This window comes from Petromyzon marinus, chromosome 74, assembly GCF_048934315.1.
Source record: "Petromyzon marinus isolate PM22_M1 ecotype Great Lakes invasive population chromosome 74, UKy_Petmar_22M1.pri1.0, whole genome shotgun sequence".
NCBI lineage: Eukaryota > Metazoa > Chordata > Hyperoartia > Petromyzontiformes > Petromyzontidae > Petromyzon > Petromyzon marinus.
Window position 1 is genome coordinate 9,206,856 of NC_133740.1, and position 63,553 is coordinate 9,270,408.

Below are 63,553 nucleotides of genomic sequence, written 5' to 3' on the forward strand. Positions count from 1 at the left end.
GACGTTGTGGTGGTGGAGGGAGACGTTGTGGTGGTGGTGGAGGTGGTGATGGGAGACGTTGTGATGCTTGTGGTGGTGGTGGAGGGAGACGTTGTGGAGGTGGTGGAGGGAGACGTTGTGGTGGTGGAGGGAGACGTTGTGGTGGTGGAGGTGGTGGTGGGAGAGGTTGTGATGCTTGTGGTGGTGGTGGTAGTGGCAGGCAGGGCTGCCAACGCAGCCCTGCCTGCCAGGTGAGCTCCACCGGCAGGCAAAGCTGCGTTGGCTGGGTCGTGTCGCCCGCATGCCCAGCCACCGCAGTGCCCAGCCACCGCAGTGCCCTGCCCAGCCACCGCAGTGCCCAGCCACCGCAGTGCCCAACCACCGCAGTGCCCAGCCCAGCCACCGCAGTGCCCAGCCACCGCAGTGCCCAGCCACCGCAGTGCCCAGACACCGCAGTGCCCAGCCCAACCACCGCAGTGCCCAGCCACCGCAGTGCCCAGCCCAACCACCACCTGCCCAGCCACCGCAGTGCCCAACCACCGCAGTGCCCAGACACCGCAGTGCCCAGCCCAGCCACCGCAGTGCCCAGCCACCGCAGTGCCCAGCCACCGCAGTGCCCAGCCCAGCCACCGCAGTGCCCAGCCACCGCAGTGCCCAGCCACCGCAGTGCCCAATCACCGCATGCCTAAACAGCTTTTGTTCGGCCAGATCGAGGGGGGCTAATCGGGCGCGGCATGGGCTAGAGAAGAGATGGAGTGATGTGGATCAGGAGGACGTGGAGCTGAGTGGACTTGCCGATGACTGGTACCAGCGGTGTCCAGGTCGGCCTCTGTGGAGGAGGCTCGTGAAGGACGCTACCGGGCAGTTGGAGGCAGTCGCCCTCCAACAACAACGGAGGGCGGAGGAGCGACGCTCACAACAACGAGCGGAACGCCGGGTGGATAAAGCACAGCAGGTTGGCACTGTAGGGGGGCACAGGTGGTGCATCAGCCAGTCATCTCAGTCAATCGACTCGTGGCATCTGCTGGGTCTGTCCCGTGACCTCCTGCCAGCGGGCGTTCGATACTTCACGTGGCCTCAAGGTGCACATAGCCTAATGGCGATTGTTGTTGTTGTTGAAGGGAGAGGTAGCGGTGGTGGAGGTTGTGGTGGTGGTGGAGGAGGGAGAGGTGGTGGAGGTGGAGAAGGAGGAGGGAGAAGGTGGTGGTGGTGGTGGAGGGAGAGGAGGGAGAGGTGGTAGTGGTGTAAGGGAGAGGTGGTGGAGGAGGAGGAGGAGGAGGTTGTGGGGGTGGTGGCTGGGATTCTTGAGCTGGTGGTGGAAGTTGTGGTGGTGGTGGTGGCAGAGGCTGGGTTAAAAGAAGGGAGGGAGGGAGGTAATTTCTGAATTTGATTAAATCGTCAACTTCACTGTAAGTCGCTTCTGGCTAATGGCGGTGATGACTCAGACTCAAGAGGGATCTGAGGTTTGGCTTTTGAATCTGTCCATGAAAATGTGTTTTTTGTTTTTTTAACCCTTTCTGGCAATAAAACAGTCGTGTTAAAGATGTTAAAGCACCGAACAGAAACCTTTTAGCAAGAAATCCCGTCACTGCATTAACCCACACACGATACTTGTGATGAACGCGTAAACACAAACACGGCTCTGATAAGTATGTTATGATGGCATTGTCTTCGAAACTGATTGGTCCACACTAATGTCAGCTTTCTTTAGGATATCGTCTCACTGACAGCGTTAGACCAGAGGACGACAAACAGGCGGAGACAGCACCAGGGCAATGCCACTATCAGGGGACATCGAGAGCTCGGGGTGACCAGCTACATGATGGGATCTCACACTTGCCACTATCAAAATATGAGTGTGATAATTTTATTGTTTTATATTTTTATTATTTTATTGTTTCCCTTCTACGTGACTTTACCGATAGAGCCAATAATATGAATCCCTGCAGTCACGAAAGCTTTAAATCAAACTATAAGAGTGTTTTACCCTCTCTGGCCATAATAACACAGTCGTGTTAAAGATGTTCAAACAACAAACAGAAACATTTTTGCAAGGAATCCTGCCACTGCATTAATGACACATGGTGAACGCGCAAACACAAACACGGCTCTGGTAGTCTATGATGGTGGCATTGTTTTCGAAACTGATTGGTCCACACCAGAGAGACGGCTTTCTTTAGAGCCCAGTCTCACTTAACAGCGTTAGACCAGAGGACGACAAACAGGCGGAGACAGCACCAGGGCAATGCCACTATCAGGGGACATCGAGAGCTCGGGGTGACCAGCTACATCACGTGACATCCCTTGCCACTATCCAACTATAACAATAGCTTTTACCCTCTCTGGCTATAACACAGGAGGTTGTTCAGGCGCTCAAACGCCAATCAGAAAGGAACCCTGTGGCTACATTAACCGCACCACGGTCCTTGTGGTGAACGTGCAAACGAAAAACAAGACCACGTTCTGGTAGTTCGTGCATTTCTGTTGACAAGTTTCGATGACTCCACTGCTGAGCCTGGCCCACTGCGCATTCACGCGAGTCTATGAGTCCAATCCACGGTCATCATTAACTCTAGCGGTGTAATGATTATTACGATAATTATTCGTTAGATCAAGTGAATAGTTAAATGCCGTGTTGTTAAACGCGCCACCATCCCACGCAGACAATTAGCGAGGTTGGTGTCACGTAAACAGAACGTGGCCAATTCGTCACTAGTACGGCACTAGTGTACGGTGTAGTGTATAGTGTAGTGTATAGTGTAGTACACTAGTACAGCACTAGTGTGTAGTGTATAGTGTAGTATACTAGTACGGCACTAGTGTGTAGTGTATAGTGTAGTATACTAGTACAGCACTAGTGTGTAGTGTATAGTGTAGTACACTAGTACGGCACTAGTGTGTAGTGTATAGTGTAGTATACTAGTACAGCACTAGTGTGTAGTGTATAGTGTAGTATACTAGTACAGCACTAGTGTGTAGTGTATAGTGTAGTGTATAGTGTAGTATACTAGTACAGCACTAGTGTGTAAAGTATAGTGTAGTATACTAGTACAGCACTAGTGTATAGTGCAGTGTATAGTGTAGTATACTAGTACAGCACTAGTGTGTAGTATATAGTGTAGTATACTAGTGCAGCACTAGTGTATAGTGTAGTGTATAGTGTAGTATACTAGTACTGCACTAGTGTGTAGTGTATAGTGTAGTATACTAGTACAGCACTAGTGTGTAGTGTATAGTGTAGTATACTAGTACAGCACTAGTGTGTAGTGTATAGTGTAGTATACTAGTACAGCACTAGTATAGTGTAATGTATAGTGTAGTATACTAGTACAGCACTAGTGTGTAGTGCATAGTGTAGTATACTAGTACAGCACTAGTGTAGTGTATAGTGTAGTGTATAGTGTAGTATACTAGTACAGCACTAGTGTAGTATATAGTGTAGTGTATAGTGTAGTATATAGTGTAGTGTATAGTGTAGTATATAGTGTAGTGTATAGTGTAGTATAGTAAAGATTGTGTGTCACGTAAACAGAACGTGGCCAATTTGTCACTAGTACGGCACTAGTGTGAAGTGTAGTGTATAGTGTAGTGTATAATGCAGTGTGTAGTGTAGTGTATAGTGTAGTGTATAGTGTAGTATACTAGTACAGCACTAGTGTATTGTATAGTGTAGTGTATAATGTAGTATACTAGTACAGCACTAGTGTGTAGTGTAGTGTATAGTGTAGTGTATAGTGTAGTGTATAGTGTATAATGTAGTATACTAGTACAGCACTAGTGTATAGTGTAGTATACTAGTACAGCTTTAGTGTGTAGTGTATAGTGTAGTATACTAGTACAGCACTAGTGTGTAGTGTAGTGTATCGTGTAGTGTATAGTGTAGCCTGTAGTGTAGTGTATAGTGTAGGATACTAGTACAGCACTAGTGTGTAGTGTAGTGTATAATGTAGTGTATAATGTAGTATACTAGTACAGCAACTACACCGGTCGTGTGCTGGAGGGCCAAGCCACAACATCTACAATCTGAGCACCGTCACGTATCGCCAGTAATTTACAACCGGCTTCATCAGGCGATAGCCAGATCTGTGGAGGAATCCTCACGTTTAGTTCCGAAAGATCCAAGGGGTAGATCTGATGACGAAAGCCAACTTGTTAAACTGACATGTGATTCACTGCACGTTACATTATTCGTTACACGTTACATTATTCGTTACACGTTACATTATTCGTTACACGTAACATTATTATTTACACGTTACTGTCTTCGTTACACGTTACATTATTAATTAAACGTTACGTTATTCGCTGCACGTTACTTTCTTCGCTACACGATACATTATTCGTCACACGTTACATTATTCGTTACACGTTACATTATTCATTACCAGTAACATTATCAGTTTCGCGTTACATATTTCGTCACACGTTACTTTTTTAGTTACACGTTACCTTTCGTTACATTTTTCGTTACACGTTACATTAAGCCCATACCACGCGTATATTTTTCGACGTTTAACGTTACTAGATTTACGAAAACAACAGCAATGAAAGGGGCCGTACGACATTTATTATTTAGTTATTAATTTCATGCTGGGGCCCTGTTTAGTCAACGTGAAATTTTAGGGACTGCCCCTAATCCCCCCCTCTATCCCCCCCCCCTGCTCCCCCTCCCCTCCTCCCCCTCACCCCCCCCATTGCATCACTGCGCCAGATTGAGTCACGAGACGTGCCCCCCCCCCACTCCACCCCCTCGCCTTGCAGTGTGGCCCAGAGCCAGACACGTGGACGGGACTCTGAGACTCATCACGCACTCACACAGAGACCCATAGACTCACACAGAGACTCATCACGCACTCACACAGAGACCCATAGACTCACACAGAGACCCATAGACTCACACAGAGACTCATAGACTCGCACAGAGACCCACAGACTCGCACAGAGACCCATATGCTCACACAGAGACCCATAGACTCGCATAGAGACCCATATGCTCACACAGAGACCCATAGACTCACACAGAGACTCATAGACTCGCACAGAGACCCACAGACTCGCACAGAGACCCATATGCTCACACAGAGACCCATAGACTCGCATAGAGACCCATATGCTCACACAGAGACCCATAGACTCACACAGAGACCCATAGACTCGCATAGAGACCCATAGACTCGCACAGAGACCCACAGACTCGCACAGAGACTCATAGGCTCACACAGAGACCCATAGTCTCACACAGAGACCCATAGACTCACACAGAGACCCATAGACTGACACAGAGACCCACAGACTCGCACAGAGACCCATATGCTCACACAGAGACCCACAGGCTCACACAGAGATCCATAGACTCGCATAGAGACCCATAGACTCGCATAGAGACCCATAGACTCGCACAGAGACCCACAGACTCGCAAAAAGACTCATAAACTCACACAGAGACCCGTAGACTCACACAGAGACCCATAGACTCACACAGATACCCATAGACTCACATAAATACCCATAGACTCACACCGATACCCATAGACTCGCACAGAGTCTCATAGAGTCACACAGAGACCCACAGACTCACACAGAGACCCATAGACTCGCACAGAGACCCATAGACTCGCACAAAGACCCATAGACTCGCACAGAGACTCATAAACTCGCACAGAGACCCATAGACTCGCACAGAGTCTCATAGAGTCACACAAAGACCCATAGACTCGCACAGAGCCACCACGGCTCAACATGAGTTCACAGGAATGTGTGCATGGGCGAGACGCAGGTTCAAAAAAACGATTTTAATACATTCACACACGCACACAGGCGTGTAATAACACGGGTACACATATATAATGCAATATCGCGCGTACGCTACAACATCTCAGCTGTGAAATCCAACCAGTGAATTTGCCCAATATATCGCTATAAAATAGATTTCTGTTCATATGATTGTGGTTACGGTTGTACTTTATTAATCCCTAATGTCTGCCGTTACAAACAATGAAACAAGAAAAGATAATAAAAAAAAACAGAACAGAGCAATGTAATACAATAACACCATTAGACAATTATTGTAAAAAAATAAATAAAAACTCCATCCCGCGTGTTAGTGAAATTTTTTTTTTATATTTTGGGCAAGAAATTAGTTTTCAAATTTAGATTTTTTTTTTCTCTCTGGGTTAGGACCCCCAGACCCCCTGGAAGATTTGCCTTGCCCCCCCCCCCCGCCCCAATGAGACACAGCCACAGAAGAAGGCGGTAGCTCTGGTGTAGGCCAATTAGTTTCCAGGACAATGCTTTTAACATTCTCTTTGGTTCTATTGGGTAAAGTCACGTAGGTGAAAATAAAATAAGAACAAAAATTGTGTATACTTTAACTTAGCTATTTCAATGAGCCATTTCAATGCTAAATTATATGCTAATTCCTTTGTCAAGGCGCTTGGTGTTTTTCTTCTCACACAGCTTAAAGGTCGTGATCTAAGCGTGGCTTCTTCCACTCCAGCGCTGTCCTCCAGACAGTCTCGTCCCTTCACCTGATGAAGGCCGCTTGTGTTGTGGCCGAAACGTCGTGATTTTTTGTTAATTTTTTAGTTATTTTATTTTCACCTACGTGACTTTACCCAATAGAACCAAAGAGTATGGATCCTAACAGTCACGAAAGCTTTAAATCTAGCTTTTAACATTGTCATCGTCATCATCATTCAGTGCCTGTCTGTTGCATTGTACTTGTACTGCTTGCCATTTTGGTGTCGTTCTCTGGCCTAACACCAGTGGCGAGACAAGGCCGCATAGAAAGAGTCTGTAGCTCTGGCAAGGTAGTCAACATCTCCCAGCCACCGTGATGGTGATGATGATGATGAGAGAGAGGCACTCAAACTCCAAATATACAGCAGCAGCAGGCGTCGTCAGGATCGGGATCGAACCCCACGACCTCCTGTACACCAGGAGAGGTAATCAACATCTCCTAGCCACCGTGATTGGTGATGATGATGATGATGAGAGAGAGGCACTCAAACTCCAAATATACACCAGCAGCAGCAGGCGTCGTCAGGGTCGGGATCGAACCCCACGACCTCCTGTACACCAGGAGAGGTAATCAACATCTCCCAGCCACCGTGATGGTGATGATGATGATGATGAGAGAGAGAGGCACTCAAACTCCAAATATACAGCAGCAGCAGGCGTCGTCAGGGTCGGGATCGAACCCCACGACCTCCTGCGTACCAGGAGAGGTAATCAACATCTCCTCGGCACCGTGATGATGACGATGAAAGAGAACGGAGGGAAGCGGGACTGGGGTTAGTGGGGGGGGGGGGGGGGGGGGCTGTGGCTGGGGAGGGGGGGCGGGCCTGGGGTTAGTGGGGGGCTGGGGAGGAGGACGGGGCTGGGGTTAGTGGGGGGCTGGCGAGGGGGGCGGGGCTGGGGTTAGTAGAGGGGGGCGGGGCTGGGGTTAATGGAGGGGGCGCCTTGGGGAGCCTCCTGGTTCTAATTAAAGGTCCACGTGGCGTGGTGGTGGTGGGAGTGTGGGATAGCGGCTTTATACAAACACCATAGAGAGATTTTGGTTGTTGTGTGTGTGTGTGTCTTTGTGTGTGTCTGTGTGTAAGTGTCTCTGTGTAAGCGTCTGTGTGTAAGTGTCTGTGTGTGAGTGTCTGTGTGTATGTGTCTGTGTGTGTGTCTTTGTGTGTCTGTGTGTAAGCGTCTGTGTGTAAGTGTCTGTGTGTAAGTGTCTGTGTGTAAGCGTCTGTGTGTGAGTGTCTGTGTGTAAGCGTCTGTGTCTGAGTGTCTGTGTGTAAGTGTCCGTGTGTGAGTGTCTGTGTGTAAGTGTCTGTGTGTAAGTGTCCGTGTGTGAGTCTGTGTGTGAGTGTCTTTGTGTGCGTCTTGGTGTGCGTGTATTTGTGTGTGTCTGTGTGTGTGTGTCTGTGTGTAAGTGTCTGTGTGTGTGTCTGTGTGTGAGTGTCTTTGTGTGTCTTTGTATGTGTCTGTGTGTGTGTCTGTGTGTGAGTGTTGGTGTGTGAGTGTCTTTGTGTGTGTCTTTGTATGTGTCTGTGTGCGTGCATTTGTGTCTGTGTGTGTGTCTGTGTCTATGTGTGTCTGTGTGCGTGTATTTGTGTCTATGTGTGTCTGTGTGTGTGTCTGTGTGTGTCTATGTGTGTCTATGTGTGTCTAATCCGGCAAAAACAACCCCTACCTCCTCGTGGTGCCGGGCGGGCAACGCTGCCAATTCCGACCGGCCTTTCCCCTCATGGCGTCTGTGGCCACCACAGCGGTCAAATGGGGGCTCTGGACGGGTGCGAGGGGATGGTAACCCCTCCACCTTCAATTAATTACCACTAAACCACTAATTAAAAATGTAATTTATAAGTTTGTGCCGTAGACCCCGGGGGTACAGGCGTCTATGACGTCTCCTGGCCAAATCCCATTTGTCGGAGCCAGGAGATTGAATCTTTACCCTTGGGGCTCCTCCAGAAACAACAAAAAGCCACTACGGATGGCCACGTGGAATGTTCGAACACTCACTGCGGAGGAGAGGCTGCCACTCCTCTGTCGGGAGCTGGACCGGTACCGCCTGGATCTCTGTGGTATTCAGGAGATCCGGTGGACCGGCTCTGGCTCCTGCCACCATGAGGGGTGGATAGTCCTCTACTCGGGGCAGGAGACTACCAAACAAGAGAGTGACTCTTCTTCTAAACAAAAAAATGACGGGGGTGTGGGAGCGTGGCGGTGGAGTGTGGGAAGCTGTAAGCCCCAGGCTACTTTGGGCTCGCCTTCCCATCAACTGAAGGTGATAAGTGGTGGTCGTGGTTACTTATGCCCCTACCAAAGACGAACATCCGTAGAGGGATGCAGGCAAGGCCGATGAGTCAGTTGCCTTCTATGACCTCCTGTCACAGGTGCTAGCTAAAGTGGCCCCTTGGGATAGAGTTATCTTGTTGGGTGACTTCAATGCCCGAGTTGGTCCTGATGCTGGCACCTGGTCAGGAGTGATTGGAAGGCATGGGCCAGATCAGCTCAATAACAATGGTAGGAGGCTGCTAGATTTCTGTGCAGCCCATGGGCTTGTAATTACCAACACGCCGTTCCGGCATCGGCGCATCCACACAACATCATGGATGCATGCCGGGTCCAAGCAAGAACATCTGCTGGACTACATAGTGACGGAACAGTGGATACGGGCCAATGTCCTTGACACCAGGACCTACCGTGGAACTGATCTGCCCTCTTTCCATCAACTTGTCATCTGTAAGATGCGCCTGCCATTCTTCCACTCCGGTGGTGGGTGTATACCCAGGACCCCATTCAAATCTAAGGTGGCCTCGTCTCAGTTAGCTGATGAAAGTTGCAAGCAAGAATTTCATCATCGCTTGCGGCTGGGGTTGGCATCCTCCCCCACTCCTCCAGATGTCGAGGGTAAATGGGTGAAGTTTAGGACTGTGACTCAGGCAGCTGGAATGGCTGCTTTGGGTATGCGGTGCAGACCTCCCCAGAGACCCTGGCTGACAGAGGAGGTGTTCAAGCTGGCTGAGAAAAAGCGACAGGCCCACTCTAATTGTCTACAGCATCCCACGTCAGAGAATGAGGAGGCTTACCGCAGCCTTCGCTCGGAGGTTCGGAGAGCCGTGGGACGCTGCAAGGATGGGTGGTGATTGCGGGTTGCTGAGGAGATGGAGTCTGCCTCAATGGCCTGCGATCACAAATCCCTATTTAACTCCATCAAAAAAGTAATATGCAGCACTACACCTATTACCATCATTAGGGGAAAAAACGGTGATCCAATCTTCTACCCCCAAAAACAGGTTTGCAGATTTGCTGAGAATTTCTGTGAAGTCCTGGGGGAGGGGAAACCCCTCGACATGGAAAACATCGTGGGACAAAGTGGGGATGACCCTGCTGAGGCTGCGGTGCCTCAAATATTGGAAGAAGAAGTCACCCCCTGTGAGTGGCTGACTGAGGTGCCATCTGTTGAGGAAGTACTGAAGGCGATCCAGAGTCTGAGACCAGGAAAGGCACCGGGCAGAGATAATCTCCCAAGCGAAATGCTGAGGGAGGGTGGCGTTTATGCACAGACTGCCGTACATGACATCATAACAACAGTCTGGACCACTGGACGGGTTCCGCAGGATTGGAAGGATGACCTTGTGGTCCCCCTCTTTAAGAAGGGGGACCTCACAGACTGTAACAACTACAGGGGCATCTCACTCCTCAGTGTGTCGGGAAAGGTCCTGGCAAGGATTATTCAACATCGCCTTGCCAGGCACACTGAGGAGAAGCTTGCGGAGCCCCAATGTGGTTTCAGGAAAGGGCGGTCCTGCACAGATGTCATATTCTCTGTCCGTTTGCTACAGCAGATGTGTAGGGAATTCCAACAAGACCTACATCTCTGCTTTATTGACCTGGTCAAGGCCTATGAAACCATCAGTAGGTCTGGGCTCTGGGTTGTTCTTCGTGCTTTCGGAGTCCCTGACCCTCTGCTCACAATCATTAAGGACCTTCGTGATGGTAAGCGGGCCCGGGTAAAACTACGTGTCCGGGAGTCGGAGCCATTCCCTGTTCACCTTGGGGTGCGACAGGGATGTCCTCTGGCTCCAACATTATTTAACATCTATTTTGACCACGTAGTTCGTGAAGCCTTCAATAGCTGTACCGGGGGAATCTTCATATGGTACAGATATAATGGGAGGCTGATCGATGCCCGGGTGCGGTCAAGGGATGGCTCCCTATTGCTCAACCACGTTATGTATGCTGATGACTTGGTAATAGCTGCTCAGTCAGAGGAGGAGTTGGAGACGCTGCTGCTGAGACTGGAGCGTGCCACTAAGAGGTGGGGCCTTACCATCAGCCCCACCAAAACGAAACACCTGCCTGGGTATTTTGTACCATCGGACACTCCACCCTCACAACTCCCAATCGGTGATGGGGCAGTTGTGGAGAGAGTGGAGAGTTTCCCATACCTGGGCAATGTGCTCATGACCGGCTCCGGTTTGACAGCAGTGGTATTATATTTTCATCGGTTGCGTAACACTGTATGTAAGCTACCTGGTCTTTCGCTTCGCACGAAGCTTCAGGTCTTCTCGGCCACAGTCATTCCCTCCCTTCTCTACGCTTGCGAAACGTGGACCCCCCTAATGGAGCATCTTCGCCGATTGGAAACATTTAGGCTGGCCTGCCTACGATCAATTCTTGGTTTAACCAGGCTGGATTGTGTGAGAAGCTCACAAATCTTTGAAAGATCTGGGCAAAGTCCCATCGGTGAGCCCCTCCGGCAGGCAAGGCTGCGTTGGCTGGGTCATGTAGCCCACATGCCCAGTCTCCGCATGCCTAAAGAGCTTTTGTTTGGCCGGAGAGAGGGGGCTAAACGGGTGTGGCACGGGCTAGAGAAGCGATGGAGAGATGTGGTACAGGAGGATGTGGAGCTGAGTGGACTTGCCGATGACTGGTACCAGCGGTGTCAAGATCGGCCTCTATGGAGGAGGCTCGTGAAAGACGCTGCTGGGCAGTTGGAGCCAGTCGCCCTCCAACCACAACGGAGGGGGGAGGAGCAACGCTCACAACAACGAACGGAGTGCCGGGTGGCTAAAGCACAGCAAGTTGGCACAGTAGGGGGCACAAGTGGTGCATCAGCCAGTCATCTCGGTCATCTCAGTCAGTCGACCTGTGGCACCTGGGTCTGCCCCGTGACCTCCTGCCAACGGGCGTTCGACACTTCACGTGGCCTCAAGGTGCACATAGTCTGGCACAAGTATCGTGGTGACGTCACCCCCACTTCGTGGCGAATGGCGGTTGTTGTTGTCTATGTGTGTGTCTGTGTGTCTATGTGTGTCTGTGTGTGTGTCTATGTGTGTCTGTGTGTGTGAGTGTGTCTATGTGTGTCTGTGTGTGTATCTATGTGTGTCTGTGTGTGTCTATGTGTGTCTGTGTCTGTGTGTCTATGTGTGTCTGTGTGTGTGTCTATGTGTGTCTGTGTGTGAGTGTGTCTATATGTGTCTGTGTGTGTATTTATGTGTGTCTGTGTGTGTCGATGTGTGTCTGTGTGTGTGTCTATGTGTGTCTGCCAGGCGTGCTGCTGACCACCCACCCCCTACTCGCTAACAGAATCTGTTAAGGCTGCACTGGGGATCTTTGTCTTTGTTGTCTGAATAGAGATCAATATTTGTTCACCACCTACACCAAAGATAACAGAGACAAAGATCCCCCGGTATAACCCTCAACAGACTGTCAAGGGCAAGTGCTGTTAGCGACCTAGGCGAGCCCCAGGAACCGGTTCAGATAATCGTCACCGGTGCTGTCGGGTTCCAAGCGCTAACCGCTACACTACCACCATCATCACGACAACTGCCTACACCACCACCACCACCACCACCACATTCTACACCACCACAACCACCACCACAATCTACACCACCACTGCTATCACCACCAACAGAGCCACCACCGTCGCCCCGAATCCTACACAGCCACCACCGACCCGAATGGGTATGTGGGCACGGTGTTGCCGGTCTCGCCGGTCTCGCCGGTCTCGCCGGTCTCGCCGGTCTCGCCGGTCTCGCCGGTCTCGCCGGACTCGCCGGTCTCGCCGGTCTCGCCGGTCTCGCCGGTCTCGCCGGTCTCGACGGTCTCGCCGGTCTCGCCGGTCCCACCAGTTCCACAGGTGTTGCCGGTCCCGCCGGTCCTGCCGGTCCCGCCGGCGGTACCGCTGATGAGAGGCTGCAGCTCGAAGTCGCAGGCGGTGGCGCCCAGGCTGAAGGTGACCCTGCAGGAGCGCGAGCGGCGGTCGTACCCCGGCGCCCACGCCGTCACCAAGTACTCGCCGGGATTCAGCAGCCGCCAGTAGTCACCGTCACCGGCTGGCGACACGCCGGGGTGGACGGGGGGGGGGACGGATTGTGGATGAGCGCGTGGAAGGCGCGGTACCACCATCACCGCCACCATCACCAACATCATCATCGCCACCATCGTCATCACCATCACCAACATCATCACCACCACCATCACCACCATCATCACCATCGTCGCCACCATCACCAACATCATCACCAACATCATCACCACCACCATCACCACCATCATCACCATCGTCGCCACCATCACCAACATCATCACCAACATCATCACCACCATCACCACCATCATCACCACCACCAACATCATCACCACCATCACCACCACCACCACCACCACCAACATCATCACCACCATCATCACCACCATCGCCACCATGACCACCATCATCACCACCACCACCAACATCATCACCACCATCACCACCATCGCCACCATCACCACCATCATCACCACCATCACCACCATCACCACCATCATCACCACCGTCACCACCATCATCACCACCACCAACATCATCACCACCATCACCACCATCACCACCATCACCACCATCTACACCACCACCACCTACATCACCACCACTACCACCTGACCCACCACCACCATCTACACCACCATCACCACCAGCACCATCTACACCACCACCACCACCACCACCTACACCACCACCACCACCACCATCTACACCACCACCATCTACACCACCACCACCATCTACACCACCACCACCACCACCACCATCTACACCACCACCACCACCATCTACACCACCACCATCTACACCACCACCACCATCTACACCACCACCATCTACACCACCACCACCAACACCATCTACACCACCACCACCACCACCATCTACACCACTACCATCAACACCACCATCTACACCACCACCACCACCACCTACATCACCACCACTACCACCTGACCCACCACCACCATCTACACCACCATCACCACCAGCACCATCTACACCACCACCACCATGTACACCACCACCACCACCACCATCTACACCACCACCATCTACACCACCACCACCATCTACACCACCACCACCACCACCATCTACACCACGACCACCACCATCTACACCACCACCACCACCACCATCTACACCACCACCACCACCACCACCATCTACACCACCACCATCTACACCACCACCATCTACACCACCACCACCACTACCACCATCTACACCACCACCATCTACACCACCACCACCATCTACACCACCACCATCTACACCACCACCACCACCACCACCATCTACACCACCACCACCACCACCATCTACACCACCAGCACCACCACCACCACCACCACCATCTACACCACTACCATCTACACCACCACCACCATCTACACCACCACCACCATCTACACCACCACCACCATCTACACCACCAGCACCACCTACACCACCACCATCTACACCACCACTACCACCTACACCACCACCACCATCTACACCACCACCACCATCTACACCACCACCATCTACACCACCACCACCACCATCTACACCACCACCATCTACACCACCACCACCACCATCTACACCACCACCATCACCACCACCACCGCCGCTGCCGCACGGTACCGGTGCGGATGTCGTGGTTGATGCTGTCCACCGAGACGAGCGCCCCAGCGATGCCGAGCTGTGTGAGGGCATCACGCACAAAGCCCTTGATCCCGCGGTGGACCTGGAGGGGAGCGGGGAGGGAGGGGGGAGGGTGGGGGGGAGGTGGGAGGGTGGGGGGGAGGGGGGGAGGGGGGGAGAGAGGGGGATTGAGTGAGGGAGGGAGAGGGGGAGGGAGGAATGGAGGGAGGGCACCCCTTGAGCTACTTGAGTGGGGGCCCTGAACTTTAGCTTTGCCTTGTTTCAGAGAGTGGAGTCTATGGGTCTCTGTGTGGTGAGTCTATGGGTCTTTGTGTGAGTCTATGGGTCTCTGTGTGGTGAGTCTATGGGTCTCTGTGTGAGTCTATGGGTCTCTGTGTGGTGAGTCTATGGGTCTCTGTGTGGTGAGTCGATGGGTCTCTGTGTGGTGAGTCTATGGGTCTCTGTGTGGTGAGTCTATGGGTCTCTGTGTGGTGAGTCTATGTGTCTCTGTGTGGTGAGTCCATGGGTTTCGGTGTGGTGAGTCTATGGGTCTCTGTGTGGTGAGTCTATGGGTCTCTGTGTGGTGAGTCTATGGGTCTCTGTGTGGTGAGTCTATGGGTCTCTGTGTGGTGAGTCTATGGGTCTCTGTGGTGAGTCTATGGGTCTCTGTGTGTTGAGTCTATGGGTCTCTGTGTGGTGAGTCTATGGGTCTCTGTGTGGTGAGTCTTTCGGTCTCTGTGTGGTGAGTCTATGTGTCTCTGTGTGCTGAGTCTATGGGTCTCTGTGTGGTGAGTCTATGGGTCTCTGTGTGGTGAGTCTATGGGTCTCTGTGTGGTGAGTCTATGGGTCTCTGTGTGGTGAGTCTATGGGTCTCTGTGTGGTGAGTCTGTGGGTCTCTGTGTGGTGAGTCTATGGGACTCTCTGTGTGGTGAGTCTATGGGTCTCTCTGTGTGGTGAGTCTATGGGTCTCTGTGTGGTGAGTTTATGGGTCTCTGTGTGGTGAGTCTATGGGTCTCTGTGGGGTGAGTCTATGGGTCTCTGTGTGGTGAGTCTATGGGTCTCTGTGTGGTGAGTCGATGAGTCTCTGTGTGGTGAGTCTATGGGTCTCTGTGTGGTGAGTCTATGGGTATCTGTGTGGTGAGCCTATGGGTCTCTGTGTGGTGAGTCTATGGGTCTCTATGTGATGAGTCTATGGCTCTTTGTGTGAGCCTATGGGTCTCTGTGTGATGAGTCTATGGGTCTCTGTGTGGTGAGTCTATGGGTCTCTGTGTGGTGAGTCTAGGGGTCTCTGTGTGCTGAGTCTATGGGTCTCTGTTTGGTGAGTCTATGGGTCTCTATGTGGTGAGTCTATGGCTCCTTGTGTGAGTCTATGGGTCTCTGTGTGAGTCCATGTGTTTCTGTGTGGTGAGTCTGTGGGTCTCTGTGTGGTGAGTCTATGGGTCTCTGTGTGGTGAGTCTATGGGTCTCTCTGTGTGGTGAGTCGATGGGTCTCTGTGTGGTGAGTCTATGGGTGTCTCTGTGTGGTGAGTCAATGTGTCTCTGTGTGATGAGTCTACGGTGTCTGTGTGGTGAGTCTATGGGTCTCTGTGTGGTGAGTCTGTGGGTCTCTGTGTGATGAGTCTGTGGGTCTCTGTGTGGTGAGTCTGTGGGTCTCTGTGTGGTGAGTCTATGGGTCTCTGTGTGTGGTGAGTCTATGGGTCTCTGTGTGTGGTGAGTCTATGGGTCGCTGTGTGGTGAGTCGATGGGTCTCTGTGTGGTGAGTCTATGGGTCTATCTTTGTGGTGAGTCTATTGGTCTCTGTGTGGTGAATCTATGGGTCTCTCTGTGTGGTGAGTCTATGCGTCTCTCTGTGTGGTGAGTCTATGGATCTCTCTGTGTGGTGGTGAGTCTATGAGTCTCTCTGTGTGGTGAGTCTATGGGTCTCTGTGTGGTGAGTCTATGGATCTCTCTGTGTGGTGAGTCTATGCGTCTCTCTGTGTGGTTAGTCTATGGGTCCCTCTGTGTGGTGGTGAGTCTCTGGGTCTCTCTGTGTGGTGGTGAGTCTATGGGTCTCTGTGTGGTGAGTCTATGGGTATCTCTGTGTGGTGAGTCTATGCGTCTCTCTGTGTGGTGAGTCTATGGGTCTCTGTGTGGTGAGTCTCTGGGTCTCTCTGTGTGGTGGTGAGTCTCTGGGTCTCTGTGTGGTGGTGAGTCTCTGGGACTCTCTGTGTGGTGGTGAGTCTATGGGTCTCTCTGTGTGGTGGTGAGTCTCTGGGTCTCTCTGTGTGGTGGTGAGTCTCTGGGTCTCTGTGTGTGGTTAGTCTATGAGTCTCTCTGTGTGGTGAGTCTATGGGTCTCTGTGTGTGGTGAGTCTGTGGGTCTCTCTGTGTGGTGGTGAGTCTATGGGGCTCTCTGTGTGGTGGTGAGTCTATGGGTCTCTCTGTGTGGTGGTGAGTCGATGGGTCTCTCTGTGTGGTGGTGAGTCTCTGGGTCTCTCTGTGTAGTGGTGAGTCTATGGGTCTCTCTGTGTGGTGGTGAGTCTCTGGGTCTCTCTCTGTGTGGTGAGTCTATGGGTCTCTCTGTGTGGTGGTGAGTCTCTGGGTCTCTCTGTGTGGTGGTGAGTCTATGGGTATCTCTGTGTGGTGAGTCTATGCGTCTCTCTGTGTGGTGAGTCTATGGGTCTCTGTGTGGTGAGTCTCTGGGTCTCTCTGTGTGGTGGTGAGTCTCTGGGTCTCTGTGTGGTGGTGAGTCTCTGGGCCTCTCTGTGTGGTGGTGAGTCTATGGGTCTCTCTGTGTGGTGGTGAGTCTCTGGGTCTCTCTGTGTGGTGGTGAGTCTCTGGGTCTCTGTGTGTGGTTAGTCTATGAGCCTCTCTGTGTGGTGAGTCTATGGGTCTCTGTGTGTGGTGAGTCTGTGGGTCTCTCTGTGTGGTGGTGAGTCTATGGGGCTCTCTGTGTGGTGGTGAGTCTATGGGCCTCTCTGTGTGGTGGTGAGTCGATTGGTCTCTCTGTGTGGTGGTGAGTCTCTGGGTCTCTCTGTGTGGTGGTGAGTCTATGGGTCTCTCTGTGTGGTGGTGAGTCTCTGGGTCTCTCTCTGTGTGGTGAGTCTATGGGTCTCTCTGTGTGGTGGTGAGTCTCTGGGTCTCTCTGTGTGGTGGTGAGTCTCTGGGTCTCTCTGTGTGGTGAGTCTATGGGTCTCTCTTTGTGGTGGTGAGTCTCTGGGCCTCTCTGTGTGGTGGTGAGTCTCTGGGTCTCTCTGTGTGGTGGTGAGTCTCTGGGTCTCTCTGTGTGGTGGTGAGTCTCTGAGTCTCTCTGTGTGGTGGTGAGTCTCTGGGGCTCTCTGTGTGGTGGTGAGTCTATGGGTCTCTCTGTGTGGTGGTGAGTCTCTGGGTCTCTCTCTGTGTGGTGAGTTTATGGGTCTCTGTGTGGTGAGTCTATGGGTCTCTGTGGGGTGAGTCTATGGGTCTCTGTGTGGTGAGTCTATGGGTCTCTGTGTGGCGAGTCGATGAGTCTCTGTGTGGTGAGTCTATGGGTCTCTGTGTGGTGAGTCTATGGGTATCTGTGTGGTGAGCCTATGGGTCTCTGTGTGGTGAGTCTATGGGTCTCTATGTGATGAGTCTATGGCTCTTTGTGTGAGCCTATGGGTCTCTGTGTGATGAGTCTATGGGTCTCTGTGTGGTGAGTCTATGGGTCTCTGTGTGGTGAGTCTAGGGGTCTCTGTGTGCTGAGTCTATGGGTCTCTGTTTGGTGAGTCTATGGGTCTCTATGTGGTGAGTCTATGGCTCCTTGTGTGAGTCTATGGGTCTCTGTGTGAGTCCATGTGTTTCTGTGTGGTGAGTCTGTGGGTCTCTGTGTGGTGAGTCTATGGGTCTCTGTGTGGTGAGTCTATGGGTCTCTCTGTGTGGTGAGTCGATGGGTCTCTGTGTGGTGAGTTTATGGGTGTCTCTGTGTGGTGAGTCAATGTGTCTCTGTGTGATGAGTCTACGGTGTCTGTGTGGTGAGTCTATGGGTCTCTGTGTGGTGAGTCTGTGGGTCTCTGTGTGATGAGTCTGTGGGTCTCTGTGTGGTGAGTCTGTGGGTCTCTGTGTGGTGAGTCTATGGGTCTCTGTGTGTGGTGAGTCTATGGGTCTCTGTGTGTGGTGAGTCTATGGGTCGCTGTGTGGTGAGTCGATGGGTCTCTGTGTGGTGAGTCTATGGGTCTATCTTTGTGGTGAGTCTATTGGTCTCTGTGTGGTGAATCTATGGGTCTCTCTGTGTGGTGAGTCTATGCGTCTCTCTGTGTGGTGAGTCTATGGATCTCTCTGTGTGGTGGTGACTCTATGAGTCTCTCTGTGTGGTGAGTCTATGGGTCTCTGTGTGGTGAGTCTATGGATCTCTCTGTGTGGTGGGTCTATGCGTCTCTCTGTGTGGTTAGTCTATGGGTCCCTCTGTGTGGTGGTGAGTCTCTGGGTCTCTCTGTGTGGTGGTGAGTCTATGGGTCTCTGTGTGGTGAGTCTATGGGTATCTCTGTGTGGTGAGTCTATGCGTCTCTCTGTGTGGTGAGTCTATGGGTCTCTGTGTGGTGAGTCTCTGGGTCTCTCTGTGTGGTGGTGAGTCTATGGGGCTCTCTGTGTGGTGGTGAGTCTATGGGTCTCTCTGTGTGGTGGTGAGTCTCTGGGTCTCTCTGTGTGGTGGTGAGTCGATGGGTCTCTCTGTGTGGTGGTGAGTCTCTGGGTCTCTCTGTGTGGTGGTGAGTCTATGGGTCTCTCTGTGTGGTGGTGAGTCTCTGGGTCTCTCTCTGTGTGGTGAGTCTATGGGTCTCTCTGTGTGGTGGTGAGTCTCTGGGTCTCTCTGTGTGGTGGTGAGTCTCTGGGTCTCTCTGTGTGGTGAGTCTATGGGTCTCTCTTTGTGGTGGTGAGTCTCTGGGTCTCTCTGTGTGGTGGTGAGTCTCTGGGTCTCTCTGTGTGGTGGTGAGTCTCTGGGTCTCTCTGTGTGGTGGTGAGTCTCTGAGTCTCTCTGTGTGGTGGTGAGTCTCTGGGGCTCTCTGTGTGGTGGTGAGTCTATGGGTCTCTGTGTGGTGGTGAGTCTCTGGGTCTCTCTCTGTGTGGTGAGTCTATGGGTCTCTCTGTGTGGTGGTGAGTCTCTGGGGCTCTCTGTGTGGTGGTGAGTCTCTGGGTCTCTCTGTGTGGTGGTGAGTCTCTGGGTCTCTGTGTGGTGAGTCTATGGGTCTCTCTCTGTGTGGTGAGTCTATGGGTCTCTCTGTGTGGTGGCGAGTCTCTGGGTCTCTCTGTGTGGTGGTGAGTCTCTGGGTCTCTCTGTGTGGTGGTTAGTCTCTGGGTCTCTCTGTGTGGTGGTGAGTCTAGGGGTATCTCTGTGTGGTGGTGAGTCTCTGGGGCTCTCTGTGTGGTGGTGAGTCTCTGGGCCTCTCTTTGTGGTGGTGAGTCTATGGGTCTCTCTGTGTGGTGGTGAGTCTCTGGGTCTCTCTGTGTGGTGGTGAGTCGATGGCTATCCGCTCACCTGCTCCATGAATACCATGAGGGGCTCCTTATTGTTCTCCCACTCTCCGGGCAGCTGAGATGCATGGGGGAACTTGTCGCAGCTCAGCTCGATGGTGATCTCGAAGCAATTGGTGTGCAGGTAGCTGAAGTCGTTCATACCTGGGGGGAGGGTGGGTGGTGGGGGTGGGTACGGAGGGTAGTGGGGTGGGGAGGTAGTGGGGAAGGTGTCTCTTCGTTTTATTAAAACCTTTATTATTCACCACCACCATCAACCACCAGCACCACCACCAACATCAACCACCAACATCAACAACCACTATCAACCACCACCACTACTACCACCAACTACCAAACATCAACCACCAGCAACCACCAACATCAACCACTACCAACCACCACCACCACCACCAACCAACCAACACTACTAACCGCCAACCACCACCACCACCACCATCAACCACCACCACCAACCACCAACATCAACCACCAGCAACCAGCAACATCAACCACCACCACCAACATCAACCACCAACATCAACCACCAGCAACCACCAACATCAATCACCACCCACCACCACCACCAACCAGGCACCACCCACCACCACCACCACCCACCACCACCAACCAGGCACCACCCACCACCACCACCACCACCCACCACCACCAACCAGGCACCACCCACCACCACCACCACCCACCACCACCAACCAGGCACCACCCACCACCACCAACCAGGCACCACCCACCACCACCACCACCCACCACCACCAACCAGGCACCACCCACCACCACCACCACCACCATCCACCACCACCAACCAGGCACCACCCACCACCACCACCACCACCCACCACCACCAACCAGGCACCACCCACCACCACCACCACCCACCACCACCACCAACCAGGCACCACCCACCACCACCACCACCCACCCACCACCACCAACCAGGCACCACCCACCATCACCACCACCCACCACCACCAACCAGGCACCACCCACCAAACCCCCGCCCGCCACCACCAACCAGGCACCACGCACCACCACCACCACCACCAACCACGCACCACCCACCACCACCACCACCACCAACCACGCACCACCCACCACCACCACCACCCACCACCACCACCCAGGCACCACCCACCAAACCCCCGCGCCCGCCAGGCACTCACTGCCAGGCACGGTGTGCCACTCTGCGCCGTTGACGGTGCGCGTGCCGAAGTCGTCCGAGTGGCAGGGCCGCTGGGACTCGTCGGCCATGACGCGGTGGCCCGAGGAGAAGGCGAGGGCCAGCCAGCGGAAGAAGGCGTCGTCCGGCGTGGGCGTGAGGGCGCTGGGGGCCCAGTCGCGGGCCATGTCGTACGGGAAGGTGACCAGGAGCTCGCCGCCGTGCAGGTTGGCCCCCAGCACGAAGGGCACCTTCTCCATCCACGCGATCACCGCCCGTGTCTCAGGGGCCACCTGGGAGGTTTTTGGTGGAGGGAGGGAGGTTGGGGTTGGGGGGTTGGTTGGTAGGCGCCTCCGCGAGAATTGCGTCGAGCTTTCCGCGAGATTTCTCTCCGCCGAATTGTTGAACCGAGATTTTTCTACCCGCAATTATTGAACCAGAGATTTTTCTACCCGCAATTATTGATCCGAGATTTCTGCCCACTGATTTATTGAACCGAGATTTTTCTACGCGACATTTCTCTCCGCCGAATTATTAAACCGAAATTTTTCTTTGACGAATTATTGAACCGAATTTTTTTTTACCAGAATTATTGAACCGAGATATCTGTCCACCGAATTGTTGAACCGAGATTTTTCTACCCGCAATTATTGAACCGAGACTTCTGCCCACTGATTTATTGAACCGAGATTTTTCTACGCGACATTTCTCTCCGCCGAATTATTAAACCGAAATTTCTCTTTGACGAATTATTGAACCGAATTTTTTTTTTTACCAGAATTATTGAACCGAGATTTCTGTCCACCGAATTATTGAACCGAGATTTTTCTACCCGAATTATTGAACCGAGATTTTTCTACCAGAATTATTGAACCGAGATTTTTCTACCCGATTTATTGAACCGAGATTTTTCTATCCGAATTATTGGACCGAGATTTTTTCTACCAGAATTATTGAACCGAGATTTCTGTCCACTGATTTATTGAACCGAGATTTTTCTACCCAAATTATTGAACCAAGATTTTTCTACCAGAATTATTGAACCGAGATTTCTCTACCCGAATTATTAAACCAAGATTTTTCTACCAGAATTATTGAACCGAGATTTCTCTACCAGAATTAATGAACCGAGATTTCTCCACCGAATTATTGAACCGAGATTTCTCTACCAGACGCGGCCCGCCGCACCCTCTCACCTCCCCTCCCACTCTCCCCTCTCTCCCCCCCTCCTCCCTGCTCCCATGCCACCCCTCCCTGCCTTCCCACTCCCCCCTCGCCTCCTCTACTCCCCTCTCCCACATCTCCTTCATCCCCCCTTCCCTCCTTCCCCCCTCCCCTCCATCCTTCCCCCTCTCCTCCATCCTCCCCCCTCCTTATCCCCTCCCCTCTACTCCTCCCATCCCATCCCCTTCTCCCCCCCCTCCACCCTCCCCCCCGCCCGCCTTCTTCCCCCTCCCCCCCCACCCACGTCGCCTGACCCCTACCATGGACTCGTTGGGGTGGTTGTACCAGTCGGGCACGGGCACGTGAGAGTTGGGGAAGGCGTGGGGCACGAGGCCCTCCTCCTCCGCCTTCCACAGCAGGGAGTTGAGGTCGGCGAAGTTGTGGTTGAGGTCGATGCCCTGCTGATTGTAGCGCCCGTACGCCCAGCCCGCCATCTCCGAGCCCTGCAGAGTTGGGGGGCGAGGGGGGGGGGTGGGGGCAAGGGAGGGGGGTGAGGGGTCGGTTGGGGGGCCGGGGGGGGGGTAATAGAGACACACGCAGAGAGACCAATAGAGACACACAGAGATCTATAGAGACCCACAGAGACCCGCAGATGCCAAAAGAGACCCGTGGAGATCCACAGAGATCTATAGAGACCCACAAAGACCCATAGAGATCCATAGAGATCCACAGAGATCTATAGAGACCCACAAAGACCCATAGAGATCCATAGAGATCCATAGAGATCCAAAGAGGCCTATAGAGACCCACAGAAACACACAGAGATCCATAGAGACCCACAGAGACCCGCCCCTTTCCCCCATCCACCCGGGGGAAGTCGAGCGAATTGTGGGAAGTGCACGGAGACGATTCATAGAGATGCACGCATAGAGAGAGACACAGAGAGATCTATAGAGATTCATAGAGACCCACATAGACCCACAGAGATCCACAGAGACCCACAGAGATCCATAGAGACCCATAGAAACACACATTGACCCATAGAGATCCATAGAGAGAGATGGAGAGAGAGATGGAGGGAGATTGAGAGAACGAGGTGGAGAGAGAGATGGAGAGAGTGAGAAGGAGTGAGAGCGATGGAGAGAGATGGAGAGAGAGATGGAGAGAGATAGAGAGAGATGGAGAGAGCGAGATGGAGTGTGAGAGAGATGGAGAGAGAGATGGAGAGACAGATGGAGAGAGAGATGGAGAGAGATGGAGAGAGATGGAGAGAGGGAGACGGAGAGAGAGATGGAGAGAGATGGAGAAAGAGACATGTAGAGAGAGAGAGAGAGATGGAGAGAGATGGAGAGAGTGAGAAGGAGTGAGAGAGATGGATAGAGATGGAGAGAGAGATGGAGAGAGATGGAGAGAGTGAGAAGGAGTGAGAGAGATGGAGAGAGAGATGGAGAGAGATGGAGAGAAAGATGGAGAGAGCGAGATGGAGTGTGAGAGAGATGGATGGAGAGAGATGGAGAGACAGATGGAGAGAGATGGAGAGAGATGGAGAGAGAGGGAGATGGAGAGAGAGATGGAGAGAGAGAGCGAGAGGCCACTTCCGCCCCCCTCGCGCCGCTCCTCTCCGCGCCGCCTCCGCCTGCCATGGACGGAATAGTCTCAGACATACCTGCCGGTGCTAAGAGAGGATTGGAGGAGCTTCGCTCTGCGGGGTTTTCTAACGGACCTTCCGCCGTGAACTCCGGGTCTACGACCGCCAATGGCAACGACGGTAAGAAGTTCAAGGGAGACTCGCGTGGTGGTGGCGGCGGCGGCGGCGGCGGTCCCGGGCTGCCCTCCCGCGTGCTCCTCTTCCGCAAGCTTCCCAGCGACGTCTCTCCCCGGCCATGCCCTTCGGCAAGGTCACCGACATCCTCACGCTCAAGGGCAAGAACCAGGGGTTCCTGGAGATGTCATCGGAGGAGGAGGAGGCGGCGGTGACGATGGTGAACCACTACGCCACGGTGACGCTGCACGTCCACAGCCAGCCCGTGTTCGTGCAGTGCTCTAATCACCGGGAGCTCAAGACGGACAACTCCACACACCCAGCGAGAGCCCAGGCCGCCCTCCACGCCGCCTTCAACTCCTCCGTTGGTGGCGGTGGGGGCATCGGTGGGGGCACGGGTGGGGGGCTCATGGGGTCCCCCCGACATGGGGGGAGGGGGGGCTCCCAGGGTGGGGGGCTGCTGCTGCTGGGGGGCGGCGGCGGCGGCGGCGGCGGGGGGGGGAGGGGGATGACGGAGGGGGGAGGGGCCGGTGCCCTCAGCCCGGTGCTGCACGTGGTCGGTGGAGAACCTGTTTTGACCCGGTCACGCTGGACGTCCTTCACCAGATCTTCGTCTAAGTTTGGGACCGTTCCGCCGGGGTGATCACCTTCACCGAGAACAAACCAGTTCGAGGCCCTGCTGCAGGGCGCGGACCCCATCCACGCTCACCAGAGCAAGATGGCCCTAGACCAGGTGGGGTCACCAAACTTTTTTCACAGCGGGCCTGATAACAGATAGAATGAAGAGCGCGGGCCCCATAAACATTCTGTTCAATACCTGGGGGCGGGAAAGATGCGTGTTTGTGTGTGTTGCCATAGAAACCATGGTAACGTGTTGCCATGACGTTGCCATGGAAACCATGGTAACGTCAGGCCGTAGGCTCTGACGGCGGGCCTGATGGACTGACGTCGCGGGCCGGATCCGGCCCGCGGGCCCGTAGTTTGGTGACCCCTGCCCTAGACGGACAGCACACCTACAACGCCTGCTGCGCCCGGCGTGTGGACTTCTCGACGAGGACGTCGCGCAACGTGAAGCGCAACAACGACAAGAGCCGGGGCCGCACCAGGCCCGACCTGCCCAGCGGGGACGGCTTCCTCGGGAGGTTAGCGGCGGTCGTGGGAGGCAACCCCTCTCCGACAACTCCATTTGTCGCCGCCTTGGGAGCCCCGGGGATCATTCAGTCTCAGTCGTACGGAGGAGGTTTCGGATTCTCCCCAGACGCCCGGACAGCATTACCGGGAGTTACAGCATCACCGCCTGGCCATGCCCGGCCAGCTGGGGCCGCTGGGTCTCCCTGCGGCCGTGTCGGCCGTGGCCTCCGCGGCCATGCGCGGCCGTGGCCCTGCCCGGCATGGGGGCCGGAGTCGGCAACACGGTGCTGCTCGTGAGCAGCCTCAACGCTGAGATGGTCACGCCACAGCAGAGCCCCTTTGTCCTCTTCTTTGGTTCTTTTGGTAAGGTCACGTAGAATGAGAGTGAAATAATAAAACGAAACAATAAAATTCTCACGACGTTTCGGCCACAACACAAGTGGCCTTCTTCAGGTGAAAGGAACATACCTGTCGGGACGACAAAGCTTCAATGAACGCTGCTAAGATTCGCAGCGTCTTTCAAGCTGGTTGAGAGAAGTGAGGCACCTTGCTGGCGAATCTTAGCAGCGTTCATTGTAGCGCTGTCGTTCCGACAGGCTTGTTCCTTTCACCTGAAGAAAGCCACTTGTGTTGTGGCCGAAACGTCGTGAGAATTTTATTGTTTTATTTTATTATTTTATTCTCATTCTACGTGACTTTACCGAAAGAACCAAAGAAGATGAATCCTTGCTGTCGCGAAAGCTTCAAATCGAAATTTAACCGCCTCTTTGTCCTCTTCGGCGTCTATGGTGACGTGCAGAGGGCGAAGATTTCGTTCAACAAGAAAGACAAGCGCCCTGGTGCCGATGGCTGATTCCAACCAGGCACAGCTGGCCATGGGCCACCTGAACGGCGTACGCAAGCACGGTAAGAACATGTGCAGGTGCCCTGTCCAAGCACCAGACGGTGCAGCTGCCTCGCGAGGGACACCAGGACCAGGGCCTCACCAAGGAGGATCACCGCTGCTTCAAGAAGCCCGAACTTCCAGAACGTCTTCCCGCCATCCGCCACGCTGCACCTCACCAACATCCCGCCGTCCGTGTCTGAGGAGGAGCTGAAGTCTCTGTTTGACAATACGGGAGGCAGCGTCAAAGGCTTCAAGTTCTTCCCGAAGGACCCCCGCATGGCGTTGCTCCAGATGAGCTCTGTGCAGGAGGCGGTCTCCTCGCTTATTGGGCTCCACAACTACGACCTGGGGGAGAATCACCACCTCCGTGTCTCCTTCTCAAAGTCCTCCATCTAGGTGGACACTCTTTCATTTGAAAAGGGGGGGGGGGGGTTACATAAAGCAAAGCATAAAAAAAAACTAAATGATGAGCGAAGCAAAAGTGCCGACTACACCGAGCATCTTCTGTTTTCCTCTGATCGAAAAAAAAAGAGCTAGAGAGAGATGGAGAGAGAGATGGAGAGAGATGGAGAGAGATGGAGAGAGAGAAAGATGGAGATGGAGAGAGAGACACCGAAAGAGATGGAGAGAGAGATGGAGATGGAGAGAGAGAGATAGAGAGACAGATGGAGAGAGAGCTGGAGAGAGAGATGGAGAGAGAGATCGAGATCGAGATGGAGAGAGATAGAGAGAGAGATGGAGAGAGAGAGAGAGAGATCGAGATCGAGATGGAGAGAGAGATAGAGAGAGAGATGGAGAGAGAGAGACACCGAGAGAGATGGAGAGAGAGAGAGAGACACCGAGAGAGATGGAGCGACAGATGGAGAGAGATCGAGATGGAGAGAGAGAGAGACACCGAGAGAGATGGAGAGAGAGATGGAGATGGAGAGAGATCGAGATGGAGAGAGAGATGGAGATGGAGAGAGATCGAGATGGAGAGAGAGAGACACCGAGAGAAATGGAGAGAGAGAGACAAGTAGAGGAGAGTGCGTCCAGCGGTCTCACACCTTGAGGAAGGCCCTCTCGTGCCCGTCGGGGTTCATGGAGGGCAGCAGGTGGAGCCGCGTGTTGTTGACGAGGTAGTGGACCCTGCGGTTCCCTTGGCGGTATTCACGGCACAGGAACTCCATGAGGTTCAGCAGCAGCTCCCGGCCCAGCACCTCGTTACCGTGCATCCCTCCCACGTAGCGGAACTCCGGCTCGCCTGCGGTGAGGAGTTGTTGGTGGGTGAGGAGTTGGGTGAGGAGTTGGTGAGTTGGCAGTGAGTTGGCGGTGAGGAGTTGGGTGAGGAGTTGGTGAGTGGGGGGGGGGGGGAGAGGCAGTTAGCGAGCGCCTATTCTCGACGTAGTGGTGGTGGTGGCACTGTAGGGGGGTACAGCTGGTGGTGCATCTACCGGTGATCTCAGTCAACCCATGGCACCTGCTGGGTCTGACCCCGTGACCTCCTGCACCTAGCCTGGCACAGCAGGGGGGTACAGCTGGTGGTGCATCTACCGGTGATCTCAGTCAACCCATGGCACCTGCTGGGTCTGACCCCGTGACCTCCTGCACCTAGCCTGGCACAGCAGGGGGGTACAGCTGGTGGTGCATCTACCGGTCATCTCAGCCAGCCCATGGCACCTGCTGGGTCTGACCCCGTGACCTCCTGCACCTAGCCTGGCACAGCAGGGGGGTACAGCTGGTGGTGCATCTACCGGTGATCTCAGTCAACCCATGGCACCTGCTGGGTCTGACCCCGTGACCTCCTGCACCTAGCCTGGCACAGCAGGGGGGTACAGCTGGTGGTGCATCTACCGGTCATCTCAGCCAGCCCATGGCACCTGCTGGGTCTGACCCCGTGACCCCCTGCACCTAGCCTGGCACAGCAAGGGGGTACAGCTGGTGGTGCATCTACCGATCATCTCAGTCAGCCAACTCATGGCACCTGCTGGGTCTGACCCCGTGACCTCCTGCACCTAACCTGGCACAGCAAGGGGGTACAGCTGGTGGTGCATCTACCGGTCATCTCAGTCAGCCCATGGCACCTGCTGGGTCTGACCCCGTGACCTCCTGCACCTAGCCTGGCACAGCAAGGGGGTACAGCTGGTGGTGCATCTACCGGTCATCTCAGTCAGCCCATGGCACCTGCTGGGTCTGACCCCGTGACCTCCTGCACCTAGCCTGGCACAGCAGGGGGGTACAGCTGGTGGTGCATCTACTGATCATCCCAGTCAGCCCATGGCACCTGCTGGGTCTGACCCCGTGACCTCCTGCACCTAGCCTGGCACAGCAAGGGGGTACAGCTGGTGGTGCATCTACCGGTCAACTCAGTCAACCCATGGCACCTGCTGGGTCTGACCCCGTGACCTCCTGCACCTAACCTGGCACAGCAAGGGGGTACAGCTGGTGGTGCATCTACCGGTCATCTCAGTCAGCCAACCCAAGGCATCTGCTGGGTCTGTCCCGTGATCTCCTGCACCTAGCCTGGCACAGCAGGGGGGTACAGCTGGTGGTGCATCTACCGGTCATCTCAGTCAACCCATGGCACCTGCTGGGTCTGACCCCGTGACCTCCTGCACCTAGCCTGACACAGCAGGGGGGTACAGCTGGTGGTGCATCTACCGATCATCCCAGTCAGCCCATGGTACCTGCAGGGTCTGTCCCGTGACCTCATGCACCTAGCCTGGCACAGCAGGGGGGTACAGCTGGTGGTGCATCTACCGATCATCTCAGTCAGCCAACCCATGGCACCTGCAGGGTCTGACCCCGTGACCTCCTGCACCTAGCCTGGCACTGCAAGGGGGTACAGCTGGTGGTGCATCTATCGGTCATCTCAGTCAGCCCATGGCACCTGCTGGGTCTGACCCCGTGACCTCCTGCACCTAGCTTGGCACAGCAAGGGGGTACAGCTGGTGGTGCATCTACCGGTCATCTCAGTCAGCCAACCCATGGCACCTGCTGGGTCTGACCCCGTGACCTCCTGCACCTAGCCTGGCACAGCAAGGGGGTACAGCTGGTGGTGCATCTACCGGCCATCTCAGTCAGCCCATGGCACCTGCTGGGTCTGACCCCGTGACCTCCTGCACCTAGCCTGGCACAGCAAGGGGGTACAGCTGGTGGTGCATCTACCGGCCATCTCAGTCAACCCATGGCACCTGCTGGGTCTGACCCCGTGACCTCCTGCACCTAGCCTGGCACAGCAAGGGGGTACAGCTCGTGGTGCATCTACCGGTCATCTCAGTCAGCCAACCCATGGCACCTGCTGGGTCTGACCCCGTGACCTCCTGCACCTAGCCTGGCACAGCAGGGGGGTACAGCTGGTGGTGCATCTACCGGTCATCTCAGTCAACCCATGGCACCTCCTGGGTCTGACCCCGTGACCTCCTGCACCTAGCCTGACACAGCAGGGGGGTACAGCTGGTGGTGCATCTACCGATCATCTCAGTCAGCCAACCCATGGCACCTGCAGGGTCTGACCCCGTGACCTCCTGCACCTAGCCTGGCACTGCAAGGGGGTACAGCTGGTGGTGCATCTACCGGTCATCTCAGTCAGCCCATGGCACCTGCTGGGTCTGACCCCGTGACCTCCTGCACCTAGCTTGGCACAGCAAGGGGGTACAGCTGGTGGTGCATCTACCGGTCATCTCAGTCAGCCAACCCATGGCACCTGCTGGGTCTGACCCCGTGACCTCCTGCACCTAGCCTGGCACAGCAAGGGGGTACAGCTGGTGGTGCATCTACCGGCCATCTCAGTCAACCCATGGCACCTGCTGGGTCTGACCCTGTGACCTCCTGCACCTAGCCTGGCACAGCAAGGGGGTACAGCTGGTGGTGCATCTACCGGCCATCTCAGTCAACCCATGGCACCTGCTGGGTCTGACCCCGTGACCTCCTGCACCTAGCCTGGCACAGCAAGGGGGTACAGCTCGTGGTGCATCTACCGGTCATCTCAGTCAGCCAACCCATGGCACCTGCTGGGTCTGACCCCGTGACCTCCTGCACCTAGCCTGGCACAGCAGGGGGGTACAGCTGGTGGTGCATCTACCGGTCATCTCAGTCAACCCATGGCACCTCCTGGGTCTGACCCCGTGACCTCCTGCACCTAGCCTGGCACAGCAGGGGGGTACAGCTGGTGGTGCATCTACCGGTCATCTCAGTCAGCCCATGGCACCTGCTGGGTCTGACCCCGTGACCTCCTGCACCTAGCCTGGCACAGCAAGGGGGTACAGCTGGTGGTGCATCTACCAATCATCTCAGTCAGCCCATGGTACCTGCAGGGTCTGACCCCGTGACCTCCTGCACCTAGCCTGGCACAGCAGGGGGTACAGCTGGTGGTTCATCTACCGGTCATCTCAGTCAATCCATGGCACCTGCTGGGTCTGACCCCGTGACCTGCTGCACCTAGCCTGGCACAGCAGGGGGGTACAGCTGGTGGTGCATCTACCGGCCATCTCAGCCAACCCATGGCACCTCCTGGGTCTGACCCCGTGACCTCCTGCACCTAGCCTGGCACAGCAAGGGGGTACAGCTGGTGGTGCATCTACTGGTCATCTCAGTCAGCCAACCCATGGCACCTGCAGGGTCTGACCCCGTGACCTCCTGCACATAGCCTGGCACAGCAAGGGGGGTACAGCTGGTGATGCATCTACCAGTCATCTCGGTCAGCCAACCCATGGCACCTGCTGGGTCTGACCCCGTGACCTCCTGCACCTAGCCTGGCACAGCAAGGGGGGTACAGCTGGTGGTGCATCTACCGGTCATCTCAGTCAACCCATGGCACCTGCTGGGTCTGACCCCGTGACCTCCTGCACCTAGCCTGGCACAGCAAGGGGGTACAGCTGGTGGTGCATCTACCGATCATCTCGGTCAGCCAACCCATGGCACCTGCTGGGTCTGACCCCGTGACCTCCTGCACCTAGCCTGGCACAGCAAGGGGGTACAGCTGGTGGTGCATCTACCGGTCATCTCAGTCAGCCAACCCATGGCACCTGCTGGGTCTGACCCCGTGACCTCCTGCACCTAGCCTGGCACAGCAAGGGGGGTACAGCTGGTGGTGCATCTACCGGTCATCTCGGTCTGCCTCCCCCCACTGTTCACCTGGTTCATGCACGCCTGGGTTGTCGGACACCTCCATGGCATAGAGCTTGCGGTGTTGGACGCTCTGGCCGATGCTGTAGATGCGAGTGATGTCAGGGCATTGCTCATTGACAGCCCTCATCAGCTGTGCGGAGAGGGTGGGGGGAGGGGGTGAGAGACACGGAGTGAGAGACACGGGGAGAGAGAGAGAGACACGGGGGGAGAGAGACACGGGGAGAGAGAGACACGGGGAGAGAGAGAGACACGGGGAGAGAGAGACACAGAGAGAAAGAGACACGGGGAGAGAGAGACACGGAGTGAGAGACACGGGGCGAGAGAGAGACACGGGGAGAGAGAGACACGGGGAGAGAGAGACACGGGGAGAGAGACACGGAGAGAGAGACAGGGGAGAGAGAGACACGGGGAGAGAGAGACACGGGGAGAGAGACACGGGGAGAGAGACATGGGGAGAGAGACAGGGCGAGAGACACGGAGAGAGAGAGACACGGAGAGAGAGACACGGGGAGAGAGACGGGGAAGAGAGACACGGGGAGAGAGACACGGCGAGAGACACAGGGAGAGAGAGAGACAGGGCGAGAGACACGGAGAGAGAGAGAGAGACACGGAGAGAGAGACACGGGGAGAGAGACAGGGGGGGATAGACAGGGCGAGAGACACGGAGAGAGAGAGAGACACGGAGAGAGAGACACGGGGAGAGAGACAGGGAAGAGAGACACGGGGAGAGAGACACGGCGAGAGACACAGGGAGCGAGAGAGACAGGGAGAGAGAGACACGGGGAGAGAGACACGTGGATGTTCCCTGACCTTCCTCATGCCCTTGTAGTCGTGGTGAGTGAAGTCCAGCTCATCGTACGAGACCAAATCCATAGCGCGAGCATCATAAGGGTCTGATGGGACAGGGGATCATTCACTGAGATCATCATCAACATCACCATCAACATCATCAGCAACATCATCATCAATATTATCATCATCATTATCATCAGTAACATCATCAACATCATCATCAACATTTTCATCATCATTATCATCAACATCATCAACAATATCATCATCATCATCATTATCATCAGTAACATCATCAGTAACATCATCAACATTATCATCATCATTATCATCAGTAACATCATCAGCAACATCATCGGCAACATCATCAACAACATTAGTCTCAGCATCAACATCATCATCAGCAACATCATCAACATCATCATCAGCAGAATTCAGATCCTAATCGTCAGTGGCCAGTGCTGAATGACAGGCGTGCATAGCTACGCGCGAACAGCACTTGCCCCAACAGCCTGTTAAAGCTATGATAAGTCATCGACTTACAAACAGAACTCGTTCCTGGGACCCGTTCGTAAGTCGGAACTGTTCGTAAGTCGGAACTGTTCGTAAGTCGGAACGGTTCGTAAGTCGGAACGGTTCGTAAGTCGGAACGGTTCGTAAGTCGGAACGGTTCGTAAGTCGGAACGGTTCGTAAGTCGGAACGGTGTGTGTACGTGGTGTGTGTGTGTACGTGGTGTGTGTGTACGTGGTGTGTGTGTACGTGGTGTGTGTACGTGGGGTGTGTGGTGTGTGTACGTGGTGTGTGTACGTGGTGTGTGTGTACGTGGTGTGTGTACGTGGTGTGTGTACGTGGTGTGTACGTGGTGTGTGTACGTGGTGTGTGTGTGTACGTGTTGTGTGCGTGTGTGTATGTGGTGTGTGTACGTGGTGTGTGTGTACGTGGTGTGTGTGTGTATGTGGTGTGTGTGTGTACGTGGTGTGTGTACGTGGTGTGTCTGTGTACGTGGTGTGTGTACGTGGTGTGTGTGCGTGTACGTGTTGGGTGTGTGTATGTGGTGTGTGTGTACGTGGTGTGTGTACGTGGTGTGTGTGTGTACGTGGTGTGTGTGTGCGCAGTGTGTATGTGTGTACGTGGTGTGTGTGTGGTGTGTGTGTGTACGTGGTGTGTGTACGTGGTGTGTGTACGTGGTGTGTGTATGTAGTGTGTGTGTGTACGTGGTGTGTGTGTGTGTGTAGGTGGTGTGTGTGTGGTTGTGGTGTGTGTGTGTACGTGGTGTGTGTACGTGGTGTGTGTAGGTGGTGTGTGTACGTGGTGTGTGTGTGTACGTGGTGTGTGTGTACGTGGTGTGTGTACGTGGTGTGTGTACGTGGTGTGTACGTGGGGTGTGTGGTGTGTACGTGGTGTGTGTACGTGGTGTGTGTGTGTACGTGGTGTGTGTACGTGGTGTGTGTGTGGTTGTGGTGTGTGTGTACGTGGTGTGTGTACGTGGTGTGTGTACGTGGTGTGTGTGTGTGTACGTGGTGTGTGTGTGGTGTGTGTACGTGGTGTGTGTACGTGGTGTGTGTGTGTACGTGGTGTGTGTGTACGTGGTGTGTGTGTGTGTGTGGTGAGTGTGTGTACGTGGTATGTGTACGTGGTGTGTGTAGGTGGTGTGTGTACGTGGTGTGTGTGTGTGTACGTGGTGCGTGTGTGTACGTGGTGCGTGTGTGTACGTGGTGCGTGTGTGTACGTGGTGTGTGTGTACGTGGTGTGTGTACGTGGTGTGTGTACGTGGTGTGTGTGTGTGTGGTTGTGGTGAGTGTGTGTACGTGGTATGTGTACGTGGTGTGTGTAGGTGGTGTGTGTACGTGGTGTGTGTGTGTGTGTACGTGGTGCGTGTGTGTACGTGGTGCGTGTGTGTACGTGGTGTGTGTACGTGGTGTGTGTACGTGGTGTGTGTACGTGGTGTGTGTACGTGGTGCGTGTGTGTACGTGGTGCGTGTGTGTACGTGGTGCGTGTGTGTACGTGGTGTGTGTACGTGGTGTGTGTACGTGGTGTGTGTACGTGGTGTGTGTACGTGGTGTGTGTGTGTGTGCACGTGGTGTGTGTCGCGTTGCGCGGCACGTGCGGGGATGATGATCATCATCCAGCAGTGGAGAAGGGCACTGACCCTCGAGGAGACAGCCCAGAACCTCCAAGCGTAGGCAGACGCTGCCGTTGTGGAACCAATTCTGTGGGTTGATGCGGAGGTAGCGGGCCGCCACGGCTACCGGGAAAGTCGTGAGCACCGGCGTCTCTGCGTCTCTGTTGCCTGGGAAATACTGGGGGGGGGGGGGGGGGGGGCAGGGGGGACGGGGGGGCCAGGGGGGGCAGGGGGGGCAGGGGGGGGCAGGGGGGCAGGGGGGGCAGGGGGGACGGGGGGACAGGGGGGCAGGGGGGGCAGGGGGGTGATGGAGGAGAGGGAGGGTGGGGGGTCATGGTGTGGTGTGTATGGTGGTGCGGTGTGTATGGTGGTGAGGTGTGTATCGTGCACTTGGGGGAGCGGTGGTGTAGTGGTTAGAGCTACGCTGCCCTACGACCCCAGCGACCCGGGTTCGATTCCCGCTCACGGCCAACACCCAGTGACGATTATCTGAACCGGTCCCGGGCCTCCCCAAGGTCGACTCAGCCTCAAATGAGTACCTGGTGCGGTGTGTAGTAAACATCGCCACTAGGGAGACAAAGGCGGCCGGGCGTGGTGTTGGCCACCCACCCCCTCGTGTGCCGTGCCGGCCTTCATAGGTGCTCGCTAACAGCACTTGCCCCTACAGTCTGTTAAGGCTACACGGGGGATCTTTGTCTTGTACCGTGCACTTCACTTCTAACTAATTGGCGTTTTGTTTACGTGACAAATCCCTTACTGATTGGCTGTGTCGGGTGGTGGAGGGTTACGACACAGTATTTATATTGATGCGATCTCACCCCCAAAAATGTCTGTATTATTGATCTGTTACAAAATGGAAATTTCAGCGTCCATAATATAAACGCTTTGTTGTTGTGGATTTGCTCTACAATACACAACCCGTGGTGCTGTCCTAGTATACTACACTATACACTACACTATACACTACACACTATACACTATGCTACTATACACTACTATACACTACACTATACACTACTATACACTACTACACTATACACTACACTACTACACTATACACTACACTACTACACTACACTATACTCTACACTACTATACACTACACTATACACTACACACTATACTACTATACACTACTATACAATACACTACTATACACTACACTATACACTACACTACTATACACTACACTATACACTACACTACTATACACTACACTATACACTACACACTACACTATACACTACAGTACGCACTAAACTATACACTACACTATACAACTATACACTACACTACTATACACTACACACTACACTATACACTACACTACGCACTACACTATAAACTACACTATGCACTACACTATACACTACACACTATACTACGATACACTACTATACACTACACTACTATACACTACACACTATACACTACACTATACACTACACTACTACACACTACACTACACCATACACTACACACTACTCTATACACTACACTACACACTACACCATACACTACACTACACACTACACTATACACTACACTATTACACACTACACTATACACTACACTACGCACTACACTACACACTACACCATACACTACACTACACACTACACTACACACTACACCATACACTACACTACACACTACACTACACTATACACTACACACTACACTGTACACTACACTACACACTACACTGTACACTAGTGCTGTACTCGTCACGAATTGGTCACGTCCTGTTTACGTGACACTAACCTCACTGATTGGCCGTGTCGGGTGGTGGCGGGTTTAACGACACAACATTTATATTGACGCAATCTAACTCCTCCCCCTCCCGCCCCCCCCCTCTAAAAAAAAACCTCGATTATGAAGCTAAGCACATGTTGCTCCTGGCCACGTGTTGCGCCTGACCACGTGTTGCGCCTGAACCACGTGTTGCGCCTGACCACGTGTTGCGCCTGGCCACGTGTTGCGCCTGACTCACGTGTTGCGCCTAGCCACGTGTTGCGCCTAGCCACGTGTTGCGCCTGACCACGTGTTGCGCCTGACCAACATGTTGCACCTGACCACGTGTTGCGCCTGAACCACGTGTTGCGCCTGACCACGTGTTGCGCCTGGCCACGTGTTGCGCCTGCACACGTAGGCAGCAGTGACGTGCGGTGAGGTCAATGGCTGGGGGGAGGCACTGGCTAGTGTCAGAGCCGGGTTCACACACTGAGAGGGGCGTGTCCTCACCGAGGGGGGCGTGTCCTCACTGAGGGGGGCGTATCTGACACGTGCTGAGGGGGGCGTGTCCTCACTGAGGAGGGGCGTGTCTGACGCGCCTCCCTCAGTGAGGCAGACGTGATAGCTGCCTCCCCCGGTGCTTTTTCATTGCAGTTTCATGACGAGACCAGCGAGCCTAAATATCTTTATACACGTAAGTGAAATAAGCTACCTGGAGCATGTAAGGCAAGGACATGAAATGAAGGGGTCTACAAACATGACATTGGTGACACACAGAGATGGTAACAGGCACGCGCTTATTGCCCGCTCTCCATCCAGTTACTGAGGGGTTGCGCAATCAGAGGGGAGGCTGAGCCCGTCGCTGCCTCACCTCCGCAAATTTTGGCGATTTCGACCGTAAAAATTATTGGAATCGTACAGAAATGACGTCTATAACGCATTTACCAGTGGGGAAAAATCTTGACATTTATTTCATTTGATTATTCTCTTTTTTTTGTTGTTGTAACTTTTCGTAACAGCTATTTCCATTGGCGTATGACGGACGAGGCTCTGCCTGCCCTGACCTCACGTCCCTGGTGGGCAGGGGGAATCGCCCTCTCACCACGTCGTAGTCCCTGGTGCGGTAGGGGAACCAGCCTACGGTGTCGTTGCTGAAGAAGACGCGGAATGACGTGACCCAGTTTAACCTGTGGGTGATATCATCATCATCATCATCATACCAGCATCGTCGTTGTCATCATCATAATAATAACAACACCACCGTCATCGTAATAATAACAACAACATCGCCGCCATCATTAATATTAACATCATCATTATCATAATAACATCATAATCATCATAACAACTCACATCTTCATACCATCATCATCATAATATAATAATCAGGTCATCATAATAGCATCATACCATCATCATATCAGCATCATCACCAATAACATAATCATGCTTATATCGTCGTAATATCATCATCATAACATAATCATCATAACATCATCATAAAATCATATCATCATCATCATCATAACATCATCACAACATAACATCATCATAACATCAACACTTAAAAAAAAATCATATCGCCATCGTCATTAGTGTCATCGCTTCATCATAACAACAACATCATCATCATCATCACCAGCTTTAGCTGCTGCTGCTGCTCATGATGATGATTGTGCTGATGGTTGCGGTGACCACGATGGCGATGATGTTGGTGGGACCTCCTCACGTCCATATGGAGCTGCGGCCCTGCGTGATGACGCCCGTGAAGAGGGTGAGGTGGAGGGCGTCCAGCTGCAGCCACTGGCTCGTGTCGTAGACGCCGGCGCACCACGCGCCGTCCCTCTCGTCGCCATCCTCGATGCCGGACTACGGACGTCATACCACACAGAGGCAGCATACCACACAGAGGCGTCACACCACAGCATACCACACAGAGACGCTGGCGCACCACGCGCCGTCCCTCTCGTCGCCATCCTCGATGCCGGACTATGGACGTCATACCACACAGAGGCAGCATACCACACAGAGGCGTCACACCACAGCATACCACACAGAGACGCCGGCGCACCATGCGCCATCCCTCTCGTCGCCATCCTCGATTGCCGGACTACAGACGTCATACCACACAGAGGCATCATACCACACTGAGACAGCATACCACACAGAGGCGTCACACCACAGCATACCACACAGAGACGCCGGCGCACCACGCGCCGTCCCTCTCGTCGCCATCCTCGATGCCGGACTACAGACGTCATACCACACAGAGGCAGCATACCACACATAGACAGCATACCACACAGAGACATCATACCACACAAAGACAGCATACCACACAGAGACATCATACCACACATATACATCATACCACAAAGAGACAGCATATCATACCGAGACACCATACCACATATAGACAGCATACCACACATAGACAGCATACCATACAGAGACAGCATACCACAATGTGACCTGGATCTGTTGAGTCTGGACATTGTGGTTCGGTGTGGTGTGTGCATGTTGTGGTGTGAGTGTTGTGGTGTGTGTTGTGGTGTGAGTGTTGTGGTGTGTGTGTTGTGGTGTGTGTGTGTTGTGGTGTGTGTGTGTTGTGGTGTGTGTGTTGTGTGTGTTGTGGTGTGAGTGTTGTGGTGTGTGTGTTGTGGTGTGTGTGTGTTGTGGTGTGTGTGTGTTGTGGTGTGTGTTGTGGTGTGTGTGTGTTGTGGTGTGTGTGTTGTGGTGTGTGTGTGTTGTGGTGTGTGTGTTGTGGTGTGAGTGTTGTGGTGTGAGTGTTGTGGTGTGTGCATGTTGTGGTGTGTGTGTGTTGTGGTGTGTGTTGTGGTGTGTATTGTGGTGTGAATGTTGTGGTGTGTATGTTGTGGTGTCAGTGTTGTGGTGTGTGTGTTGTGTTGTATGTGTTGTAGTGTGTGTTGTGGTGTGAGTGTTGTAGTGTGTGTGTGTTGTGGTGAATGTGTGTTGTGGTGTGTGTTGTGGTGTGAGTGTTGTAGTGTGTGTTGTGGTGTGTGAGTGTTGTGGTGTGTGTGTGTTGTGGTGTTTGTGTTGTGGTGTGTGTTGGGGTGTGTGTTGTAGTGTGTGTGTTGTGGTGTGTGTGTGTTGTGGTGTGAGTGTTGTGGTGTGTGTGTGTTGTGGTGTGAGTGTTGTGGTGTGTTGTGGTGTGAGTGTTGTGGTGGGTGTGTTGTGGTGTGTGTGTTGTGGTGTGTGTTGTGGTGTGTGTGTGTTGTGGTGTGTGTGTTGTGGTGTGTGTGTTGTGGTGTGTGTGTGTTGTGGTGTGTGTGTTGTGGTGTGAGTGTTGTGGTGTGAGTGTTGTGGTGTGTGCATGTTGTGGTGTGTGTGTGTTGTGGTGTGTGTTGTGGTGTGTATTGTGGTGTGAATGTTGTGGTGTGTATGTTGTGGTGTCAGTGTTGTGGTGTGTGTGTTGTGTTGTATGTGTTGTAGTGTGTGTTGTGGTGTGAGTGTTGTAGTGTGTGTGTGTTGTGGTGAATGTGTGTTGTGGTGTGTGTTGTGGTGTGAGTGTTGTAGTGTGTGTTGTGGTGTGTGAGTGTTGTGGTGTGTGTGTGTTGTGGTGTTTGTGTTGTGGTGTGTGTTGGGGTGTGTGTTGTAGTGTGTGTGTTGTGGTGTGTGTGTGTTGTGGTGTGAGTGTTGTGGTGTGTGTGTGTTGTGGTGTGAGTGTTGTGGTGTGTTGTGGTGTGAGTGTTGTGGTGGGTGTGTTGTGGTGTGTGTGTTGTGGTGTGTGTTGTGGTGTGTGTGTGTTGTGGTGTGTGTTGTGGTGTGTGTGTTGTAGTGTGTGTGTGTTGTGGTGTGTGTGTGTTGTGGTGTGTGTTGTGGTGTGAGTGTTGTGGTGTGTGTGTTGTGGTGTGTGCATGTTGTGGTGTGAGTGTTGTGGTGTGAGTGTTGTGGTGTGTGTGTTGTGGTGTGTGTGTGTTGTGGTGTGTGTTGTGGTGTGAGTGTTGTGGTGTGTGTGTTGTGGTGTGTGTTGTGGTGTGTGCATGTTGTGGTGTGAGTGTTGTGGTGTGAGTGTTGTGGTGTGTGTTGTGGTGTGCGTGTGTTGTGGTGTGTGTGTTGTGGTGTGAGTGTTGTTGTTGTTGTGGTGTGTGTGTTGTGGAGTGTGTGTTGTGGTGTGTGTTGTGGTGTGTGTTGTGGTGTGAATGTTGTGGTGTGTATGTTGTGGTGTGAGTGTTGTAGTGTGTGTCTGTTGTGGTGTGAGTGTTGTAGTGTGTGTGTTGTGGTGTATGTTGTTGTGGTGTGTGTTGTAGTGTGTGTGTTGTGGTGTGTGTGTTGTTGTGGTGTGTGTTATGGTGTGAGTGTTGTGGTGTGTGTGTTGTGGTGTGAGTGTTGTAGTGTGTGTGTGTTGTGGTGTATGTGTTGTTTGTGTGTGTTGTGGTGTGAGTGTTGTAGTGTGTGTGTTGTTGTGTGTGTTGTTGTGGTGTGTGTGTTGTGGTGTGTTGTGGTGTGTGTGTTGTGGTGTGTGTGTTGTCGTGTGAGTGTTGTTGTTGTGGTGTGTGTGTTGTGGAGTGTGTGTTGTGGTGTGGTGTGTGTGTTGTGGTGTGAATGTTGTGGAGTGTATGTTGTGGTGTGAGTGTTGTGATGTTTGTGTTGTGGTGTGTGTTGTGGTGTGTGTTGTGGAGTGTGTGTTGTGGAGTGTGTGTTGTGGTGTGTGTGTGTTGTGGTGTGTGTGTTGTGGTGTGAGTGTTGTAGTGTGTGTGTTGTGGTGTATGTGTTGTGGTGTGTGTTGTGGTGTGAGTGTTGTAGTGTGTGTGTTGTGGTGTGTGTGTTGTGGTGTGGTGTGAGTGCTGTGGTGTGTGTGTTGTGGTGTGTGCATGTTGTGGTGTGTGTGTGTTGTGGTGTGAATGTTGTGGTGTGTATGTTGTGGTGTGAGTGTTGTAGTGTGTGTGTGTTGTGGTGTGAGTGTTGTAGTGTGTGTGTGTTGTGGTGTATGTGTGTTGTGGTGTGTGTTATGGTGTGAGTGTTGTGGTGTGTGTGTTGTGGTGTGTGTGTGTTGTGGTGTGAATGTTGTGGTGTGTATGTTGTGGTGTGAGTGTTGTAGTGTGTGTGTGTTGTGGTGTGAGTGTTGTAGTGTGTGTGTGTTGTGGTGTGTGTGTTGTTGTGGTGTGTGTTATGGTGTGAGTGTTGTGGTGTGTGTGTTGTGGTGTGAGTGTTGTAGTGTGTGTGTTGTGGTGTATGTGTTGTAGTGTGTGTGTTGTGGTGTGAGTGTTGTAGTGTGTGTGTTGTTGTGTGTGTTGTTGTGGTGTGTGTGTTGTGGTGTGTTGTGGTGTGTGTGTGTTGTGGTGTGTGTGTTGTGGTGTGAGTGTTGTTGTTGTGGTGTGTGTGTTGTGGAGTGTGTGTTGTGGTGTGGTGTATGTTGTGGTGTGAATGTTGTGGTGTGTATGTTGTGGTGTGTATGTTGTGGTGTGAGTGTTGTGATGTTTGTGTTGTGGTGTGTGTTGTGGTGTGTGTGTTGTGGAGTGTGTGTTGTGGAGTGTGTGTTGTGGTGTGTGTGTTGTGGTGTGTGTGTTGTGGTGTGAGTGTTGTAGTGTGTGTGTTGTGGTGTATGTGTTGTGGTGTGTGTTGTGGTGTGTGTGTTGTGGTGTGTGCATGTTGTGGTGTGTGTGTTGTGGTGTGAGTGTTGTGGTGTGTATGTTGTGGTGTGTTTTGTGGTATATGTGTTGTGGTGTGAGTGTTGTAGTGTGTGTTGTGGTGTGTGTGTGTTGGGCTCGCCTTCCCATCAACCGGAGGCGAGGAATGGTGGTCGTGGTTACTTATGCCCCCACCGAAGATGAACATCCGTGGAGGGATGCAGGCAAAGCCGATGAGTCAGATGCCTTCTATGACCTCCTGTCACAGGTGCTGGCTAAAGTGACCCCTCGGGATAGAGTCATCATGTTGGGTGACTTCAATGCCCGAGTTGGTCATGATACTGGCACCTGGTCTGGAGTGATTGGAGGGCATGGGCCAGATCAGCTCAATAACAACGGTAGGAGGCTGCTAGATTTTTGTGCAGCCCATGGGCTTGTAATTACCAACACGCTGTTCCGGCATCGGCGCAACCACACAACATCATGGATGCATGCCGGGTCCAAGCAAGAACATCTGCTGGACTACATAGTGACAGACCAGCGAATGCGAGCCCATGTCCTTGACACCAGGACCTACCGTGGAGCTGATCTGCCCTCTGACCATCGACTAGTCATCTGTAAGATGCGCCTGCCATTCTTCCACTCCGGTGGTGGGTGTACACCCAGGACCCCATTCCAACATAAAGTGGCCTGGTCTCAATTATCTGATGAAAGTTGCAAGCGAGAATTTCATCATCGCTTGCGGCTGGGATTGGCATCGTCCCCGGCTCCTCCTGATGTCGAGGGTAAATGGGCGAGGTTTAGGACTGTGACTCATGCAGCTGCAATGGCTGCTTTGGGTACGCGGTCCAGACCTCCCCAGAGACCCTGGTTGACAGAGGAGGTGTTCAGGATGGTTGAGAAAAAGCGACAGGCCCACTGTCATCGGCTACAGAATCCCACGTCAGAGAATGAGGAGGCTTACCACAGCCTTCGCTCGGAGGTTCGGAGAGCCGTGAGGCGCTGCAAGGATGGGTGGTGGTCGCGGGTTGCTGAGGAGATGGAGTCTGCCTCAGTGGCCCGTGATCACAAATCTCTATTTAACTCCATCAAAAAAGTAACCTGCAGCACCACACCTATTACCATCATTAGGGAAAAAAACGGTGATCCAATCTCCGACCCCCAGGAACAGGTTCGCAGATTTGCTGAGCATTTCTGTGAGGTCCTGGGGGAGGGAAAATCCCACAGCCAGGAAAACAACGTGGCACAAGGTGAGGATGACCCTGCTGAGGCTGCGGTGCCTCAAATATTGGAAGAAGTCACCCCCTGTGAGTGGCTGGCTGAGGTGCCATCTGCTGAGGAAGTATTGAAGGCGATCCGGAGTCTGAGACCAGGAAAGGCAGCGGGCAGAGATGATCTCCCAAGCGAAATGCTGAGGGAGGGTGGCGTTTGTGCACAGACTGCCCTATATGACATCATAACAACAGTCTGGACCACTGGACGGGTTCCGCAGGATTGGAAGGATGCCCTGGTGGTCCCCCTTTTTAAGAAGGGGGACCGCACAGACTGTAACAACTACAGGGGCATCTCACTCCTCAGTGTGCCGGGAAAGGTCCTGGCAAGGATTATTCAGCATCGCCTTGCCAGGCACGCTGAGGAGAGGCTTGCGGAGCCCCAATGCGGTTTCAGGAAAGGGCGGTCCTGCACAGATGCCATATTTTCTGTCCGTCTGCTACAGCAGAGGTGTAGGGAATTCCAACAAGACCTACATCTCTGCTTTATTGACCTGGTCAAGGCCTATGATACCATCAGTAGGCCTGGGCTCTGGGTCGTTCTTCGTGCTTTTGGAGTACCTGACCCTCTGCTCACGATCATTAAGGACCTTCATGATGGTGAGCGGGCCCGGGTAAAACTATGTGGCCGGGAGTCAGAGCCATTCCCTGTACACCTTGGGGTGCGACAGGGATGTCCTCTGGCTCCCACATTATTTAACATCTATTTTGACCACGTAGTTCGTGAAGCCTTCAATAGCTGTACCGGGGGAATCTCCATATGGTACAGATATAATGGGAGGCTAATCGATGCCCGGGTGCGGTCAAGGGATGGCTCCCTATTGCTCAACCACGTTATGTATGCTGATGATTTGGTAATAGCTGCTCAGTCAGAGGAGGAGTTGGAGACGCTGCTGCTGAGACTGGAGCGTGCCACTAAGAGGTGGGGCCTTACCATCAGCCCCACCAAAACTGAGCACCTGCCTGGGTATTTTGTACCATCGGACACTCCACCCCCACAACTCCCAATCGGTGATGGGGCAGTTGTGGAGAGAGTGGAGAGTTTCCCATACCTGGGCAGTGTGCTTATGACTGGCTCCAGTTTAACAGCAGAGGTCTCACTCCGAATCAGTCGAGCGACAATATCTTTTCATCGGTTGCGTAACGCTGTGTGGAAGCTACCTGGTCTGTCGCTCCGCACTAAGCTTCAGGTCTTCTCGGCCACGGTCATTCCCTCCCTTCTCTACGCTTGCGAAACGTGGACCCCCTAGTGGAACATCTTCGCCGGTTAGAAACATTTAGGCTGGCCTGCCTACGATCCATCCTGGGTTTAACCAGACTGGATTGTGTGAGGAGCTCACAAATCCTTGAAAGATCTGGGCAGGGTCCCATCGGTGAGCTCCTCCGGCAGGCAAGGCTGCGATGGCTGGGTCATGTAGCCCGCATGCCCAGCCACCGCATGCCGAAACAGCTTTTGTTTGGCCGGATTGAGGGGGCTAAGCGGGCGCGGCACGGGCTAGAGAAGAGATGGAGTGATGTGGTACAGGAGGACGTGGAGCTGAGTGGACTTGCCGATGACTGGTACCAGCGGTGTCAAGATCGGCCTCTGTGGAGGAGGCTCGTGAAGGATGCTACTGGGCAGTTGGAGGCAGTCGCCCTCCAACAACAACGGAGGGCGGAGGAGCGACGCTCAGAACAACGAGCGGAGCGCCGGGTGGCTAAAGCACAGCAGGTTGGCACAGTAGGGGGCACAGGTGGTGCATCAGCCAGTCATCTCAGTCAGTCGACCCGTGGCACCTGGGTCTGCCCAGTGACCTCCTGCCAGCGGGCGTTCGACACTTCACGTGGCCTCACGGTGCACATAGCCTGGCACAAGCGTCGTGGTGACGTCACCGCCACTTAGTGGCGAATGGCGGTTGTTGTTGTTGTTGTGTTGTAGTGTGTGTTGTGGTGTGTGTGTTGTGTTGTGGTGTGGTGTGTGCATGTTGTGGTGTGAGTGTTGTATTGTGTGTGTTGTGGTGTGTGTGTTGTGGTGTGTGTGGTGTGTGTGTGTTGTGGTGTGAGTGTTGTGGTGTGTGTGTTGTGGTGAGTGCGTGTTGTGGTGTGTGTGTTGTGGTGTGAGTGTTGTGGTGTGTGTGTGTTGTGGTGTGTGCGTGTTGTGGTGTGAGTGTTGTTGTTATTGTGGTGTGAGTGTTGTGGTGTGTGTGTGTTGTGGTGTGAGTGTTGTGGCGTTGTGAGTGTTGTGGCCCGACCTGGATGTTCAGTCGGGAGCGGTGTGGTCCCAGACCATAGCGAAGGCTGCTGGAGGCGATCAGCTGTTCATCCTTCACTTTCATGGACTCCATGCCCAGTGGAGGACAGCCTGATGGTCATCACCATGATCATCATCACCATCATGATCATCATCATCATGATCATCATCACCATCATGATCACCATAATGATCATCATTAGCATCATTCTCATCATGATCATTACCATCATGATCATCATCACCATCATGATCATCATCATGATCATCATCATGATCACCATCATTATAATCATCATTCTCATCATGATCATTATCATCATGATCATTATCATCATGATCATCATCACCATCATGATGATCATCACCATCATCATGATCATCATCATGATCATCATCACCATCATGATCATCATTATAATCATCATTCTCATCATGATCATTATTATCATGATCATTATCATCATCGTGATCATCATTATCATCATGATCGTCATTATTATCATCATCATCATGATTATAATCATCATGATCAGCAGCAGCATCATCATGACAGTCGTCATTATCATCATCATGGCCATCATCACCGTCAATAAGTGTCATCACCATTGTGACTTCACCTATTGCCCCCATGAGCATCATTAGCGAGCATCGTTAGCAGCAACAACCTTGGCATCATAACTACACCACCACAATCACCAACACCAACATTACCATCATTACAATCATCATTACAATCAGCATTACAATCATCATTACAATCAGCATTCCCACCTTCGTCATCATCACCGTCGTCATCACCACCACCATTACAGACCGAATCGATTTCCTTGGTGCCACTCGGGATTTCCCCCACCTTGTCTCTGGATCCTTCACGTCACTACACTACACACTAGTGCTGTACTAGTATACTACACTATACACTACACACTAGTGCTGTACTAGTACACTACACTATACACTACACACTAGTGCTGTACTAGTATACTACACTATACACTACACACTAGTGCTGTACTAGTATACTATACTATACACTACACACTAGTGCTGTACTAGTATACTACACTAGACACTACACACTAGTGCTGTAGTATACTACACTATACACTAGTGCTGTACTAGTATACTACACTACACACTAGTGCTGTACTAGTATACTACACTATACACTACACACTAGTGCTGTACTAGTATACTACACTACACTACACACTAGTGCTGTACTAGTATACTACACTATACACTACACACTAGTGCTGTACTAGTATACTACACTATACACTACACACTAGTGCTGTACTAGTATACTACACTTTACACTACACACTAGTGCTGTACTAGTATACTACACTATACACTACACACTAGTGCTGTACTAGTATACTACACTATACACTACACACTAGTGCTGTACTAGTATACTACACTATACACTACACACTAGTGCTGTACTAGTATACTACACTACACTATACACTACACACTAGTGTTGTACTAGTACACTACACTATACACTACACACTAGTGCTGTAGTATACTACACTATACACTAGTGCTGTACTAGTATACTACACTACACTACACACTAGTGCTGTACTAGTATACTACACTATACACTACACACTAGTGCTGTACTAGTATACTACACTACACTACACACTAGTGCTGTACTAGTATACCACACTATACACTACACACTAGTGCTGTACTAGTATACTACACTATACACTACACACTAGTGCTGTACTAGTATACTACACTTTACACTACACTACACACTAGTGCTGTACTAGTATACTACACTATACACTACACACTAGTGCTGTACTAGTATACTACACTATACACTACACACTAGTGCTGTACTAGTATACTACACTATACACTACACTACACACTAGTGCTGTACTAGTATACTACACTATACACTACACACTAGTGCTGTACTAGTATACTACACTATACACTACACACTAGTGCTGTACTAGTATACTACACTATACCCTACACTATACACTAGTGCTGTACTAGTATACTACACTATACACTACACACTAGTGCTGTACTAGTATACTACACTATACACTACACACTAGTGCTGTACTAGTATACTACACTATACGCTACACACTAGCGCTGTACTAGTATACTACACTATACACTACACTATACACTAGTGCTGTACTAGTATACTACACTATACACTAGTGCTGTACTAGTATACTACACTATACACTACACACTAGTGCTGTACTAGTATACTACACTATACACTACACACTAGTGCTGTACTAGTATACTACACTATACACTACACTACACACTAGTGCTGTACTAGTATACTACACTATACACTACACACTAGTGCTGTACTAGTATACTACACTATACACTACACACTAGTGCTGTACTAGTATACTACACTATACACTACACACTAGTGCTGTACTAGTATACTACACTATACACTACACTACACACTAGTGCTGTACTAGTATACTACACTATACACTACACACTAGTGCTGTACTAGTATACCACACTATACACTACACACTAGTGCTGTACTAGTATACTACACTATACACTACACTACACACTAGTGCTGTACTAGTATACTACACTATACACTACACACTAGTGCTGTACTAGTATACTACACTATACACTACACACTAGTGCTGTACTAGTATACTACACTATACACTACACACTAGTGCTGTACCAGTATACTACACTAAACACTACACACTAGTGCTGTACTAGTATACTACACTATACACTACACACTAGTGCTGTACTAGTATACTACACTATACACTACACACTAGTGCTGTACTAGTATACTACACTACACACTAGTGCTGTACTAGTATACTACACTATACACTACACACTAGTGCTCTACTAGTATACTACACTATACACTACACACTAGTGCTGTACTAGTATACTACACTATACACTAGTGCTGTACTAGTATACTACACTATACACTACACACTAGTGCTGTACTAGTATACTACACTATACACTAGTGCTGTACTAGTATACTACACTATACACTACACACTAGTGCTGTACTAGTATACTACACTACACACTAGTGCTGTACTAGTATACTACACTATACACTACACACTAGTGCTGTACTAGTATACTACACTATACACTACACACTAGTGCTGTACTAGTATACTACACTATACACTACACTACACACTAGTGCTGTACTAGTATACTACACTATACACTACACACTAGTGCTGTACTAGTACACTACACTATACACTACACACTAGTGCTGTACTAGTATACTACACTATACACTACACACTAGTGCTGTACTAGTATACTACACTATACACTACACACTAGTGCTGTACTAGTACACTACACTATACACTACACACTAGTGCTGTACTAGTATACTACACTATACACTACACACTAGTGCTGTACTAGTATACTACACTATACACTACACACTAGTGCTGTACTAGTATACTACACTATACACTACACTACACACTAGTGCTGTACTAGTATACTACACTATACACTACTCTACACACTAGTGTTGTACTAGTATACTACACTATACACTACACACTAGTGCTGTACTAGTATATTACACTATACACTACACACTAGTGCTGTACTAGTACACTACACTATACACTACACACTAGTGTTGTACTAGTATACTACACTATACACTACACACTAGTGCTGTACTAGTATACTACACTATACACTACACACTAGTGCTGTACTAGTATACTACACTATACACTACACTATACACTAGTGCTGTACTAGTATACTACACTATACACTACACACTAGTGCTGTACTAGTATACTACACTATACACTAGTGCTGTACTAGTATACTACACTATACACTACACACTAGTGCTGTACTAGTATACTACACTATACACTACACACTAGTGCTGTACTAGTATACTACACTATACACTACACTACACACTAGTGCTGAAACCACCCCCCTCTCCCCCCCCCTTGTATTATGAGTGATATTGTTCACAAAGCCTGCTACGTGTCAAACTAAATTTCATCATCGCTTGCAGCTGGGGTTGGCATCGTTCCATCTCACCCACCCACCCACGTCCTCCTCCTCCTCCTGATGCCGAGGGGAAATGGGTGAGGTTCAGGACCGTGGCTCACGCTGCTGTTATTTTTGGCTGGAACGAGGGCACCGTTATATACACACGTGTGGTGAGTGTGTGTGCGTGTGTGCGTGTACGTGCGCGCGTGTGTGTGCGTGTGTGTATGCGTGTGTGTGTGCGTGTGTGTGCGCGTGTGCGTGTGTGCGCGTGTGCGTGTGTGCGCCTGTGTGCGTGCGCGCGTGCTGTATGTTGAACTTCTTTCGCACCGTACGTAGCCAACCGTGCTAAGAAGAGGCGTGGGGGAAGGACAATAAACTTCACACACACACAAAGAGAGATGGAGAGAGAGATGGAGAGAGAGAGATGGAGAGAGAGATGGAGAGAGATGGAGAGAGATGGGGAGAGATGGAGAGAGATGGAGAGAGGGAGAGAGGGAGAGATGGGGAGAGAGAGATGGGGAGAGAGAGATGGGGAGAGAGAGATGGGGGGAGAGAGACGGGGAGAGAGATGGTAATCTTTCATTTAAAAGGGGGGAGGGGGTTACATAAAGCAAAGCATTAGAAAAAAACCGAAATGATGAACGAAGCAAAGTGCCGACTACACCGAGCATCTTCTGTTTTCCTGTGGTCGAAAAAAAAGAGAGAGATGGGGGGAGAGAGATGGGGGGAGAGAGATGGGGAGAGAGAGATGGGGAGAGAGGGAGAGATGGGGAGAGAGAGATGGGGAGAGAGAGATGGGGAGAGAGAGATGGGGAGAGACAGATGGGGGGAGAGAGATGGGGAGAGGGAGAGATGGGGAGAGAGAGAGATGGGGAAGAGAGATGGGGGGAGAGAGATGGGGAGAGAAAGATGGGGAGAGAGAGTTGGGGGAGAGAGAGATGGGGAGAGATGGGGGGAGAGAGATGGGGAGAGAGAGATGGGGGAGAGAGAGAGATGGGGAGAGAGAGATGGGGGGAGAGAGATGGGGAGAGAGAGATGGGGAGAGAGAGTTGGGGGAGAGAGAGATGGGGAGAGATGGGGGGAGAGAGATGGGGAGAGAGAGATGGGGGAGAGAGAGATGGGGAGAGATGGGGGGAGAGAGATGGGGGGAGAGAGATGGGGAGAGAGGGAGAGATGGGGAGAGAGAGATGGGGAGAGAGAGATGGGGAGAGAGAGATGGGGGAGAGAGAGATGGGGAGAGATGGGGGGAGAGAGATGGGGAGAGAGAGATGGGGGAGAGAGATGGGGAGAGAGAGATGGGGGGAGAAAGATGGGGGGAGAGAGATGGAGAGAGGTAGAGATGGGGAGAGAGAGATGGAGATGGAGAGAGAGAGAGAGATGGGGGGAGAGAGATGGGGAGAGAGAGATGGGGGGAGAGAGATGGGGGGAGAGAGATGGGGGGAGAGAGAGATGAGGAGAGATGGGGGGAGAGAGATGGGGAGAGAGAGATGAAGAGAGTGAGAGATGGAGAGAGGGAGAAATGGAGGAGAGAAAAATGGGGGAAGAGAGAGAGACAGAGAGAGATGGGGGGAGAGAGATGGAGAGAGGTAGAGATGGGGAGAGAGATGGGGGAGAGAGAGAGATGGGGGGAGAGAGATGGGGAGAGAGAGATGGGGGGAGAGAGATGGGGGAGAGAGAGATGAGGAGAGATGGGGGGAGAGAGATGGGGAGAGAGAGATGGAGAGAGTGAGAGATGGAGAGAGGGTGAGATGGGGGAGAGAAAGATGGGGGAAGAGAGAGAGAAAGAGAGAAATGGGGGGAGAGAGATGGGGAGAGAGATGGGGGGAGAGAGATGGGGGAGAGAGAGATGAGGAGAGATGGGGGGAGAGAGATGGGGAGAGAGAGATGGAGAGAGTGAGAGATGGAGAGAGGGAGGGATGGGGGAGAGAAAGATGGGGGAAGAGAGAGAGAGAGAGAAAGAGAGAGATGGGGGGAGAGAGATGGGGAGAGAGAGATGGGGGGAGAAGGATGGGGAGAGAGATATGAGGAGAGATGGGGGGGAGAGATGGGGAAGGAGAGAGAGGGATATACAGGGCGAGGAGTGGCCCTGGAGTGGAGGGGCAACGTCCGGCCAGCAGCCTGGGCATCTTCCGCGCTCTGGTCGGAGCCAGGGTGTGTGGGCCGGAGTTCCGCCACGCGCGGCTGACCCACGCCGTGCCGGCCTTCAAGGAGCGGTGGGCAGGTGGAGGAGGCCGTGTGCTCGGTGGCAGATGACGGTAGAGAGCTCTGTGTGCAGATCTGAGCTACCCGTCGGAAGCCGTTGGACTGTGGGAAGGGCTGCGTGCAGGTGCAGCACTTGTCGTAGTTATACAAAAAGAGAGAGCCAGAGAGTGAGAGAGAGCGAAATGGAGTAGGAAGAGAGGGGGCAGAGAGAGAGGGGAGGCAGAGAGGGGGGTAGAGAGAAGGGGGGGGGGGGGCAGAGAGAGGGGTAGCGAGAGAGGGAAGTGGTAAGGAGAGCAGGAAAAAAGAAAAAAATATTTTGTTGGGTCTTTCATTTAAAAGGGGGGGGGGGGTGGGGGGTTACATAAAGCAAAGCATTAAAAAACAAAAAAGACGAAATGATGAACGGAGCAAAGTGCCGACTACACCGAGCATCTTCTTGTTTCCTCTGATCGTAAAAGAAAAAAAGAGAGAGATGGAGAGAGATGGAGAGAGTGAGAGAGTGAGAGATGGGGAGAGAGAGAGATGGGGATAGTGAGAGAGGGAGTAAGAGAGTGAGAGATGGGGAGAGAGAGAGATGGGGAGAGTGAGAGATGGAGAGAGTGAGAGAAAGAGAGTGAGAGATGGGGAGAGAGAGAGATGGGGAGAGAGGGAGAGATGGAGAGAGTGAGAGAGAGTAAGAGAGTGAGAGATGGGGAGAGAGAGATTGAGAGAGATTGAGAGAGATGGAGAGAGTGAGAGAGATGGAGAGAGATGGAGAGGGATGGAGAGAGATTGAGAGAGATGGAGAGAGTGAGAGAGATGGAGAGAGATGGAAAGAGATGGAGAGAGATGGAGAGAGTGAGAGATGGGGAGAGAGAGAGATGGGGAGAGTGAGAGATGGAGAGAGTGAGAGAAAGAGAGTGAGAGATGGGGAGAGAGAGATGGGGAGAGAGGGAGAGATGCAGAGAGTGAGAGAGAGTAAGAGAGTGAGAGATGGGGAGAGAGAAATTGAGAGAGATTGAGAGAGATGGAGAGAGTGAGAGAGATGGAGAGAGATGGAGAGGGATGGAGAGAGAGTGAGAGAGATGGAGAGAGATGGAGAGAGATGGAGAGAGATTGAGAGAGATGGAGAGAGTAAGAGAGTGAGAGATGGAGAGAGATGGAGAGAGATGGAGAGAGATGGAGAGAGATGGAGAGAGTGAGAGATGGGGAGAGAGAGATGGGGGAGGGAGAGAGATGGATAGAGAGGGAGAGATGGAGAGAGTGAGAGAGAGTAAGAGAGTGCGAGATGGGGAGAGAGAGAGATGGAGAGAGATTGAGAGAGATTGAGAGAGATGGAGAGAGTGAGAGAGAGTAAGAGAGTGAGAGAGTGAGAGAGAGATTGAGAGAGATGGAGAGAGAGAAGCGCTGCGCGCTTATGGACAAACCCACGCTCTCTCAACAGCACTTGCCCCAACGGCCCCCCGCTACAGGCTACCTGGGGCCAGCTTTGTCTTTGTGCGTGCGCCTCTTACTCCGGGTCGCCTTCCCCTCCGGCCCCTTGCGCTTCTTCTGCGCGGATTTCTTCGCCACTGCCGGGGCTGCCGCAGATTTCTTCGGAGGCGCCGGCGCCGCGGATTTCTTCGGAGGCGGCAGCGCCGCGGATTTCTTCGGAGGCGCTGGCGCCGCCGCCGCAGATTTCTTCGGAGGCGCCGGCGCCGCGGATTTCTTTGGAGGCGCTGCCGCGGATTTCTTTGGAGGCGCCGGCGCCGCGGATTTCTTTGGAGGCGCCGCCGCAGATTTCTTCGGTGCGGCCGGTGCTTCTGCGCACCCCGTGTCGGGCGCCGGCCCTGTGTGACAAATTTCCACAGAGAGCGCCTCAGGGATGTCGCTCGTCTCACGCTGATCCACTGCTGGATGACCGCAGTCACACGTGGCCGCAGCTCCAAGCGTGTCTCTCTCACCCTGTGTGTCTCACCCCGCGTCTCTCACCCCGTGTCTCCCCCGTGTCTCTCTCACCCCGCGTCTCTCACCCCGTGTCTCTCACCCCGTGTCTCTCCTCCACGTCTCCCGCGTGTCTCTCTCACCCTGTGTGTCTCTCACCCCGTGTCTCTCACCCCGTGTCTCCCCCCGTGTTTCTCTCACCCTGTGTGTCTCTCACCCCGTGTCTCTCACCCGTGTCTCCCCCGTGTCTCTCTCACCCTGTGTGTCTCTCACCCCGTGTCTCTCACCCCGTGTCTCCCCCCGTGTTTCTCTCACCCTGTGTGTCTCTCACCCCGTGTCTCTCACCCCGTGTCTCCCCCGTGTCTCTCTCACCCTGTGTGTCTCTCACCCTGTGTCTCTCCTACTCGTCTCCCCCGTGTCTCTCTCACCCCGTGTCTCTCACCCCGCGTCTCTCACCCCACGTCTCTCACCCCGTGTCTCCCACCCCGTGTCTCTCACCCCGTGTCTCCCCCGTGTCTCTCTCACCCTGTGTGTCTCTCACCCCGTGTCTCTCACCCCGTGTCTCCCCCCGTGTTTCTCTCACCCTGTGTGTCTCTCACCCCGTGTCTCTCACCCGTGTCTCCCCCGTGTCTCTCTCACCCTGTGTGTCTCTCACCCCGTGTCTCTCACCCCGTGTCTCCCCCCGTGTTTCTCTCACCCTGTGTGTCTCTCACCCCGTGTCTCTCACCCCGTGTCTCCCCCGTGTCTCTCTCACCCTGTGTGTCTCTCACCCTGTGTCTCTCCTACTCGTCTCCCCCGTGTCTCTCTCACCCCGTGTCTCTCACCCCGCGTCTCTCACCCCACGTCTCTCACCCCGTGTCTCCCACCCCGTGTCTCTCACCCCGTGTCTCCTCCACGTCTCCCCCGTGTCTCCCCCCGTGTCTCCTACTCGTCTCCCCCGTGTCTCTCTCACCCTGTGTCTCTCCCCCGTGTCTCCCCCGTGTCTCTCCTCCACGTCTCACCCCGTGTCTCTCTCACCCTGTGTGCCTCTCACCCTGTGTGCCTCTCACCCCGTGTCTCTCACCCCGTGTCTCTCACCCCGTGTCTCCTACTCGTCTCCCTCGTGTCTCTCCTCCACGTCTCACCCCGTGTCTCTCACCCCGTGTCTCTCACCCGGTGTCTCTCCCCCCGTGTCTCTCACCTGTGTCTCCCCCGTGTCTCCTCCCGTGTCTCTCACCCCGTGTCTCCTCCCGTGTCTCTCACCCCGTGTCTCCCCCGTGTCTCCCCCCGTGTCTCCCACCCCGTGTCTCTCACCCCGTGTCTCTCACCTGTGTCTCCCCCCTTGTCTCCCCCTTGTCTCCCCCGTGTCTCCCCCTTGTCTCCCCCGTGTCTCCTCCGTGTCTCCCCCCGTGTCTCTCACCCCGTGTCTCTCACCTGTGTCTCCCCCCTTGTCTCCCCCGTGTCTCCCCCTTGTCTCCCCCGTGTCTCCCCCGTGTCTCCCCCCGTGTCTCTCACCCCGTATCTCTCACCTGTGTCTCCCCCCTTGTCTCCCCCGTGTCTCCCCCGCGTCTCCCCCGTGTCTCCCCCCGTGTCTCTCACCCCGTGTCTCTCACCTGTGTCTCCCCCCTTGTCTCCCCCGTGTCTCCCCCGCGTCTCCCCCGTGTCTCCCCCCGTGTCTCTCACCTGTGTCTCCCCCCGTGTCTCGCCTCCGCGTCTCCCCCGTGTCTCCCCCCGTGTCTCTCACCCCGTGTCTCTCACCTGTGCCTCTCCTCCACGTCTCCCCCGCGTCTCTTCCCGTGTCTCCCCCCCGTGTCTCTCACCCCGTGTCTCTCACCTGTGTCTCCCCGCGTCTCCCCCGCGTCTCCCCCGTGTCTCCCCCCGTGTCTCTCACGTGTATCTCCCCCGTGTCTCTCCTCCGCGTCATCCCCGTGTCTCCCCGGTGTCTCTCACCTGTATCTCACCCCGTGTTTCTCACCCGTGTCTCTCACCTGTCTCCCCGCGTCACCCCCGTGTCTCCCCCCGTGTCTCTCACCTGTCTCCCCGTGTCTCTCACCTGTCTCTCACCTGTCTCCCCCTGTCTCTCACCTGTCTCCCCGTGTCTCTCACCTGTCTCTCACCTGTCTCCCCGTGTCTCTCACCTGTCTCCCCGCGTCACCCCCGTGTCTCCCCCCGTGTCTCTCACCTGTGTCTCGCCCTCGTTTCCCCTCCTCCTCCTCCTTCTCCTCCTCCTCCTCCTCCCGTCTCCTCGCGTCTCCCTCCGTCTCCCACGCGCTCTCCCACTCCATCTCGCGCCCCATCTCCCTCTCGATCTCCTCCTCCCTGGACCTCATCCACTCTCTCTCGGCTCTGATCCCCTTGGCTCCCTCCGGGAACGAGTCACCGCCGCCGCCCCGGTCTCTCCGCTCCTCTCCATCTCTCCAGGAGTCTCCAAAAGTGTCTCCTCGCGTCTCCACCACCGCCGCCGCCGCCGCCGCCGCCTCCTCGTCGTCCGCCTCTTCCACGTCGCGAGTCGGCGCTGCGCTGAGCGCCGAGACGCCGATCCACAGGACGCAGAGTCCGAGGCAAACACCGCGGGCGGCCGCCGCCGACGCCGCCGACGCCGCTGGCATCGTGGACGGTTCCCCCGCACGACTTTTTTCGCGTCGTTGGGTGCCACGCCGCTGGGCGGCCGTCAGTCAACTCGCTGCGTCCTCCCCGCAGCTCCTGCGTGGTGGGGCTGCGTTTGGTGGATGGGTGGGTGGGTGGATGAGTGCGTGGGTTGGTGGATGGATTGGTGGATGGGTGGGTGGATGGGTGGGTGGATGGGTGGGTTGGTGGATTGGTGGGTGGATTGGTGAGTGGATGGATTGGTGGATGGATTGGTGGATGGGTGGGTGGGTGGATGGGTGGGTTGGTGGATGGGTGGGTGGATGGGTGGGTTGATGGATGGGTGGATGTATTGGTGGATGGGTAGATGGATGGGTGGGTGGATGGATTGGTGGGTGGATGGATTGGTGGATGGGTGGGTGGGTGGATGGGTGGTGGATGGATGGGTGGGTGGATTGGTGGGTGGATTGGTGGGTGGATTGGTGGGTGGATGGATTGGTGGGTGGATGGGTGGGTGGATGGGTGTGTGGGTGGATGGGTGGGTGTGTGGGTGGATGGGTGGATGGGTGGATGGATTGGTGGGTGGGTGGATGGGTGGGTGGATGGGTGGGTGGATGGATTGGTGGGTGGGTGGATGGATTGATGGGTGGGTGGATGGGTGGATGGATGGGTGGATGGTTGGATGGATGGGTGGGTGGATGGGTGGGTGGATAGATTGGTGGGTGGGTGGATGGGTGGATGGGTGGGTGGATGGGTGGGTGGATGGGTGGATGGGTGGGTGGATGGATGGGTGGGTGGATGGATTGGTGGATGGGTGGATGGGTGGGTGGATGGGTGGGTGGGTGGATGGATTGGTGGATGGGTGGATGGGTGGATGGATTGGTGGATGGGTGGATGGGTGGATGGGTGGGTGGATGGGTGGGTGGGTGGATGGATTGGTGGATGGGTGGGTGGATGAGTTGGCGAGTTAGGGTTAATGGACAATGCGATCTGTGGTCACGCTCTCCATCGTCATCGATACTGTATGCTAATGAGTCTGCTATCGATTCATCGGACGTTCCAAGATACAAATTATCGCGAGTTTATTTGTACGAAGGCAAAGGTCAACCGTGTAGCCTGCGCCCGCCGTCGGGGCAAGTGCATGCACGTATACAACAGGTAAAGAGGGCCCGTATAGCCTCCACAGGCTGTGGGGGCAAGTGCATGCACGTATACAACAGGTAAAGATGGCCCGTATAGCCTCGACAGGCTGTAGGGGCAAGTGCATGCAACGTATACAACAGGCAAAGATGGCCCGTATAGCCTCCACGGGCTGTAGGGGGCAAGTGCATGCAACGTATACAATAGGCAAAGATGGCCCGTATAGCCTCCACGGGCTGTGGGGGGCAAGTGCATGCAACGTATACAACAGGCAAAGATGGCCCATATAGCCTCCACGGGCTGTGGGGGGCAAGTGCATGCAACGTATACAACAGGCAAAGATGGCCCGTATAGCCTCCACGAGCTGTGGGGGCAAGTGCATGCAACGTATATATATACACACACACATACTTGAATCTGGTGCTGTCCGTGCAGAGACTTCTGCAGACGGCGAGACGAGATGATCGGTCGATGCGATGGGCAGTGGATGTCGTGGAGAGAGAGGGGTGTGCGAGGATATGTAATGGGGGCGTGAGGTTGGGGGCGGGGGTGGTGGAGGGGTAAGACGCGACTCGGATGTTGGGGTTGGTGGAGGCGGTGGGGAGGGGGTAGAAAGAAGAGCGGAGGAGGAATGCCTGGAGGGAGAGGGTGTGTATGTGTGTAAGTACGTGTGTGTGTGTAAGTACGTGTGTTGTATGTGTGTGTATGTATATGTGTAAGTACGTATGTATGTGTGTGTGTGTAAGTACGTGTGTGTGTGTGTAAGTACGTGTGTCTGTGTGTGTACGTGTGTGTAAGTACGTGTGTGTGTGTGTGTATGTGTGTGTACGTGTGTGTGTGTAAGTACGTGTGTGTGTGTGTGTACGTACGTGTGTATGTATATGTGTAAGTACGTGTGTATGTGTGTGTACGTACGTGTGTGTATGTATGTACATGTGTAAGTACGCGTGTATGTGTGTATGTGTAAGTACGTGTGTATGTGTGTATGTATATGTGTAAGTACGTGTGTATGTGTGTGTGTGTGTACGTACGTGTGTGTATGTATGTACATGTGTAAGGACGTGTGTACGTGTGTATGTGTGTATGTGTAATTACGTGTGTATGTGTGTATGTATATGTGTAAGTACGTGTGTATGTGTGTAAGTACGTGTGTGTGTATGTGTAAGTACGTGTGTATGTGTATGTATGTGTTTAAGTACGTGTGTGTTTATGTGTAAGTACGTGTGCATGTATGTGTGTGTATGTGTGTAAGTACGTGTGTGTGTGTACGTACGTGTGTATGTGTGTGTAAGTACGTGTGTATGTGTGTGTGTTTAAGTACGTGTGTATGTGTAAGTACGTATGTGTGTATACGTGTGTATGTATGCTCCAGTTTAACAGCAGAGGTCTCACTCCGAATCAGTCGAGCGGCAATATCTTTTCATCGGTTGCGTAACGCTGTGTGGAAGCTACGTGTGTATGTGTGTATGTATGTATATGTGTAAGTACGTGTGTATGTGTGTATGTGTAATTGCGTGTGTATGTGTGTATGTATGTATATGTGTAAGTACGTGTGTATGTGTGTAAGTACGTGTGTGTGTATGTGTAAGTACGTGTGTATGTGTGAATGTGTAATTACGTGTGTATGTGTGTATGTATATGTGTAAGTACGTGTGTATGTGTGTATGTGTAATTGCGTGTGTATGTGTGTATGTATATGTGTAAGTACGTGTGCATGTGTGTATGTGTAATTACGTGTGTGTGTGTAAGTACGTGTGTGTGTATGTATATGTACATGTATAAGTACGTGTGTATGTGTGAATGTGTAATTACGTGTGTATGTGTGTATGTATATGTGTAAGTATGTGTGTATGTGTAATTGCGTGTGCATGTGTGTATGTATGTATATGTTTAAATACGTGTGTATGTGGAAGTACGTGTGTGTGTATGTGTAAGTATGTGTTTAAGTACGTGTGTGTGTTTATGTGTAAGTACGTGTGCATGTATGTGTATGTGTGTAAGTACGTGTGTATGTGTGTAAGTACGTGTGTGTGTAAGTACGTGTGTGTACGTACGTGTGTGTGTATGCATATGTGTAAGTACTTGTGTATGTGTGTGTGTTTAAGTACGTGTGTATGTGTAAGTACGTATGTGTGTATGTGTGTGTATGTTTGCTAGTGTTTAACAGCAGAGGTCTCACTCCGAATCAGTCGAGCGGCAATATCTTTTCATCGGTTGCGTAACGCTGTGTGGAAGCTACGTGTGTATGTGTGTATGTACGTATATGTGTAAGTACGTGTGTATGTGTGTATGTGTAATTGCGTGTGTATGTTTGTATGTATATGTGTAAGTACGTGTGTATGTGTGTATCTGTAATTGCGTGTGTATGTGTGTATGTATGTATATGTGTAAGTACGTGTGCATGTGTGAATGTGTAATTACGTGTGTATGTATATGTGTAAGTACGTGTGTATGTGTGTACGTGTAATTGCGTGTGTATGTATATGTGTAAGTACGTGTGTGTGTATGTGTAAGTACGTGTGTATGTGTATATATGTGTTTAAGTACGTGTGTGTGTTTATGTGTAAGTACATGTGTATGTACGTACGTGTGTATGTGTGTAAGTACGTGTGTATGTGTGTGTAAGTACGTATGTGTGTATGTGTGTGTATGTACGCTCCAGTTTAACAGCAGAGGTCTCACTCCGAATCAGTCGAGCGGCAATATATTTTCATCGGTTGCGTAACGCTGTGTGGAAGCTACCTGGTCTGTCGCTCCGCACTAAGCTTCAGGTCTTCTCGGCTGCGGTCATTCCCTCCCTTCTCTACGCTTGCGAAACGTGGACCCCCCTAATGGAACATCTTCGCCGGTTAGAAACATTTAGGCTGGCCTGCCTACGATCCATCCTGGGTTTAACCAGGCTGGATTGTGTGAGGATCTCACAAATCCTTGAAAGATCTGGGCACGGTCCATTCGGTGAACTCCTCCGGCGGGCAAGGCTGCGATGGCTGGGTCATGTAGCCCGCATGCCCAGCCACCGCATGCCGAAACAGCTTTTGTTCGGCCGGATCGAGGGGGCTAAACGGGCGTGGCACGGGCTAGAGAAGAGATGGAGTGATGTGGTACAGGAGGACGTGGAACTGAGTGGACTTGCCGATCACTGGTACCAGCGTTGTCAAGATCGGCCTCTGTGGAGGAGGCTCGTGAAGGATGCTACTGGGCAATTGTAGGCAGTCGCCCTTCAACAACAACGGAGGGCGGAGGAGCGACGCTCACAACAACGAGCGGAGCGCCGAGTGGCTAAAGCACAGTAGGGGGCACAGGTGGTGCATCAGCCAGCCATCTCAGTCAGTCGCCCCGTGGCACCTGGGTCTGCCCCGTGACCTCCTGCCAGCGGGCGTTCGACACTTCACGTGGCCTCAGGGTGCACATAGCCTGGCACAAGCGTCATGGTGACGTCACCGCCACTTAGTGGCGAATGGCGGTTGTTGTTGTTGTTGTATGTGTGTGTGTACGTATGTATGTAGTGGGGAGCGGTAGTGCAGCGGTTAGCGCTACGCTGCGCTATGAACCCGGCGACCCGGGTTCGATTCCCGCTCACGGCCAACACCAAGTGACGATTATCTGAACCGGTCCTGCGCCTCCCCTAGGTTTACTCAGCCTCAACTTACTACCCGGTGCGGTGCGTTAACACTGGGGAGACAAAGGCGGCCGGGCGTGGTCCTGACCACCCACTCCCATGCCGGCTATACGGGGGACCTTTGCCTTTGCCTTGAGGAGGCTTGGAGCGAGTTCGAGAGACCGTTCAGTTCATTTATTAGGGTACGAGCTGTACTACCCGGCTTCGCCCGGGACTTGGATTCACCACGCCCGACCCCGCCTTTGTCTCCCCAGTGGCGATGTTCACACACCACACCAGTTACTCGTTTGAGGCTGAGTCGACCTAGGGGAGGCCCAGGACCGGTTCAAATAATCGTCACCGGTGGTGGCCGTGAGCGGGAATCGAACTCGGGTCGCCGGGTTCGTAGCGCGGCGTAGCGCTAACCGCTACACTACCGCTCCCCCCCCCCCCCGTACACACAGTGACACACCCAGTGACACACACACACAGTGACACACACAAACAAAAGTGTATTTTTATAATTTGTGCATGGTGTACAGTCTGGAAAGTACCCACATGGCAATTTTAAAGTTTGTTGCATGTCGGGGAGTACGAGAAACATTTTGAACAGACACACAGAAAGGGTTGCCTGCAACGATGGCGTGGAGGAGGCCGTGATACACTCACACATCATACACTGACTCACGCACACATCATACACTGACTCACACACACATCATACACTGACTCACTCACACATCATGCACTGACTCACTCACACATCATATACTGACTTTCTCACACATCATGCACTGACTCACTCACACATCATACACTGACTCACTCATCAAACGCTGACTCACTCACACAGCATGCACTGACTCACTCACACATCATACACTGACTCAATCACACATCATACACTGACTCACTCACACATCATACACTGACTCACTCACACATCATACACTGACTCACTCACACATCATACACTGACTCACTCACACATCATACACTGACTCACTCACACATCATACACTGACTCACTCACACATCATACACTGACTCACTCACACATCATGCACTGACTCACTCACCCATCATACACTGACTCATTCATCAAACGCTGACTCACTCATACATCATACACTGACTCACTCATCAAACGCTGACTCACTCACACATCATACACTGACTCACTCACACATAATGCACTGACTCACTCACACATCATACACTGACTCACTCACACATCATACACTGACTCACTCACACATCATACACTGACTCACTCACACCATGCACTGACTCACTCACACATCATACACTGACTCACTCACACATCATACACTGACTCACTCACACATCATACACTGACTCACTCACACATCATACACTGACTCACTCATCAAACGATTACTCACTCACACATCATACACTGACTTTCTTACACATCATACACTAACTCACTCACACATCATACACTCACTCACTCACACACCATACACTGACTCACTCACAAATCATACACTGACTTACTCACACATCATACACTGACTCACACATCATGCACTCACTCACACATCATACACTGACTCACTCATCAAACGCTGACTCACTCACACATCATACACTGACTCACTCATCAAACGCTGACTCACTCACACATCATACACTGGCTCACTCACACATCATGCACTGACTCACTCACACATCATACACTGACTCACTCACACATCATACACTGCCTCACACATCATACACTGACTCACTCACACATCATACACTGACTCACTCACACATAATACACTGACTCACTCACACATCATACACTGACTCACTCATCAAACGCTGACTCACTCACACATCATACACTGACTTTCTTACACATCATACACTAACTCACTCACACATCATACACTGACTCACTCACACATCATACACTCACTCACTCACACACCATACACTGACTCACTCACAAATCATACACTGACTTACTCACACATCATACACTGACTCACTCACACATCATACACTGACTCACTCACACATCATACACTGACTCACTCATCAAACGCTGACTCACTCACACATCATACACTGACTCACTCATCAAACGCTGACTTACTCACACATCATACACTGGCTCACTCACACATCATGCACTGACTCACTCACACATCATACACTGACTCACTCACACATCATACACTGCCTCACACATCATACACTGACTCACACATCATACACTGACTCACTCATCAAACGCTGACTCACTCACACATCATGCACTGACTCACTCACTCATCATACACTGACTCACTCACACATCATACACTGACTCACACATCATACACTGACTCACACATCATACACTGACTCAATCACACCATACACTCACTCACTCATACATCATACACTGACCCACACATCATAAACTGACTCACTCACACATCATACAATGATTCACTCATCATACACTCACTCATAATACGCTGACTCACTCACACATCATACACTCACTCACACTACCACTGACTCACACATCATACGCTGACTCACACATCATACACTCACTACCATTGACTCACTCACACATCATACACGGGGAGTGTCATGCTGACAGATATGGCTGCAAGTTTGTTCATACATGTTATGTATATCGTTTATTGTTCAATTTGAATCAAAGTCCCTATGATTACTGTTGTTACATTGTATTTTATAGCTTTAGTTTGGTGATTTATAAAACATACGGTTAAGCCATGTTTCTTGCGGAAGAGCTGAGTTGGCCTGATAACTTGAATCTAAATTGTCTTACGCTTGTTATTGTTTGACCTTGCATCACACTGGGATTTTTGCACGCAGCGTTGTAATACGGTGTTTTTTTTTCTTCTTTTTGGAAGATTTGTTGGATTATCCCAGGATGTTTCTTGTTGCGGTTGCACAGGGCTATACCTAATAAATGAAACTTGAAACTTGAAAACGTATTCACAACTTTGCCTTTTTATTTACGTCTGTGGAGATAACCCTGTGAGCCAATTCGGCTCTTGAATCGGGTGCAACCGCGACAGACGGCAAACACGAACAAGGAAACATCTTGAAGTGTCTGCGCGCAAACAGAGAAATCCAGGGAAAACCAGCGAAGTCTTCCAGGAAAAAACAACCCACCGCATTTCAACGCCGTGTGCAAAGAACCCCAGTGCGATGCAAGACGAACAATAACAAGCATAAGACAATTTAGATT

At 52.6% G+C, this 63,553-nt stretch overlaps 1 protein-coding gene and 1 pseudogene across 2 annotated transcripts; one reads left to right on the forward strand and one right to left on the reverse strand.

Moving 5' to 3' along the window:
* Positions 1–7,284: 7,284 nt before the first annotated feature.
* On the reverse strand, positions 7,285–57,483 carry LOC116957408 (putative carboxypeptidase X1). 2 transcript variants are annotated; one of them, XM_076056097.1, is made up of 15 exons: positions 57,141–57,483; positions 55,186–55,706; positions 52,616–52,930; positions 44,845–44,954; positions 37,481–37,620; positions 36,854–36,938; positions 34,045–34,195; positions 31,912–31,994; positions 31,108–31,231; positions 27,039–27,235; positions 22,534–22,716; positions 21,054–21,342; positions 19,898–20,037; positions 14,426–14,528; positions 7,285–12,818 (listed from the first exon to the last, which is right to left on the reverse strand). In XM_076056097.1, the coding sequence occupies exons 2-15, from the start codon at positions 55,610–55,612 to the stop codon at positions 12,421–12,423; spliced, it is 2,745 nt and encodes a 914-aa protein (XP_075912212.1). In that variant the 5' UTR covers positions 55,613–55,706; positions 57,141–57,483; the 3' UTR covers positions 7,285–12,420. The 2 variants fall into 2 exon arrangements, with proteins under 2 accessions (XP_075912212.1, XP_075912211.1); XM_076056096.1 differs by having other exon boundaries at positions 55,186–55,719.
* On the forward strand, positions 23,423–26,416 carry LOC142907098 (polypyrimidine tract-binding protein 1-like; annotated as a pseudogene).
* Positions 57,484–63,553: the final 6,070 nt, after the last annotated feature.

What these genes read in the sequence shown, in the direction of transcription:
- LOC116957408 (XM_076056097.1), bottom strand. Translation starts at nt 55,612, where the DNA reads ATGCCAGCGGCGTCGGCGGCGTCGGCGGCGGCCGCCCGCGGTGTTTGC. An exon ending in GGAGGGGAAGGCGACCCGGA is followed by an intron (nt 44,955 to 52,615) that starts GTAAGAGGCGCA and finishes GATGACCATCAG; the next exon opens with GCTGTCCTCCACTGGGCATG. An exon ending in ACCACCCCAACGAGTCCATG is followed by an intron (nt 21,343 to 22,533) that starts GTAGGGGTCAGG and finishes AAAACCTCCCAG; the next exon opens with GTGGCCCCTGAGACACGGGC.